The 72089-nt window shown below is 42.4% G+C and overlaps 2 protein-coding genes and 1 long non-coding RNA gene across 6 annotated transcripts in view; 2 read left to right on the top strand and 1 right to left on the bottom strand.

Annotated features, from left to right (window-relative positions):
* The first annotated feature begins 228 nt into the window (after positions 1-228).
* Positions 229-15098, top strand: LOC118399595 (uncharacterized). Of its 3 annotated transcripts, none has more exons than XR_008076268.1 (4): positions 229-496; positions 6084-9925; positions 10022-10177; positions 14649-15098. It is a non-coding gene; the product is annotated as an uncharacterized LOC118399595 (long non-coding RNA). The 3 variants fall into 3 exon arrangements; XR_004828865.2 differs by having other exon boundaries at positions 9820-9925; XR_008076269.1 differs by lacking the exon at positions 229-496 and adding an exon at positions 510-4907.
* Positions 15099-15811: 713 nt separating this feature from the next.
* On the bottom strand, positions 15812-19704 carry LOC118399584 (cyclin-dependent kinase 1-like). Of its 2 annotated transcripts, none has more exons than XM_035795780.2 (8): positions 19439-19704; positions 18951-18993; positions 17959-18115; positions 17632-17755; positions 17279-17449; positions 16986-17149; positions 16390-16531; positions 15812-16143 (listed from the first exon to the last, which is right to left on the bottom strand). In XM_035795780.2, the coding sequence occupies exons 1-8, from the start codon at positions 19448-19450 to the stop codon at positions 16030-16032; spliced, it is 927 nt and encodes a 308-aa protein (XP_035651673.1). In that variant the 5' UTR covers positions 19451-19704; the 3' UTR covers positions 15812-16029. The 2 variants fall into 2 exon arrangements, with proteins under 2 accessions (XP_035651673.1, XP_035651682.1); XM_035795789.2 differs by lacking the exon at positions 19439-19704 and adding an exon at positions 19202-19225.
* Positions 19705-67741: 48037 nt separating this feature from the next.
* LOC118399607 (ankyrin-3-like) overlaps positions 67742-72089 on the top strand; it is a 207307-nt gene continuing 202959 nt past the window's right edge. The window contains exon 1 of the mRNA XM_052475545.1: positions 67742-68274. Coding sequence (XP_052331505.1) covers positions 68209-68274 — 66 coding nt within the window. The 5' untranslated portion in view covers positions 67742-68208. The remainder of the gene's footprint in view (positions 68275-72089) is intronic.

Consider the following 72089-nt stretch of genomic DNA (forward strand, 5'->3'; position numbering starts at 1 on the left):
GGAGTGTAAGCTTTGGTGGCTCCGAGCGGGAGTTTACACTAGTTACCACAGCCACAACGCCCCTATTCATTAAAACGAAAATAAGCTTTTTAGTCTTACTTTAGAGTTAGTTTTAGGCATAAGGTTAGCAGTGTGGTTACGGTTAGGTTTAAAAGACCATTTTAAGAAAATTGGGCGTGGTTTATAACTTTGTGGCTGTGGTAACTAGTTACGACCGTATGTGGTAGAGTAAGTTATTCATTGTCGACGGTCGACTGGAGTTTGAATCTTCAGGGATAACGGGACACTTAAGATGTCGAATTTTTAACATTAAGCGTCATGGCATTTGTAAAATGCTCATGTGCGATTGTTACTAGGTTACTGTTTATTCTGATCTCAGTCAGAGTTTGGAGATTGCTTAAAGATGGCAATACTGTTTTCTTACAATCCTCTTTCTACCCCTCGTTCTCGAAATGACCCTAACTTTGAAAATATGAACGGAAAAGGATTACAAATGGTAAGATTCTGTTCATTTATTATAGTATAGTCTATTTTAACATACTGTCTATAATTTGTCATGTGCAGGCAATCCAAATATTTTAATCCTAAAGACATAAGACAACAAATAAGCTGGTTTTACATTGGATATTCGGTGATCTCCACGTCTTTTTGTTTAACATTTTGATTAATACTGTTGTCTTCTGGCTTTCAATTTTCAATAGCTCTTACACAAAGCATGCCATGACTATGGAAATTATATATTCTGAATCAGGGGAGGATGGACAAAAACCCACGCCTTCAAAATGTTTTAAATAATGTAATGTTCCTTAGCAAGAAAACCAATTAATGTCGCTCAAATTTTTATTTTTTTTTATTTTAAATTTTACCTTTATTTAACCAGGCAAGTCAGTTAAGAACACATTCTTATTTTCAATGACGGCCTGGGAACAGTGGGTTAACTGCCTGTTCAGGGGCAGAACGACAGATTTGTTTGTACCTTGTCAGCTCGGGGGTTTGAACTCGCAACCTTCCGGTTACTAGTCCAACGCTAGTCCAACGCTCTAACCACTAGGCTACGCTGACAACAACCAAAACGAAACAGGTGGGGTTTTGTGATTCTGTCTTTCATCATTTACGGAACTGTTGTCTGTTTGTCTCTTCGACCAACTTGTAAACCTGAAAGATAGCAGCTTTAACAGTGTCCTAGTCTGAACTCTGGTCAAGCAATAAAGCGGTGTACACTTTGAGCTTTTCCCATAAGAACACATGAGGAGCAGTGATCAAATATCTCACTGCCATTTTAGGGATGTGGCAATCCACTCAAACAGAGTGAAATATGCATCCTCCTCGTTGTTGTTAAAAGGGTGTACAAGCCGGCTGTTCCGATCAGGATAGCCTGACAGGATTCGGAGCGCTTGCATATCAATTTCTATTAATCGAATGGCATGCACGTTCTCATTCTTGTTGGACTGCACATTCATCTTGTCTTCCCTATGCTCCAACTCTATTTTCTGTTGTCCAAGCTCTAATTTTTGTTGCACCAACTTTGCCTTCAGTTTTAACTCCCTTATTTGCACGTCTACGGGATGTTCTCTACTAGCTGCAGTGCCCTTTTCATCAGCCTCACTCAACGAGAGGATTTCCTCTTCCACCAAAATAGTACCAATCAACTCTGGCTACTGCTTTTGGATCGCCAGATGCCACTTTGATGTCATAATGCTTTGCGATGAGCAGAGTCACCTATGTGCATTCATCTAGCATCTCCCATGTATGGTTTTCCACAAATGCTTCCAACTTAAAGTCCATGTCTTTATTTGTATTTTATTAGCCTGTGTGTTTATGTAATTTTCAAAATGATTCCACCAATCATATAACCCCTCAAGGTGGATGTCAGTGACAGAAACTCTACTACAAAAGTGTAATTTGAACACTCAGATATCTGGGCACAGCAGAGCTTCAAAGTAGGTGACTAGCGTGACTACCATACTCATGGGAAACAATGTCCCACATAAGCCCCCCCATTTTGTTACATTCCCCAACAAGAAAACCAATGATGTTGATCAAACAGAAGGGAGAACTAAAAAAAAATCACTGATACAACAACCAAAATTAAACGGATGGGAGTTTAGGAGGGGTCCTGACACATACTCATGGGGGTGTCCACTGAAAGTTGACTAGCAACAACAACTGGAACCTAAAAGACACAAAGCGAACCAAAAATGTGTGCAAAACAACAACAGGGAAGATCAGACAAAGGAATATTTTCTCTAGAACTCAAGTAGGGCACGCCAACTACAGGTGTTGATGTTCCACATCTCCCAAGACAACTGGAGTACTGGACCAGCCACTCTTAAATAACACCTGGGCCAGCACAGGTGAAACACCTTCCCAATAACGAGATGGCAACCAGCACAGGTGTAACGCATGCTGACTAACAAGGTAACTCCAAATCGGTGAGCCCAACTGTACGTGCTAAAGTGCTAAAAGTCCAACCACAAAACATAAATGGAAAAACCAAAACCTGTAACAGTAAACAAATAAACAAAATATTAAGGCTTTAAATCTTTAATAGGTCTTACACAAAGTGTGCCATGATTATGAAAATGAGACATTCTGAATCAGGAGAGGATGGACAAAAATCCACTGCTCATTTTGTGTTGACATGTTGAAGAAAAGATTTAAAGCCGTAAGAATTGTTTAAATAGCTCCTACACAAAGCATGCCATGACTATGAAAATTATATATTGTGAATCGGGAGGATGGACTAAAATCCAAAGCTTTTAAAACATTTTTGTTGTTGTTGAGATAAACAAGTATTAGGTCTTTAAATCTTCAATAGCCCTTACACAAGGCATGCCATGACTATGCAAATTATATATTCTGAATCAGGGTAGGATGAACCAAAATCCACAACTTTTTTCTTCATTTTTTTTGTTAACATTTTGAAGAAAAACATTTATTCCGGCTTTAATCTCCAATAGCTCTTACACAAAGCTTGCTATTACTATGAAAATTATATATTCGGAATCAGGGGAGGATGGACAAAAATTCACAACTCTTTAGCCCCCAAAAATCTGGTGAAAAAAGTATACTCAGGCTTTAAATCTTCAAAAGCTCTTACACAAAGCATGCCGCGACTATGCAAATAATACTGTATTTTCGGAATCAGAGGAGGATGGACAAAAATCCACTGTTTTCTTTATTTTTGTATTATTTATTAAAAAGCTAGGGTGGGATAGGGCGGTACCCATAGAATGAAGAATGACAAGTGCTTCCAAAATAACATGTGATCGTTTTGTCAAACATTCTGAAACAAAACATAAAGATAAAAAAGTGGTTAGAATTGGATTCATCCTGATATGTGTTGGTTCCATTTAAATCAGTGTTTTCTGGCCACTATTTGGGTTTAAAATCCTCTTTTATTTTTGTAATTACATATTTATTTTGTATTTTTTACCACTGCTCTATCCTTTATATTTGATTGCTATTCTGTGGGCTTAAGATTTACAAATATATATATTCACAGTGAATGGACCATAATTTGTGGATAACTTTGGATAGCTGCATGCATCTTTCAAATGCATGTGAATGGAATAAAGAGTTGTCACAATAATAAAGAAAGTACATTTTCTACTTCAACCCGAGGTTCTCGCCAGCCATCTTGCATTTCCTGATCATTATAATTCCTTCCATCTGGATTTTGGAACTACATCATCAGGAAAACAAATCTAGTGGCCCTCAGGTACAGGAAACAGAGATGGAGAGAAGTCAGCTCCATGTTCAATGCATGCACGAAAGTTATGAAACATTTACTTACAACTTCACTTGTCACATCTAATTTCAGTGTAGGAAAATTAACTCGTGGGAAAATGTGGGAAGCATGATTTCTCTGAACAAAACTGTGGGGAATTTAACTGTTCAAACTTATTTAAACTGGAACTAGTTTTAGTTTCTAGACTATTCTACCTTTCACTTTTCTTAAATCTACTGTAACTAGGACCCTTGACCCTTAATCCATAAATTAACATTCAGGAGACACAAATTCACATGGCCTATCTACACAGATGTTGATGTATTCACAAATTCACAGTCAACAACAGGGTCACATCTAAGTACTTTCCATTATTAACATACACATAGTGTACCAAACATTAAGAACATCCCCTTTTGCCCCCAGAACAGTCTCAATTCGTCGGGGCATGGACTCTACAAGGCGTCGAAAGTGTTCCACAGGGATGCTGGCCCATGTTGACTCCAATGCTTCTCACAGTTGTGTCAAGCTGGCTATGTGTCCTTTGGGTGTTGGAACATTCTTGATACACACGGGAAACGGTTGAGCGTGAAAAACCCAGCAGATCTGCAGTTCTTGACACAAACCGGTGTGCCTGGCACCTACAACTATACCCCATTCAAAGGCACTTAAATATTTGTCTTGCCCATTCACCCTCTGAATGACACATATACATAATCCACGTTTCAATTGTCTCAAGGCTTAAAATTCCTTATTTAACCTGTCTCCTCTTCATCTACACTGATTCAAGTGAATTTAACAAGTGACATCAATAAGGGATCATAGTTTTCACCTGGTCAGTCTATAGCTGTGTTTGAATACTCATACTAACCGCACTGACCATACTATTTGTGACGTAAATTGAGTATATAGTATTCTTATTGGTCATAGTATGGATATAGTTAATATGCCAGCAGTTCCTGGATGTCGTACTACATTCGCCAAAATACGAAGTATACAAGCAGTGGACACTAGGGTCCATAATGCAATTCTTCAGAAAATGGGGATGGCTTCACATTGTTTTCAGATTTGAAGAAAATGGCAGAAAATATGCAGCCGAAGTCCAACAAGAGTGGATACAAATGCATTGCTTTCTAATTATGACAAATGCTAAGAAAATGTTGAGCAATGTAATAAGGTAATGACTTTTCAAATAAGTTACCTTACACGTTATGTTGGCTGACAATTTGTTAGCTACGCTAATCTTACAAACCACATAGCATATCATTACTGTAGTATGCACTGGTATGTTAGCTAGCTACCTAACATTCATTGGCTACTAATACATCAAACTTGCCAGTATATTAACTATATGCTATCTAACTAACTACCCAACGTTTATTGACTTGATTATTCCTGTCATTCGTACCTTAGCTAAGTGGTATAGACGTTATGCATTCTCAATGGACATTCGATTGTTTCAGAAAATTCGCCCTGTCTATCTACTCCGATTTCAGAGAAGTCTCGCACGCAGAATAACTGATGAATTTACGAACGCTCAACACCCGTTGAATATGGCCGGTGTCAGTAAATGTTGGCAAAAAAGTGTAATTAAATTGTTGCCAGCAGCACAGTTACAGTCGCCAATGCTCTGATAACATGAAATCTGCCTAACCAGCTCTGCTAGGGCGAGTAAAATGGTCAGAGTGAGGTGGTCTCTCATTTGTGTCTGGAAGTAGCTAGCAAGCTAGCCAACATTAGCCAGTTAGCTTGGGTGCGTGACCATTGTTGTGAGGCCAGAACGCTTGGGTCAACCCTACTTCTTGGCCAGAGCGTCCAGTGTGCGCTCTGAACACTCCAAGAACGAAATGCTCAGAATGTACAAACTGACAACACTCTGAATTTCCGAATGACCAGATTGCACTCTGGCTCTCCAGATTGATTTTAAGAATACACCCAAAGTCGTAAAATGTCTAGCTAGTAATTTGTTATGCTTACAAGCTAGCAAGAGGTTGCATAGCAACAGCATCAACTTCCGGTAGACAGGCGAAGCGCTAGTACGCTCAACTGAAAGGATACCATTCGTTTAAAGTATACTAAAATAATCTAATAGCGTATAGTATGTAGTATATACTCATTAAGTATGTAGTATACAGTATGTTAGTATGGGTATTCGAACACATGGAAAGAGCAGGTGTTCTTAATGTTTTGTATACTCAGTGTATAAGTTTATTTCAATCAGTGACAGAGCTCTCAGGGGTAATTAGGGGACTCTTTCCTTGTCCTATCCCTACCCTGAGCCTTTTACTCTAGCACATTTTTGAGTGCTTATTATCTGTGGTTTGACCTTCTGTTCACTCTCTTGACATTCAAGGCTCTTTATCAACTCGTCCACGGTTTGTCTCATCGACTGGATCCTGGCCCTCCATCAGGTCCTGCTTATCCCTCTCATCATAGGGAAGTGGCTCCTCCCACTGGGGAGCGGGGTCATGTGGGACAAACTTTTCCAGCTCCTGCTAATCTTCGTTGGCACTGCAGCTGACATCTTGGAGTTCACCAGTGAAACGCTATCTGATATCAAGTTTTCGTGCACACAATTTTTTTAGAGCATACTACAAGAAGTATAATGACATGAATATCTTGTCTGTATTATGTACAGTTCACAGATCATACAGGAGGCATGTGCAGTGAATTCGGAAAGTATTCAGACACTTCTTGTTTTCCACGTTACGTTACAGCCTTATTCTAAAATGGATTAGATACATTTTTTACCTCATCCATCTAAATAAATACCCCATAGTGACGTCGCAAAACATTTTTGCTAATTTATTAAAAATCAAAAACAGAAATTCCTTATTTACATAAGTATTCAGATGCTTTGCTATGAAACTCAAAATTGAGCTCAGGTGCATCCTGTTTCCATTGATCACCCTTGAGATGTTTCTAATTTACAACTTGATGTTTCTTCAATTGTGGTAAATTCAATTGAAAGGGCATGATGTGGAAAGGCACACAACTGTCTATATAAGGTCCCACAGTTTACAGTGCATGTCAGACCAAAAACCAAGCCATGAGGTCAGAATAATTGTTTGTAGAGCGTCAAGACAGGACTGTGTCACAGTGTCCTCTTAAATGGAAGAAGTTTGGAACCACCAACTCTTTCTAGAGCTGACTGCCTGGCCAAACTCAGCAATTGGGGGAGAAGGGCATTGGTCAGGAAGGTGACCAAAAACCTGATGGTCACTGACAGAGCTCCAGTGTTCCTCTGTGGAAAGGGGAGAACCTTTCAGAAGGAGAACCATCTCTGCAGCACCAAACAGTACTTTATGGTAGACTGAACAGACGGAAGGCACTCCTCAGTAATAGGCACATGACAGCCTGCTTGGAGTTTGCCAAAAGGCACCCACAGGACTCTCAGACCATGAGAAAAAAAATATTTAAATCTTGGTTTCATCAGACCAGACAATCTTTGCGGATTATATATAAGTTGTCATTTTACTTTTGGCTTTTTGTGGGATCTTGTTTCTGTCTGACAGAACTGTGTGCTTTCATTTTTTTGTCTTTGTTATTTTGCTTGGTGTCATCAATAAAAATACGATGCACTCCTACCCCGCTGCGCCTTGGTTTCCTTCTCCCAACGAGAGCCGTTACAGGAGAGATCTGAAAATAGCTTGCAGCGACGCTCTCCATGCAACCTGACAGCTTGTGAGGATCTGCAGAAAAGAATGGGAGATACTCCCCAAATACAGGTGTGCCAAGCTTGTAGCATCTTAGCCAAGAACGCTCGAGGCTGTAATCGCTGCCAAAGGTGCTTCAAAGTAATAAGTAAAGATTCTGAATATTTATTTACATTTACGTCATTTAGCAGACGCTCTTATCCAGAGCGACTTACAAATTGGTGCATTCACCTTATGACATCCAGTAGAATAGTCACTTTACAATAGTGCATCTAAATCTTAAAGGGGGGGGAGAAGGATTACTTATCCTATCCTATTTATGTAAATGTTATTTCATTTGTACTTTAATAAATTTGCAAACATCTCTAAAAATCTGTTTTTGATTTGTCATTATGGGGTAGTGTGTAGATTGATGAGGGAATTTGATACATTTTAAGAATAAGGCTGTAATGTAACAAAATTTGGAAAACGTCAACCAGTCTGAAAACTTTCCGAATGCACTATATGGGTCTAAAAAGGGCCACTTTCATAATAAATGGTTTGTGATTCTAATGTAAAACCCATTTAAACATTCTGTCTCCCAATTGTTGCTATGTGAGAATTACCAGAACAATGAGATACCAAAAACATTTTCCACTCCTGCTGGCGTAGAATCGGCCCATTGACTAGTTGAGTTGTGTGTTCTGTATTCCTCCCAGGGAGAACAGCCCTCAGCTGGTGTATATAATCCTAGCGGGGTGGACCTGTAGCATTTTACAGTTTCCTCAATCTGGCTGATGGGTCTACATTTAATTTTAATATCTGCAGTGAACTTAACTCTCCTCGACACCGGCTATGGAGATCTGTTCGAATGTCGAGGCTCATATTCTTTAGGGTGAATTACAGATTTGATGATTTTTACATGCGGGTGCCAAGACTTTCATGGTGGGTTTGAGGGTATATGAGCGGCACAGCCATAATCATAGACAGCATTATGGATGTCACATCTATGAAGGTAAACCTTAAGATTTCTGTTGTAGACATTTAACTGCAGAAAGCCTCCCCCACAGCCCCACCTACTTTATCAAGTTCTCTTTGTAGCATGACTGTGGCCAGAAAAGACTCACCCAATAAGGGATATGTTTATTTGGCTAACGAGACAAACCAGCACTATCGTAGCCAAGTTGCAAAACAAACAGCTGAGCTGATTTGTGTGCTTAACACCACTTCCTACACAAACTACTGGATCTCAAAGATAATAGGAAGATGCAACACTTAAAGATGCACTCCGGGATCCATATTCATAACATATGTAAATTGAAAAATGTGTATCCTACAAATTGCAAAGATCGTAACATATCACATGAAATGGCTGACATGGTAATATACTATTGGATGAAGTTAACAAAAAACAGGGATCACTTTTGGCTCGTGAACAACACTAACTACTAGCTGAAATAATGTAAAAGCTAGATTGCATCTTAAAGGGATAGTTTGGAATTTTGGCAACTTCCCTTGAGCTAGTTAGTAATTGCGCCAATTCTTGGTAGCAACTTCCTTCAAGCTAAATGCAGATACATAAAATGGTATCCACGAGTTCATCTGACTCTGGGTAGATAAAGGGCTTCATTACCAAAATTCCAAGTGATCCCTTTAATCTCCCACAAACTTCAGTGTTCTTTCAAATGGTATCAAGAATATGCATATCCTTGCTTCAGGTCTTGAGCTACAGGCAGTTAGAGTTGGGTATGTAATTTTAAGCAAACATTTTAAAGGGGCAGATCCTTGAGAGGTTTTAAAGGACTTACTCAAAGTGATTCGGTTTCATCAGTCAGCTTTAAACAGATTAAGGCCCACTTCTTCAGTTCCTCATTGCTTGGCTGATGGAGTAAGCTATTGTCAGGCAAACTACCAATAACGCAAACTTCCTGAAATCCATTATAGCCGTGTGGCTAAATAATTCTGGGTTGAGGATCATTAAGAGTTCATTACGGCCTCCTTTATTCTAAGAAAGTACCTACCCCAATCTACTGAATTATTCACAACCTGAAAGGATGTACAATAAGTGGATAAGAAACCATCCACTCATAGCATAGTGAGAATGCACTTACAAGATGCAATTGTAAGTTTCCACAATAATTGAAGAATAGGGGTAGGGTGGTAGAGAATCGACAGACCATGAATGTAATAAGAAATCTTAGGTGCTGGATCAAGGCTGATAGATTCTACTACAAAATGTCAGTTCAGAACAAGGTTGAGGCAGGTGGTCAGGTTAAGGGGAGTTTAATGGAAGATGTCCACATTCACTGTTCAGATAACTGAGAATCATGTCCAGGGAGTACTGACATTAACAATGTGGTCCTGAAAGGAAAGAGAAGGAACTTAGGCTATAGCACTGCTATAATGTGAATTACATGACTTACTGTTTCATATTTTTGTATAACGTACTTTAAGACTACTGAAACCCCACCCGATGTGGTGGAAGTTGTCTAACCAGATCAGAACGCCTTCGAGGACCACCTTCAGGAAGGTACTGAGAACGATGGAGGTTTTTGAACAGGTAAAAATGATTGTCCGCTGTTAATTTCTTTCCTGGACCGCCAAGAGATGTAAGAAATTAATTTGTAATATAATAGCGTTTATTCCTCTTATCAAGGGGAGACTGAACGTTGACAAGGCGTAGGAGAGCTACCGGAGCAGAATCAAGAAGGGGACAAAGTGCCACGACATCCGGAATAATTACTTAGCTTGGAAGGCGAGACCTGGGACACCTCTCTGCTGTCGCTCCTATCTGGGTTCACCATCTGTTAAGGTGAATAACAAATCTCAAATAACTATTTGCATACAATATAACGCTGGACTAGTAACCGAAAGGTTGCAAGTTCGAATCCCCGAGCTGACAAGGTACAAATCTGTCGTTCTGCCCCTGAACCCACTGTTCCTAGGCAGTCATTGAAAATAGGAATTCGTTCTTAACCGACTTGCCTAGTAAAATAAAGGTTTTAAAAAATAATAATAATAATAAAAAAAGCTGGTTTTAGTTTCCCTAACACTGATATTTGTCTTTGTCGTCCCTCAGTGGATGTTGTAATAATGGCGCTGTGAGTCAGGTGAAACGTTTAACAAAACCAGTAATGACAATTCCATCAGGCCACATGCCAGTAAACAAGAATACCAACTGGTGAAAAAAACATAAGAGAGTGACCTAAAGTGGAAGATAATAAAGTCCAGGTGTGAATCATGATTAACAGGTGTGTGTAATGATGAATCCCAGGACCGGTGGTTAGTATTCTGGTGACATCGTACACCAGAGGGGAGAAGCAGATGTGACAGTGCCAGCTGGAAACCCAAAACACTGGAAGGGGGTCAACCCAGTGGAGTAGTGATGTCGGGAGTTCTGGGCGTACTCTGCCCAGGGAAGGAATCTTGCCCACTCACCCTGCCGATCCTGACAGTAAAACTTCAGGAACCTCACCAGCCCCTGGTACACCCTCTCCACCTGCCTGTTAGGCTGATATCCGGAAGTGAGGCTGACCGTGACCCCGAGCTTCTTCAAGGCCCCCCAACCTTGTGATGTGAACTGGGTGAACGGTCGGAGACGATGTCCTCCGGAAGGCAATAATGCTGGAAGAGTGCCTCGGCGACCTGGAGAGCAGTGGGGAGACCATGAAGAGGGATTAAAAGCGACATGACTTAGAAAATCTATTCACCCCATAGAGAGGGGGTGGGGATTCGGTTACAAAGTGGATAGATGTGACCAAGGTCGCAGAGGCATGGGAAGTGCCAGGAGCTTCTCTGCTGGATGATTCTGAGGGGAGGGGGGGGGGCTTGGTTTGAGCACATCTGTAACAGGAGTTGACATACCGAGTGACATTCTGCACCAAGGTGGGCCACCAGTACTTCTCAGCGATGGAGTAGATGGTGCGAGAAATACCTGGATGTCCAGTGACGACAGCTGTGTTCCCAGGTCAGCAGCCAATCATCCCAAACCACTGGACCCACAACTCAGATGGGATTATGGGTTCCCTCTGGACAGGAACCTCTCCCGAATCGTAGATATGAGACAGAGCATCAACCTTGATGTTTTCAGAATCTGGGCGATAGGTCAGCATGAAGTCGAACCTGGTGAAGAAAAATTCCAATGTCAATGCCAATGTCGCAATTTCATGGATTTCATGGAGAAAAAGGACACAATTACAATGGGTTACCCTGTCTTTGTTTTAAAACTGCCCCCACGCCCACCTCAGATGCATCTACCTCAACCACAAAAGGTAGCGTGGGATCTGGGTGTTATAGCAAGGAGGCGGAGGTGAAACACTGCTTGGAAACAAAATGCCTCGTCGGTTGCTAGAGACCACACCTCCCCTACGAGGTCCACCCTTGAGGGAGGTGATAGGGGCAGCGACAGCTCGCTGAAGCGGCGGTAGAAGTTGGCAAACACCAGAAACCATTGTAACCCCTTGATGGGGTTTGGGACTGGCCATGACCTTAACGCATCTACCCTGTCCTCCATCCTCACTCCCGGTGGGCTGATTTGGTAACCCAGGAAGGATACAGCCTTCTGGTGGAATTGGCACTTCTCTGCCTCGATGAACAGGTGATTAACCAAGCGGCATTCCAGGACAGTGCGAACGTGAGTGGTGTGGTCTTTCAGGTTGGTCGAGAAGATCAGGATGTCATCGATGCATACAATCACCTGCCGTTCAAGCATGTCCCTGAACACCTCATTGCCGAATGCCTGGAAAACGTACAGAGCATTGGCTAAGCCAAAGGGCATAACCAAATACTGGTAGTGACCAGACACCGTGCTGAATGCTGTCTTCCACTCATTCCCCTCCGGGATGCGGATCAGATTGTTGGCACTCCGCAGGTCCAGTTTGGTGAAGAACTGAGCCCTGCGGAGCTGCTCTATAGTTGACGGCACCAACGGGAGAGGGTACCGTAATCCTCCCGCCTTTTTGGCCACGAAGAAGAAACCACCCGACGCAGGGGACGTAGAAGTCCGGGTGAAACCCTGTTGGAGTGCCTCTTGAATGTAATCCTCCATGGCCTGGGTCTCAGTCACAGACAGAGTATAGATGTGCCTGTGCAGAGGTGTCGCACCGGAAAACAGGTTGTTGGCACAGTCCCAGGGGCGATGAGGAGGGAAACAACTAGCGTGGGTCTTAGAGAATACCTCTAAGGTCCTGATATTCCTCGGATGTTGGGCGGAAGGGCAACCATAGGACTCCCAAACGACGTGGAACAGGGAAGATTGTCTTCCGGCATTCAGGTGACCAGTCTGATTTTCATCCACAACCATGAGATGATAGGGTTATGGTGTTGGGCCAAGGGAGGCCGAGGATGATTGTGACCTGGTGCACTTGTGATGAAGATGCTCTACTGATGATTGGACTACATGGTGAGGGTGAGTGGTTGAGTGATGTTTTTAATTATTCCAGATTCCAATGGCCGACAGAGTCGCTGAACCCTAAAAGGAGAGGAGAGCGGCTAGATGTTAATGTTGAGGGAGGAGGCAAGGGTCTGAGCCATAAAGTTCCCTGCGGAACCGGAATCCACTAAAGCTGTACAGTACATGAGGGACAGTCAGCCAGAGTGATGATACCGAAAAGTCTAGCAGGAAGAGCTGAATCTGGAATACTCACTCCTGGTCCAAGGGATGGAACATCACGTGACCAGCCCTCTGCTCTAGTGGATCCTGAAGTACCGGACACTGCTGGAACTTGTGCCCTTCTTGCCCACAATACAGACAGAGCCCCAGCTGTATCCGTCTGTATCGTTCTACTGTGGAAAAGCATGTGACCCCTACCTCCATGGGTTCAGGCTCTGATCCCGAGTACACGCCAAAGTAGGAAGAGAAGCGATGAGAATGCCAACGCTCCCAGAGAAGGTTATCCAGGCAGAAGGCCATCGCAAGGAGTGCGTCCAGGATGAGGTTGTCGTCCTGACAGGCCAGTTCCATCTGGACCTCCTCTCGCAGAACTCTTCTGAATAGCATGCAAAGTCTGCTCATTCCATCCACTGGGAGCTGCTACTGTCCGGAAGGTGAGCGCATACTCAGCAGCAGTCTGATTCCCCTGCTGTTGCAGATGCTCACCTCCCTCTCCGCGGAATGATCAAAATATATTTTTAAAAAAACAGAGCCATGAACCGCTCAGAAGACTCTAGCTCCTCCTGTCCTTTCTCCCAGATGGCCGTAGCCCATTCCAATGCCCGCCCTGATTATAGAAATAACCGAGGCAATCATAGACCTCTCGTGGTGGGGGCTTTTTTCCGGTGTGAAAAATAGAGGGAGGACTGAAGGAGGTAGCCACTGCATTTGGATGGTGTAATGTAGTATTTATCCGGGAGGGATGGGCATCGCTAAATCGGCCGTTGCGCTGGCTCGTTGGGTAGACTGGCTCTAGAGTATCCTCCGATACTGGGCTGCTTGACACTAGAAACTACAGAGAACCTCTTCCATGGCCGTCCCCAGTTCAGCCAGCTGGTCATGGTGTTGACGTAGAAGGTACCCTTGTTCATTGACCGTCTGAGAGAGTTACGACTTTTCTGCTGCTTCCATAGTTTGAGTTGGTATTCTGTAATAACGGAGCTGTGAGTCGGGAAGCAGGTGCAGCAGTTAATAAAACAACAACATCAGCAACAAGTCAATTCCATAAGGAATTGTAAACAAAAACAATACCAGCTGGTGAAAAAACATAGGGGAGTGACATTTAAAGGGGAGGAAATCATGAAGGTAATGGAGTCCAGGTGTGAATCATAATGATTAACAGGAGCACGTAATATTGAATACCAGGTGTGCGTAATGATGAATCCCAGGACCGGTGGTTAGTATTCTGGCGACGTCGTATGCCGGAGGGGAGGAGCAGGAGAAGATGTGACAGAGGCCAACAATCTTTTCCAGTTGAAGCAGTCGGATGGTCGACCACTGAAAGCACTGATGCGAAGCCCATTAGACAAAGAATGTTAAGCTTTGGTTGACATTTGAGAAAGCATGAAAATGTATCTCTTCAATTTAACTCTCCACATGACTTTAGGACCATTGACTGTCCAAGCCCCCCAGGAATAATCCCATCCACCAGAACCACTGAGTTCGGATCGGTCTGATTCTCTGTGCTCTGAGTCGGACCAGCTTGCGTTGGGCTATACCTTCCAAAAGTGTTGAAAAGTACATCTCCCATTTATAACTCTGCACTAATCCATCAAATTGTCTCACAGTAAAGTATAACCTGTGTGTTTGCGTCACTTACCCTGTTCCCTTTAACTCTGCTCCTGTTCTCCAGGGCCTAGGGGTTCTGCCCAACACCCAGACGTGGATCCACCTGATGTCCTCCATTAACAACACTCCAACTTTTCATTACATCACCTGCAGCTACTGTTATTGTCATGTTGTCATTATCTGCTAAGAAAGCTTTCTTGCTCTATCATACTGGGCACATAATGCGAGATACACAGATTAACTAAAAACACTAGCATTGCAAACACTCAGATCAAAGAAAGCAGCAGTGCCTGGACTTTGCAGTCTCCCTCTTCAAGTCCCCCTTCCGAGACTGGCTACCTGTTGAGAACAAGTGACAGGCAGAACCTCCCACCCACACAGCAAGCACCTCAATATTCCACACACCAGAATTCAGTATTTTAGTCCATTATTGCCATGTGAGTGTACAAAAAAAATAAAATCTGAAAATGACACAACTGTACCAAAAAATATAAAGTTTGTGTTAAAATCTTAATTGCCAGGTTGGTTTTCACAGCTGTTTCACAAGGTGTTCATTATAAGTTATCCTTTGATGGTATTTATTTGTTCCACATTATTCATTGTATCCTAGAATGTACAATACATATATTCAACCACAATTTGTACTAATGAGCTATGAGATAAAGAAATCATAGCAGACTACTAAAATTATTTCAGTGTACATAAGGTTCAAATAAAAACATGACAGGCAGACAAGCCAGTGTATGAATCAAAGAGATTTGCCAAGGAATGGAGTGGAAATTAGCTAACTTTGTGATCTGTAAGGTAAGTAACTTTAATGCATCAGGCAGATTACAGGTTCTTTGCCATTTCTGAAACCTGGCAACGTTTAAGACATGGATTCCATGTTGTAATGTTAACAAGGTACCCAAAAGTAGTTTGAAGTAATGTTTTAATTTTATTAGCTAAACAATACCTGTTTAAACAGCGAAATTGTCACTGAAATCAGCCTTACAGTCTACCAATTATTTGTAATTATGTTCCAGCTCCCCGCTATCCCCAACCAGAAAAAAACAGCCACGCAGCTGAATATAGTTGATCCTTGTGTTAAACCCTGATAAGGTATGACTTGCTAAAAACTGAAATATACACTTGAAAGCATCAAACTGAAGGCAGGAATGCAGAAACACAGTGACAGATGAACAGTTATTATTGCCCGATAAAAAAAAACATTTTTTTTTAGAAGTATCAGTTCTGCAAAAGTGCAATTTATTGAAAATATACTGTCACTTTAGATCCAAACTTAGTTTTTTTACATAAAAGTTATTTACAGAATAGTTATTCATATTAGATAGAAAAAGGACAAACAAAGAAAGAACAAAGATACAAAAAAAATCAAATCAACAAATTCAATACACATCCATAATTGTACTCTTTTTCAGGTCCTTTGAGTAGCCATGTGACATTTACATCGTGACCGTGCTGGCAGGTAGAGTGGTTTTGTCCAGGTCATCAAAGTATGGATGGCTCATAGCCTGTCTAGCAGAGATCCTCTTGGGTGGGTCATAGATCAGCGTTTTCTACAAATGAGGACGATAGGGAATTATGAAGCGACACATTCTACAGAAGGTGGGACATGGTCACTTTCATTTGTATCCTAAAAACTACTGCTGTGCTGACAGAACAATAGGTCACTTCAATATCACTAATACTATCCAAAACACAACCAGCCCCATGAAAAAGACAGGTGTGCACCGGGCTTCTACAGTAACAATGTTTCATAATCAATCTGAATAAATATTAGAAGAACAAGGAAATTGTCTTACAGCGAGCAGATCAATGCCATTCTTATCTAGGTTTTTCACCATGGAGGACAGATTCCCTGACTTCCACTTGGGGAACGTGTTCTTGTAGTCAGGCAGAGATTCTACCTCTGGCCAGATGTCATTGTTGGGAGTACCAAGGGCCCTGGAAAAGAAAGAAACCATGCTTGATAAATACTTAATTCAAGGAGATCATAAAATGTCATACAGTATGCCCAACATGGAGCAATTATCTCAGCGTTGACTGTTAATCACTCAATTTGTCTGCCTGTCAATTCTGGATGGCTCATTGCCCACCACAGCTCAATCAAATGTCCTAATCTAGCATCAAATAGCTACATTGTCTACAACAAAAACACTAACATTCAAATGTATTGATTAACCAACCTAGATGTTGGTAGCAGTAGGATTTGTTATATTACAGATGTGTATATTCACATGCAAATATGCTGAGTGTACAGAACATTAGGAACACCTGCTCTTTCCATGACATACTGACCAGGTGAATCCAGGTGAAAGCTATGATCCCTTATTGATGTCACCTGGTGTAACTCAACATTAGAAAGGTGTTCTAAATGTTTTGTACACTCAGTGTATACCTGAAGATCCTGAAGAGCTGGTCAATCTCTGAGTCTCCATGGAAAAGTGGTTTCTTTGTGGCCAACTCCGCAAAGATGGTCCCGATACTCCAGACATCCACAGGGGTGGAGTACCGTGCGGCACCCAGCAGAACCTCAGGAGCCCTGTACCACAGTGTCACAACCTGGACACAAAGATACATTTTAATGGCATCATTAACTGTATGTGTACACACAAACCTTATGATAGCATTACTTTACATGTGTGTCTGCTAATGGTCTTTGGAAATTAACTATGTGGTGTTCTGGCTTACCTCGTGGGTATAAACCCGGACTGGCACCCCGAAGGCTCTGGCCAACCCAAAGTCTGCCAGCTTGATCACTCCCTTGTTGTCAATCAGCAGGTTCTGGGGCTTCAGGTCTCTGTGGAGGACCCTTCTACAGTGGCAGAACAGGATGCCCTCCAAGATCTGGTACAGATAGCTCTGGATGGGGGAGATAGTAGCAGAGGGTTAAAATTCACCTACTGGCAATAAACACTGTTTACAGTCCAATACAACTTGGACTAAAAACACTAAGTTGGTATACTAAGAGCAGAAAGTGAAAACAATAAATACAAACAAAGCTATGTGCATCATGACTGCCCCGCCCTCAGTGGGGTCGATACCTTCACAAGCATGGGGTCCATGTACTGGCCCGAGGGGATAGAGTCTAGGTATTTCTTCAGGTCCATGGAAAGGAACTCAAAGATGAGGTACAGTCTGGACTCCTGCATCAGCACATCTAGAAGGCTGTTTGGAGACAAAATACATGTTATTTGTTTATGTAGACACTAGACAGCTAATATGATATGGCAATTGCAAGACTTGCTCAGAGCCTATTTAGAATGATGCTGTGTCTGAGCTTTGAACTGTTACGACATCACATCAACTTTCTCGCGGCCTGGCTACTGTAAACTCTTTAGGAACCCCACAGACACAAACACACTACATACCGTACAACATTAGGGTGCGCTAGCTCTTTGAGCAGAGAGATCTCTCTGACAGCTGTGCTTGGCACTCCCTCCTCCTCACTCTCCAGTCGGATCTTCTTCATGGCCACTACCTGGCCTGTCGACTTGTGTCTGCCTTTGTACACAACCCCATAGGTACCTGGAAATCACAGCAACAATCATGCTATGTATTACTATGTTGTGTAGCCACCCTGATGAATAATGTATAGCGGCAAATGGTAACTCTTCACCAAGTCTGGAATCAACAGGACCCTGAAGTTTAACTTAAAAAAAAAAAAAAAAAACTTTAACTCAGCAAGTCAGTTAAGAACAAATTCTTATTTACAATGACAGCCTACCCCGGACGATGCTGGGCCAATTGTGCGCCGCCCTATGGGACTCCCAATCACAGCCGGATGCGATACAGCCTGGATTCAAACCAGGGAGTGTAGTGACATCGCTTGCACTAAGATGCAGTACCTTAGACCGCTGCACCACAAGTGTCTACCCCCAAGCAATAAGACTGCTAAATAGTGAACAGAAATATCTAGACTATCTGCATTGCCCCCCCTTTGTACTGACTCTTGACTCATCACATATGCTGCTTTTAGATATCCTGTTGCCTAATCACTAACCCCTACCTATGTGTACATATCTACCTCAATTACCTTGTATCCCTGCACATCAACTTGGTATTGGTACCCCGTGTATATAGCCAAGTTATCGTTACCCGTTATTATCGTTCTATTATTTTTGTTATCTCTGCATTGTTGGGAGGGGCCAGTAAATAAGCATTTCACTGTTAGTTTACGAAGTATGTGACAAGTTAAATTAGATTTGATTAACAGGTTGGAAGAAAATACAAAGAAGAAAATCTAATGACATGCACACAAATCTAGCAAGCTAGATATAGCAGGTTCAAAATTATATACATATTAGTCAAGATAGATAGCAAGTTTGGGGGGGAACAAATCAAAGTTGAGGAAATAACATACCTTCTCCGATTTTCTCTATTTTCACGTAATCGTCCATTTTTCCCTGAAGAAAAAAAAACAGTCTAGGTTACGGAAGCCATTCATGCAACTTAAAATTAACGATACGTCAAAATAGCCAACTTAGTTGGTGTTTGTTGGAGGTAACTACAGTAGCTAGAGTTAGTTAAGAAACCTCCCGCAATCTAACAAGTGCTTGAGAAAAAAAGCATGACATCCGCGTTCAGAAAATAGAGTCAACTAACGTTTCCTACCTAACTTCGGTAGCCAGCCAACAATTAACATTATATTAGTATCATTACTTTGTGATATTTAATGTGACGCCTTGTTAGTAATAATTTCCAATATCCTCGTTTTCAAAAGCTGTGCATGTGATAGCTAGCAAGCGAATGTTTCCCTCAATGCTAGCTAGTTACATTTTCATGACAACTGGTACAATACAATCGATCAAACAAAGAATACATGTTGCTAAAAATGTAAAACTTTTATACCGGTTGTGCCATGTCGTTGTGTAACGCGACTGTTGAATGGAAAATGAGTGTGGCTCTATTACAGTCAGCTAGCTAGAGTACTACTGCTGGGTACACTCTTTTCGAATTGGCCGCGGGCATGCTAGCTTTCAAAACCAAGCAATCACGTCGCTGGGTGTCTTTCAAAAGCGCCAATCGGGAGGAGGCCAATTCGAAGCAGGATATGATGGTTTTAAAGTTTAAACAGAGAGGAAGGGGCGAAGCGAGATGGAAACTTAAATATGTCTCCTGCAGCAAGGTGGCTTTGTTTCCCACCAAGCAGAGTTTTTGTATGGAGGTCAATTAGAAGATCGAATTTGGTCAACAAAAAATGAAATGTCTTATGTGCTAAGTGAGTCTTATTTGATCGAATATAAGTTCCGTAATGGTTAAGTTGTTACGATTTTACTGACATCGCAGCAACTTTGAAAAAAACCACTTTATATTCGAGTTATGCCTGGGTTATTGCTATACGGTATCATTGGGGCGTCCCTACCCTAAACACGAACCTTAATACCTACATTTACTTTAACAATAAACCCCTGGCCCCTTGATAACGTCAGAGTTGGGACGTCCCAAGGATTCCATATAGCAAGAACCGGTGTGCCTGTTGTTCAATCAAATCAAACTTTATTTGCCACATGCACTGAATACAAGTGTAGACTTTACCGTGAAATGTTTACTTATACAAGCCCTTAACCAACAGTGCAGTTCAAGAAGAAGAAAATATTTACCAAGTAGGCTAAAATAAAAAGTAATAATAAAAAGTAACAATGAGAATAACTAGGCTATATACAGGGGCACATGCTAGTTGACGTAATCTGTACATGTACATTACATTTACATTACATTTAAGTCATTTAGCAGACGCTCTTATCCAGAGCGATTTACAAATTGGTAGTAGTAGTGGCTATGCATAGGTAACAAACAAACAGCGAGTAGCAGCAGTGTACAAAAATAGTCTCTGACAATTTTATGAGTATTCCTCTGACACTGCCTATTATATAGGTCCTGGATGGCAAGAAGCTTGACCCCAGTCATGTACTGGGCCGTTCGTACTACCCTCTGTAGCACCTTACGGTCAGATGCCGAGCAGTTGCCATACCAGGGGGTGATGCAACCGGTCAGGATGCTCTCTATGGTGCAGCTGTAGAACCTTTTGAGGATCTGGGGACCCATGTCAAATCTTTTCAGTCTCCTGAGGGGGAAAAGGTTTTGTCGTGCCCTCTTCACGACTGTCTTGGTATGTTTGGACCATGATCGTTCGTTGGTGATGTGGACACCAAGGAACTTGAAACTCTCGACCCGCTCCACGACAGCTCCGTCAATGTTAATGGGGGCCTGTTCGGTCCGCCTTTTCATGTAGTCCACGATTAGCTCCTTTGTATTGATCATAATGAGGGAGAGGTTGTTGTACTGGCACCACATTGCCAGTTCTCTGACCTCTACCCTATAGGCCGTCTCATTGTTGTCGGTGATCAGGCCTACCACTGTTCTGTCGTCTGCAAAATTAACGATGGTGTTGGAGTCATGTTTGACCACGCAGTCATGGGTGAACAGGGAATACAGGAGGGGACTAAGTACACACCCCTGAGGGGCCCCAGTGTTAAGGATCAGCGTGGCAGATGTGTTGTTGCCTACTCTTACCACCTGGGGGCGGCCCGTCAGGAAGTCCGGGATCCAGTTGCAGAGGGAGGTGTCTAGTCCTAGAGTCCTTAGCTTAGTGATGAGCTTCGTGGGCACTATGGTGTTGAACGCTGAGCTGTAGTCAATGAACAGCATTCTCACATAGGTGTTCCTTTTGTCCAGGTGAGAAAGGCCAGTGTGGATTGCGATTGAGATTACATCATCTGTGGATCTGTTGGGGTGGTATGCGAATTGGAGTGGGTCTAGGGTATCCGGGAGGATGCTGTTGATGTGAGCCATGACCAGCCATTCAAAGCACTTCATGTTTAACGACTGGAGTGCCACAGGGCGGTAATCATTTAGGCAGGTTACCTTTGCTTCCTTGGGCACAGGGACTATGGTGGTCTGCTTGAAACATGTAGGTATTACAGACTCAGTCAGGGATTGAAATTGTCAGTGAAGACGCTTGACAGTTGGTCCGCGCATGCTTTGAGTACACGTCCTGGTAATCCGCCTGGCCCAGCGGTTTTGTGGATGTTGACCTGTTTAAAGGTTTTGTTCACATCGGCTACCGAGAGCGTTATCACACAGTCATCCAGAACCGCTGGTGCTCTCGTGCATGCTTCAGTGTTGTTTGCCTCGAAGCGAGCATAAAAGGCATTTAGCTCATCTGGTAGGCTTGCATCACTGGGCAGCTCGCATCTAAGCTTCCCTTTGTAGTCCGTAATAGTTTTCAAACCCTGCCACATCTGACGAGCGTCAGAGCCGGTGTAGTAGGATTCAATCGTAATGGTATTGACGCCTTGCTTGTTTGATTGTTCGTCTGAGGGCATAGGGGCATTTCTTATAAGTGTCCGGATTAGTCTCCCGCTCCTTGAAAGTGGCAGCTCTAGCATCCACATCATCTGACCACTTCCCTATTGAGCAAGTCACTGGTACTTCCTGCTTTAGTTTTTATTTGTAAGCAGGAATCAGGAGGATAGAATTATGGTCAGATTTGCCAAATGGAGGGCGGGGGAGAGCTTTGTATGCGTCTCTGTGTGTGGAGTAAAGGTTCAAACGCGTATCTGGCCTCTCATTGGCTAGAACGGTCCCAACTAATCTTGTCTCCTCCGTACTGCCTTCCATTGTTGAGGACATGTATTTAGTTTGGTTTCAGTTTCAGCATATTGATTAATTATAGCATTTAAAAAAAAAATATCATAATTTCTAAATTATAATAATCATCCCTGGCCTTACAAATACAATATCCCAGTAATATAAATTTTTGCCAACTTGTTATATATGGTTGTTTAGTTATGTTTTCTATATAGTTTGTCTGCCTTGGTATATTTCATGTAATTTTTACAGTGGAGGGCATTTTGGGTCATGGGTCACTGGTCATGTGTATAGGGCACACAGGTTACCCAAAAGTAGGCCTACTAGGGATGCACAGACAGAGATCACGGTAAGGACTTTATGCTCTAGTCCAGTGTTTCCCAACTCCAGTAATTGAGTACCCCAAACAACAACAACAACAAAATACGTAGCCCCTGACAACCACAGCAGATTCAGCTTGACAACTAATAATCAAGCCCTCAATGAGTTGAATGAGGTGTGTTTGTCTGGGGCTTTTGGGGGTACTCGAGGAGTTGGAAAAATAAATTCCATACAAGCAGATTATATATTTATTTTTTATCTTTGCTGCTAATAAATGAGCAAAAGACCCAACCAAAGAGCCACTTGGGAATACGTTTATTTTGCATGTGTTTTTTAACATTTGCAAATTTCAATCCCTGGCTGAGTTGGCTATAATAACTTTTGACTAGGTTGCCACTGCAATCTGAATTCAATTCCCCTTGAGTTATGTGGGTTTGAGAAAGCCTTTTTAGACTATGCACCCTTTTTGAGACGTCAAACCTGTATGTGTCGAACACCATGCATGGTCAAGATTAATTTAATCAGAAAAGGAAATTTAGTAGTCAACAAATGGAGAGAGAAAATGTGGCCTGCATGGTTATTATAGTTTTGTGATTTAATATTAATTGTAATTTCTATTTGACATTCAGTTTAGTATTAGTTATTTTTCAGACTTGATTTACTAGTTTTCATTTAGGTTCAGTTTGAAAAAACATTTGTTTTAATATTATTTAGTTTTGGTTTTAGTGTTAGGGACGGAAAGCAGCCTAGGTTGGGAGGCTAGGAGCCATTTATGTGTTGTTGGCCTATAGTTTTTTTGGGGGATGACACTTCTTGCCACTGAGGGGTGAGGGGGAGGGGGCAATAAAATATAAGATGATGGGCCAGGACCATAGACTTGGATATACATAACATTTATGCATCATGATGGCGTCTGTGAGAGCATGGGAAGCTCCATTGAGGTCATCTCCATCTTGAAATAGTTAATTTTCTTCTTCACAAGTAAAATTCATTGGCTGATCCCCCCCCCAGATGACCCGGCTTGTCACGACCCCAACCGGGTCATCAGGTCATGCCAACCGGGTAATCAGGAAGGATTAGCCAATGAAGTTGTAAGTCCCGCCCAGTTGACGAATTCAAAATGGTGAAAGTCCTTAAAAGGTGCTGCACATACGAACACAGGCTTTTGGCCACTAGAGGAGTCCTTACAACTCCATGGCCAGGACATAGGTTTGGTTAGGTAAATAAATTCTAATGTGACTTGGATTTAAAGGATAAGTGCCTAAACTGGTGCAATAAATAGGGTGGAAGGAACATCTTCACCATGTTTAAACCAATCCAATGCTTTTTAAAAACTTTAGTAGTAGTTGTAAGAAAAATCAAGTACCTTTACCTTCATCTGACAGAAAGAGGAAAAAACAATAAAAGAAGTTATGGCACAATTGACATGCAATGTTTTTGTAATATTAAACCTGTATCACTGACCAACCCCTTCAAATAGGGTTAATAAAAACAGCTGCAACAACAGCCAAAACATAAGCAATACAATACTTTTTCACAAATCCAGCCAGCCAGCTTGTGCGTGTGTGCGTGCGTATGCGAGTGTGTGTGTTTCTGGTGACTGCCTTCTGGAGAGATAGTCATTTGGTTTCTCAAGCCTGATGACAGTTGGCCATAGAGAGAGAATATTCTCTCCACAAACGCTTGGGATGCAGGGGTAGAAACGAGAGTCAGTGACACAGGGCACAGCTTTGGATAAACAGCTATCCTTGCCTGTCAGGACTGGAGAGGGGACTCTGTAAACATACCCCCCTCTTTACCTTTCCTAGGTATTTCCGCAGCTCACACAGGGCACTTAATGCCCTGCTAGGTTTACCCTCCAGCTGGACAATGACCTCTGACACAATCTTCAATCTGAGGAAACTACATTTCTGAAGCACTGTGGTCGACATGCTTGCTGAATTCATTGTGCTGGCATCTTACTGGTGTCCTGCTGCTCCACCGCTGTCTCTGCTTTGCTGAAGTACAAAATACTCTGCTTCCCTTATCAGTGGAGCCCATCTTTGTTGATTAAAGTTCCAGAGACACACTTGGGTCCATTATGCAAGCTGCTGCAGTGGTTTGAACGAAGTTGACTGCCAGAGGATTCAGTATGCATTCGAAGAGCTTGCGCAGTGACTTCAGGAGAATCTGTGCCACCTGGTGTTGGAATTGTGCCTGTCCGTGCAGTCATGAGTGAACAGGGTGTACAGGAGGGGGCTGAGCCCGCACCCCTGAGAGACCCCTGTGTTGAGGATCAGCGTGGCGGAAGTGTTGTTACCTACCCTTACCACCTGGTAGCGGCCAGTCAGGAGGTCCAGGATCCAGTTGCAGAGGGAGGTGTTTAGTCCCAGGGTCCTTAGCTTATTGATGATCTTTGAGGGCCCTATGAAGTTGAATGCTCAGCTGTAGTCAATGAATAGCATTCTCAAAAAAGGTGTTCCTTTGGTCCAGGTGGGAAAGGGTAGTGTGGAGTGCAATAGAGATTGCATCATCTGTGGATCTGTTGGGGCGGTATGCAAATTGGAGTGGGTCTAGGGTTTCTGGGATAATGGTGTTGATGTGAACCATGACCAGCCTTTCAAAGCACTTCATGGCTACAGACGTGAGTGCTACGGGTCGGTAGTCATTTAGGTTACCTTAGTGTTATTGGGCACAGGCACTATGGTGGTCTGTTTAAACTGAAGCAAATGAAACCGGGATAAAATAATACCAGATTTTGTCCAAAAGGAACACTTGTTTGGAATTGTTGGACGAACAATTACACCCTAGATAAGCTAGATGCAGGCAAGAGTGTCCAAGGCAGTATTGCATGTGTCGCTGTCTGTCCATGTGTCACTGACTGTCATCTAAATTTCCCCTCGACCTGTGTGTCCCTAAGTTGTAAACATTCATTCATAGGCTAGGTTGTAGCAACTTCATGATGGGTATAGGGAAAAATGTTGTATCATGTAGTAGCCTAAACCAATCGATGTTACATTGAACTGGGTGAATGGAATATGAATGACAGTCACCCAACATGCTGTAATAGAAATAAGGCCATGTTCACGAGAAAAAAAAAATGTCCTCCCTCATCTTAAAAGCCATTGACCACCACTGGTTTGTAGCATATCACAAAAGACAAAAGAGAGAAGTGTGTGGCACTCCAGCATCTCAGAAGTTGTTCTGGACTATGAACAGAAACACTATTCATTCACTGTTCCTGAGAGGCAATGAGGTTCTTGGCAGTGTCTGCATTAAGTGCTCCTGTGGATCGTGTGTTCAGCCAAGGGAGAATCATACTGCGGTCCCATAGCACCCAAATGAATGATAGATCCTTTGCCAATTTGATATTTTGCTAATGCAATGCATTGTAAGAGAGAGAGGAAATAAACGATGATAATGGAGCAGTGACGTCTTGAGGACGTACAATGGCTGCTCTGAATGGCTGCTTAGCACTTGTTTTTTCTTGTATAGTTATGAAAAAACTTTTAGGATTTTCCTGGTTTACATTTTGTGTCTACAGTAGGTATAAGCTGTGTTGAAAACCTAAGAGCCTAAAAGTCTTGTCATTGGAACCATTTGTATGGCCTTTCTGCCAGTAATAGGATTTAAAAAAATATACATTTCTAACAACTTTGCCTCAAGTTTATTATGTAGAGTACTATTAGTGTAAGAAAATAAATTAAAAAGTGCATCAAAATTGACATAAAACACGTAACCATTGACTTGAGGACACAAAACCCCAAATTAGGGACTTGTGACTTGACTCGACCTGAGCTGTGGACTTTACTTGAGACTTGCCTGTTATTTCTTTGGACTTGATTGAAGACTCGAAGGTTAAGACTTGAGACTTGAAAATTGTGACTTGGTCCCATCTCTGTACACATGCAACTACACTCACGTGTCGTGTGTATAAACGTGTATGTGAATGTGGCTTTTGCTCAATGGCTCTGAGACTGAGCAGAACTGAGTCAAGGTTTAAGTCTCTTCCCAAACACCATGGATGTGTGCGGCACTGCCCTAACACCACCAGCACAGACCACCACGCTAGTTAAACCTAGGAGTCTCCTCCAAATGGCAAAACAGAGGAACACAAGAGGATCAACCAGTCCAATGAACTCGAATTCAAAAGACACCAACCATCACTAAACTAATTTTAGAACTGTAAACAGCAATTGCAGATCAGATCAATAAAGCGCAATTTGTGTTGTACTTTCAAATTATATTCTGTTCTCCAGTGAACTGATGACATTGAATATAATCCATGTTTGTTATTTATTTATTTAGTTAAAACATGTTGCTATTACAGACTCAGACAGGTAGAGGTTGAAAATGTCAGTGAAGACACAGTACATTTAAATGAGATCTTTCGAAAGATGAGAGGTGCTGTGATACAATATGTTTTTCAAAGCTGAACTAGCTTTTTTTTTGCCCAGGTCGGCCTTATGAATAATTATTTGTCTTCTAAACAACTACACAAAAATGTGAACGATTACATGGCAATAACAACCGATCTGCAAATAAATTATGCTATGCATTAGAGAATTTAGGAAAATGGCTTAGAGTTAATTACTAAGGAAGATGAAAAAAAGGAGCTCAATAGAGCATACATTATTGCTGCTTTTGAGGTTGCATTAATTATGCATGGTGAAGTGCTTTCTAGTCACCCATTATGCAAAATTCTCAAGGAAAAAACATTAGCTAATGATTAAAACACTCCACATAGCCATATTAATAATGGCGATTAATCTGCTGGCTGGGTGCATGGTGAGGAAAGTTCACAGTCGAACATGAAGATACTGGGAAGCCGATGTTCATATTTTTCTACATAATGTTCTCATCCATATGCTCATTGCTCCAGTGGGTTTCAAAGTAAAACAACAAAATGGAAAAGCAATCAGCACCATTTGCAGGGTAGTGATCAATTACTTCTAAATATCTGCTTGTTGGTTTGTGTAATATGCAGTATGTCTATAAATTTATATAGGTTTGAAGATGTCATGTTTCAGTGGGGATATGTCATATTCTCATATTTTTCACTCTCAATGATATTTCCCTTATCCAACACTGGTTTCTTCAGTACAGCTTTCCAACGCAAGATGCTCCCATTGTTTCATCAGCTTAGTCTCATTACATGTCTGACATGTATCATATTGTATTGGCTAAACCATAGCTGAAGACATCAGATATGAATGTCCTATAAAATAAAAAAATATAGCATGTCATTTGTTCCCACACCTTTTATTAAATTGTGTAATATAACATACATTTATAATATCCCAACAGTCTATCAGTTTTGTAGGCCTACCTATTGTAATGGGAGAGGGAGAGTTTAACCCACCTCACGACATGTCCAAAGCTAGAATTATTACAACGCTACTGCCCTAGTTGTCCTATTAAAAACAACAACCCAAAACTCTTTACTAGACCTTCATGTGTTATTTTTATCCTCCTGACAAGTAGGGATGCACATTTTGGTGGGAACTAACAGGAATATATGGGAATTAACGGGAATATTTGGGAATTAATGGAAATATTTGCAAATTAATATTAATATCATTTAAATGTCATTTTTTTGCATTGGATATATCAACCATATTATATGGAGACAGAAACATAAACCTTTACCTTATCATAAGTAGACACAATTGCAAATGATTAAATCCTTCCAATATAAATAAAAAAATACAATTTAGATACGAATTGAACTTTAATTAAATTAGTTTACTCTTCACATTGAATGATTTCACTAAACAACAAAATAAAGGGCATATTGAATGCTCCCTTGTCACACCCTGATCTGTTTCACCTGTCTATGTGCTTGTCTCCACCCCCCTCCAGGTGTCGCCCATCTTCCCCGTTATCCCCGGTGTATTTATACCTGTATTCTCTGTTTGTCTGTTGCCAGTTCGTTTTGTTCGTAGAACCTACCAGTGGCTCCCGACTTGTCTTAGTTCCTGTTTTCTAGTTTCCCCTGGCTTTGACCCCTCTGCCTGACATGAACCTGAGCCTGCCTGCCGTCCTGTACCTTTGCCCCACTACTCTGGATTACCGACCTCTGCCTGACCGGACCCTGAGCCTGCCTGCCATCCTCTACCTTTGTCCTTGTTGTTGTAATAAAATTGTTACTTTGACACAGTCTACATCTGGGTCTTACCTTGAATCGTGATATCTCCAATGATCTATCGCATCTCCCAAAAACATTTTCAACATCTGTAAAAGGATAGTCTAGAAATTAAAGCTTCAGTCGTCTTCCTCCCAGGCTTCCATGTCTTCTCCCTGGACCTCCTCAATGTCCACCCCTTGAACATCAGACTCTGAGGCCTAATCTTCATTTTCCAACATTGTTGAGGATGGCTTGTTGTCAGGTTTAAAAAGACTCAAATTTGCCCGGATGTCTACCATATGGCACGACTGCCATATTGCATCTCCACCCCAAAGCCCTTGCTTGGAAGTGTACTTCACCAGACTGCCAAGAACCTTGCATTCATCCAGGCTAAGGTGGCGAGACATGGTAGTGATGACACCGTAGGCCTTGTTAATCTCTACAACAGACAGGATTGCTCATGCCAGCATACTTGGGGTCCAACATGTATGCTGCAGCATGTATGGGCTTCAGGCAGAAGTCTTCACACTTTTTGATGTATTTCAAAACTGCAGTTTCCTCTGCTTGGAGCAACAGGAAGTGGGCAGTGCAGTACGGATTTCTTCTCTTACATCTGCAAGTAGAGTCTGAACATCAGACAAGATGTCATTGTCTCCCTCAATCCGTGCAATGGTTACTGCACTTTCAGTAATAGGTTTAGGTTTCAGGACTTTCAGGCTGCTTTACCCCTCTCTCCCAAAATACATCATCCAGGAGGATCCTCTTGATGGGGCTGTCCATATTGGCAGACTGTGATATGACCATTTCTTGGAGAGACTCCTTCAAACATGATGACAACACCACCCCAACAGGTGTTGCTGGGCAGCTTCAATGTGGTGCTCTTATTCTTCTCACTTTGCTTGGTGCTGCTATAACTTCATGACCCTTCACATACCTAACCATTTCCTTGGCTCTCTTGTAGAGTGTATCCATTGTTTTCAGTTCCATGATGTCCTTGAGGAGCAGATTCAATGCATGAGCAGCACTGCTATTGGGTGTGATGTGAGGGTAGGACTCCTCCACTTTAGACCAAGCAGCCTTCATGTTCGCAGAAATGCCTGTCACCAGTGCAAATACCTTCTGGGGTCCAAGGTCATTGATGACTGTCTTCAGTTAATCTGCAATTTAGAGACTGATGTGTCTGTTGTCCCTTGTGTCTGTGCTCTTGTAGAATACTGGTTGAGGGGTGGAGATGAGGGGTGGAGAATTATTACTTGCCCACAAACATTCGACCTCACATCAGAGATGATTGTAATACAGTCTGCTTTCTCTATGATTTACTTGACCTTCACTTGAACTCTGTTGAACTCTGCATCAAACAAACGAGTAGATAAAGCATGTCTGGTTGGAGGGGTGTATATGCTGAGCGAAGAACATTCAGAAATCTCTTCCAATACACATTGCCCGTGAGCATCAGAGGTGAACCAGTTGCATACACAGCTCAGGCAAGACATTCATCAGCATTTCTCTGACTACGTTCCTCCATTGATTCAAAAAAACTTCTGATTCCAGGAGGACCATGAGCTGTTGCTTATCGATAAGGTGTCTGATTCATCATTTTCACCTTGAATAGAAGTAGAGGGACTTTTGTCAGAGGTTGCTTGTTGTGAGCGCTGAGGGAACTTTATGCACTTGGCCAAATTATTCTGAATCTTTGTTGCATTCTTCAAATATGATTTGGCACAGTATTTGCAAATGTACACTGCTTTTCCTTCTACATTAGCTGCAGTGAAATGTCTCCACAGATCAGATAGTGCCTGTGGCATTTTCCAGTAAAGATTTTTTTTTAAATGAGTAAAAAAAAAACTGAATACAATTCTAAGTACAGATAAATAGTTAAGCAGTTAGATTAAACAACTCATTTGTAAGATAAATGTTTTAAAATTAAACATGTATGGAACCAGGTAAAGTAACACTCCTCACTTAGCAGGGTCAAGCAAGCTAAAACCCACATAGTAGCAAAAACAAACTATCACAAATTATTAACTTAGTTAGATTTGATTTAAACACACTTTGCTGTAGGCTACGATTTACTAGTTTACTAGTTAAAATAACATCATCCATGTATGTCATATACAATACACTGCTCAAAAAATTCAAGGGAACACGAAAATAACACATCACATAAAAAAACATTTTTCTTTACATAGTTGAATGTGCTGACAACAAAATCACACAAAAATTATCAATGGAAATCAAATTTATCAACCCATGGAGGTCTGGATTTGGAGTCACACTCAAAATTAAAGTGGAAAACCACACTACAGGCTGATCCAACTTTGATGTAATGTCCTTAAAAAAAGTCAAAATGAGGCTCCGTAGTGTGTGTGGCCTCCATGTGCCTGTATGACCTCCCTACAATGCCTGGGCATGCTCTTGATGAGGTGGCAGATGGACTCCTGAGGGATCTCCTCCCAGACCTGGACTAAACCATCCGCCAACTCCTGGACAGTCTGTGGTGCAACGTGGCGTTGGTGGATGGATCGAGACATGATGTCCCAGATGTGCTCAATTGGATTCAGGTCTGGGGAATAGGCGGGCCAGTCCATAGCATCAATGCCTTCCTCTTGCAGGAACTGCTGACACACTCCAGCCACATGAGGTCTAGCATTGTCTTGCATTAGGAGGAACCCAGGGCCAACCACACCAGCATATGGTCTCACAAGGGGTCTGAGGATCTCATCTCGGTACCTAATGGCACTCAGGCTACCTCTGGCGAGCACATGGAGGGCTGTGCGGCCCCCCAAAGAAATGTCACCCCACACGGCCAAACCTGTCATGCTGGAGGATTTTGCAGGTAGCAGAACGTTCTCCACGGCGTCTCCAGACTCTGTCATGTCTGTCACATGTGCTCAGTGTCAACCTGCTTTCATCTGTGAAGAGCACATGGCGCCAGTGGTGAATTTGCCAATCTTGGTGTTCTCTGGCAAATGCCAAACGTCCTGCCCGGTATTGGCTGTAAGCACAACCCCCACCTGTGGACGTCGGGCCTTCATACCACCCTCATGGAGTCTGTTTCTGACCGTTTGAGCAGACACATGCACATTTGTGGCCTGCTGGAGGTCATTTTGCAGGGCTCTGGCAGTGCTCCTCCTGCTCCTCCTTGCACAAAGGAGGAAGTAGCAGTCCTGCTGCTGGGTTGTTGCGCTCCTACGGCCTCCTCCACGTCTCCTGATGTACTGGCCTGTCTCTTGGTAGCGCCTCCATGCTCTGGACACTACGCTGACAGACACAGCAAACCTTCTTGCCACAGCTCGCATTGATGTGCCATCCTGGATGAGCTGCACTACCTGATCCGCTTGTGTGAGTTGTAGACTCCGTCTCATGCTACCACTAGAGTGAAAGCACCGCCAGCATTCAAAAGCGACCAAAACATCAGCCAGGAAGCATAGGAACTGAGAAGTGGTCTGTGGTCACCACCTGCAGAACCACTCCTTTATTGGGGGTGTCTTGCTAATTGAGTGAAAGCACCGCCAGCATTCAAAAGTGACCAAAACATCAGCCAGGAAGCATAGGAACTGAGAAGTGGTCTGTGGTCACCACCTGCAGAACCACTCCTTTATTGGGGGTGTCTTGCTAATTGCATTCAAAAGTGACCAAAACATCAACCAGGAAGCATAGGAACTGAGAAGTGGTCTGTGGTCACCACCTGCAGAACCACTCCTTTATTGGGGGTGTCTTGCTAATTGCTAATTCCCTTTATTGGGGGTGTCTTGCTAATTGCCTATACATTTCCACCTGTTTTCTATTCCATTTGCACAACAGCATGTGAAATTTATTGTCAATCAGTGTTGCTTCCTAAGTGGACAGTTTGATTTCACAGAAGTGTGATTGACATGGAGTTACATTGTGTTGTTTAAGTGTTCCCTTTATTTTTTTGAGCAGTGTATATTCACCCCACCCAGTATTGTAATCAAAATTTACCAGAAAGCATGTAGTCCTTGGCTCAAACAGTGTAGTAGTGTGGTCTCAATAGTATCTCATTAGTGTGCAAGGTCTTGAGAATCAGCTGTACATGTGATGGAAAAGTGCACTGCACGTGATGGAAGAATGCACTGTGCAAGCAGAGGGTTGCAATTCCTTTGAATTGGGGATAGTTTAACCAAAATATGCCACAATACCTAGAATTGCCTAATGTGTATCCCACAAAAAAAGGTTCACTATTATAAGCTAACTTTTCTGATGAATGTAAGCAAAATTCCTGGGCTTAACTTCCCACACTTCAGGGAAAATTCTGGAAATTTACCGGAAAGTTTACGCCCTTTGCAACCCTACTGGTAGGTCAATTCACTGTTTGACGGAGTCCTGCTGGACACCGCCTGCTAGAGAGAGATAATGTTGTTGAGTTTGTTCACCACATTTTCTATTCTAGAGTGTGCTACCTCTCCATAATGGATGAGTGGATCGCCTGTTGAAACAAAAACTGCTACATTTCCTAACAAAAGTTACCTGTTGATATTCTATGGTACCAAATATTGAACCAAATGTTATCAGTCAGACTGCATCCCTTATGACATATGTTGTATCCTATTGACAAATGCAGCAATGAAAATTCCAAATTCATTCTTTTTGGGATACATTTGCCCCTTGACTGAAACTATGTGAGCTCCTCTATCAAACCTCACACACTGCCTTTTAAGGAGCCAAACCATGCCATTCACTCCTCTTTTGAGCTATGTGCTTTTCGTGTTGAGGTACAGACAGCAACAATTGGAAATAAACCATGACTGTTTGGTCTGTGTTTGGATTAGCTATTTTTCACATTGACCTCTTTATTGGCCCTCATGTACAATTCAGACTCTTTACAGCCCATAGGAGTCCAGGGCCACTTTCCTCTTGAGCTGTATGAGGGTCTCGTCAGCTTTTTTTCCTACTCCATATTTTATATTTACAGTGGGCTGTGTTTCCAGGGAAGTTTGCATACACCTTAACCAAATACATTTAAACTCAGTTTTTCACAATTCCTGCCATTTAATCCTAGTAACAATTCCGTCTTAGGTCAGTTAGGATCACCACTTTATTTTAAGAATCTGAAATGTGAGAATAATAGTAGAGAGAATTATTTATTTCATATTGTATTTCTTTCATCATATTACCAGTGGATCAGAAGTTTACATACACTCAATTAGTATTTGGTAGAATTGCCTTTCAATTGTTTAACTTGGGTCAGATGTTTTGGGTAGCTTTCCACAAGCTTTCCATAATAAGTGGGTGAATTTTGGCCCATTCCTCCTGACAGAGCAGGTTTCAGAGCTGAGTCAGATTTGTAGGCCTCTTTGCGTACACACACAGTTTTTTCAGTTCTACCCACAAATTTTCTATAGGACTGAGGTCATACTACCAGCAAGCTACCAACTTTGGAAGACCCATTTGCGACCAAGCTTTAACTTCTTGACTGATGTCTTGAGATGTTGCTTCAATATATCAACATATTTTTACTTCCTCATGAAGCCATCTATTTTGTGACGTGCACCAGTTCCTCCTGCAGCAAAGCACCCCCACAACATGATGCTGCCACCCCCGTGCTTCACGGTTGGGATGGTGTTCTTCCTCTCAGGTTGTGTCGATATAGGACTGGTTTACTGTGGATATAGATACTTTTGTACCTGTCCCTCCAGATTATTTCACGTATAAATCACTGTATCACAAGTAGAGTGGGTCAGAAGTCCACATACACTAAGTTGACTGTGTATTTAATCAGCTTGGAAAATTCCAGAAAATGATGTCATGCCTTTAGAAGCATCTTCACAAGGTCCTTTGCGGTTGTGCTGGGATTGATTTGCACTTTTTGCACCAAATGACATTCATCTATAGGAAACAGAACATGTCTTCTTCCTGAGCGGTATGACGGCTGCGTGGTCCATGGTGTTTCTACTTGTGTACTGTTGTTTGTACAGATGAACGTGGTACCTTCAGGCGTTTGGAAATTGCTCCCAAGGATGAACCATACTTCTGGAGGTCTACATTTTTTTCTGAGGTCTTGGCAGATTTCTTTTGATTATTCCATGATGTCAAACAAAGTTTGAGTTTGAAGGTTGGCCTTGAAATACATCCACAGGTACCTCCAATTGACTCAAATGATATCAATTAGCCTATCAGAAGCTTCTAAAGCCATGACATCATTTTCTGGAATTTTCCAAGCAGTTTGTATGCACAGTCAACTTAGTATATGTGAACTTCTGACCCACTTGTCTTGTGATACAGTGAATTATAAGTGAAATAACCTGTCTGTAAACAATTATTGGAAAAATGACTTGTGTCATGCACAAAGTAGATATCCTAACCGACTTGCCAAAACTACAGCTTGTTAACAAGAAATTTGTGGAGTGGTTGAAAAACTAGTTTTAATGACTCCAACCTAAGTGTATGTAAACTTCCGACTTCAACTGTATATGTATCGTCTGCTCCCGCTCTTCCCTCCCTCTGTTTATTATCACCCCAGCTCTGTTCCCCGCGGCTGCATTGTAATTGTTTTTGTCTTTAGTATTAGTTTGCTGATGCTGTTCCTGTCTCGGTCCATGTCCATTATTCTTAGAATATTTTACTCCCCGTACCATCTTCATCTCTCCAGCGTCAACTAATTTGACAGAATGCAACCTCCATACATACAAAGCATCGGGGAGTACTGGCGTTCCGGTTGGCATGGTGGCATCGGTTCTGGGTTGCCACCGATGGAACCGTCGGGCTTCCACGCCCTAGCTGGCTCGAGAGGTTTCCTTGCCCCGGTTGGCTCGGATTGCGCCCATCCCACGTCGGGCCTCAGCCGGATCGTCAGTTATTGTTCGCCCAGCCGGTCCAGGAGTTTTTTTGTTTGTTATTTGTTTTGTTGGTGATGTCGGGATGGATTCCGCCGCCGATGGAACCGGGTGTGCCTAAGCTAGCCCGTCGGGCTTTCACGCCCTGGCTGGCTCGAGAGGTTTCCTTGCCTCGGTTGGCTCGGCGGCTTCCCATCCCACGTCACATTCCACTGGATTTTGGGGCTCCCTCTCTGCAGCGGGATCGACAGGCGTCTTGCCTCAGCCGGAACGTCAGGTTCCCATGCCTCAGCCGACTCGCCAGGCTTTCACTCTCCTGCCGGTTCGTTGGGCTTCCACGCCCCAAGAGTGTGGGGGGTCACATCTGCTCCCGCTCGTCCCTCCCCCAGGTTGCCCTGCATCACGCACTCCTGCCTTCCCTCGTCATGCACATCAGCGTTATTGGACTCACCTATCGCCTGTTTATTTCCTCCCATATATTTGTCAGTTACCCAGCTCTGTTCCCTGTGGCTGCATTGTATTGTTTTTGTCTTTATTATTAGTTTGCTGACGCTGTTCCTGTCTCGTTCCATGTCCGTTATTTATTAAATGTTTGACTCCCTGTACCTGCTTCGTCTCTCCAGGGTCAACTCATGATAATATAGTTATGGAACGAAAACAACAGTTAACCCTTTAAACCTTTAAAGCGATAAAACAATGCTAATGTTTTCATGATAAAAAACATGTAACTCAATGTAAAACTCAAGTAAAAAATGTTTTTCCAACAACCGTCCTGTGGCACATCATCGAAGGGTAAATAACTGCATGTTCAGTTCCACGCTATTTTATGGCATAGATTTTCAAGACATTTTTCCATTTAAAATGTAAAATATTTTCAGGCCAACTGAGAGCCCATTAGTTACATTGAAAAGTTAGTCTGGGTAAAAGGTGACTAATCACAGCGATTAAGTCAGAGATTGTCTATTATATTGATAAACTAGTAGAGTGATCGATCTAATAATGGAAATACATTTCCTCCACGATGGAAGGCAGGTGGGAGGAGGCAAGATCAGATGGGACTATTCTAGCCAATGAGAGGGCAGATACGCGTGTGAACAACAGGCCACAGAGATAGAGGACTCATCTTTATATCTGTGCCATTATAGCATTTGTGACAGCACCATTCAGGCTATCTCCGTTTTAAAGTACTACATTTTCTTCTTCTTCGTTGGCTGACTGCTCCCACCTCATAGGAATCCCCACCCAGTTGATTACTTTAACATCGTGGAAGCTCTCAATTAGGGTTGAGTGGGTTACTTTTGAAATGTAACCTTTTACCTGTCCCAATTATCTTTACAGTAACAATTTACAGATTACCAAAACTCAGTAACATAATCTGATTACTTTCAGTTACATTTGGATTACTTTCCCCTTAAGAGGCATAAGAAGACAAAAAGAATCCATCAACTGCATTTGCTGTGTCATCCTAGTGGCCTCTGAATTGTAGTCACACTTGCTCAGGTGGAACAAACTTAAACTTGCGCCTTTTTCAATGCTGAATTGAATGCCATTGAGAAAACAGAAAGGTGTCACAATGTATATCTTTTTTAAACATCCTTTCTGAATTTGAAAGTTATCCAAGAAGTAATCGTCTAGATTTCAAAAGTATCTGTAATCTGATTACAATATTTCTTGCTGGTAACGTAACTGATTCATTTTTGGTAATCAGATGACATGTAGTCAGTTACTCCCCAACCCTGCCATCAGTGGCAATGTCCATGCTAAAACTGGTTATATCCTTAATGAGTTCTCTATCTCTATGACAACAGGCACAACTCTGATATAATGTCATTTTTTTCAAAGTTGGCGATATGCCACACGCGTCCACTAATATCAGTGCCTAAATATGACAAAACTTTTATTCAATCAGAATTTGCCTCATGTAGGAAATTAGCAATTCTTGTTTTACTTTCTCATTGACCATACAAAAATTCCTCACTTTGTGGGCTTATTGGCAGAATTGGCAGAATGAATTAGAAAGAGAAATGTCTCTTGGGCTCAAGCTAGACCTACAAATGCTTCTCCTTCATGGCACTAAGAAACAAATGTACAGGTTTGATCAGGAAGTCCAAATCAGATTACTATCTAAATACAGTCACAGAGAACCTAAACAACCCACCGAGTTCTGAAGGGCTAACCAGTGTCAGGTTCTAATGTATCCTCTGGCCTTCCTGACCATTTAATGATGGATTCTAATGAAGTGAAGAATAAAGCTGATATTGTAGGGGTCTTTAACATGTACTTCATATCTGCTGGTTCAGTTTTGATAATGATGGGGCCCACCTCTAATGTAAGCTCTGTTACAGTAAATTATGATATAGGCCCTCATGTGAACCATTTTAACGTTGAGCCTGTTTCATATGCTGAGGTCTATAAAGCACTAATGGCAATAGACACTAAAAAGTCTTTAATTCCAGACAACGTGGATCCCTACCTCTTAAAGATAGCAGCTGGTATTATTACTGAACATGTGGCTCACATTTTCAACTTATAATATAATAACTTGAGTCTCTTGACTGATTCCATACCCAGCATTTGGAAATTAGCTTATATCCTCCCACTACTAAAGGGTGGAGATCCCTCAGATGCTAATAACTATTGTCATATCTTATCTTAAAACTCCCTATCCTGGCCAAATCTATGAATCCACAGTTAAAAATGTCTTAATTGAAAAGAACATACTGAGCGGGGCACAGCATCACAATGGCAGCTATGGCAGTGGCAGATGACAATCACAAGTCTAGCTGTCTTGAGATAAATAGAGGTGTGCCCCAGGGTTCCATTGTAGCTCCTGTATTGTTCTACATTTGTATTACTGATCTGGGAAATGGGATTCAACCAGCAAAGTTGCATCTATATGCAGATTATACAGTAATATATTAATGTGTTCCTTCTCTGGTTCAGGCTGTTGACGAGCTCCAGACTGCTTTTCAGTCACTGCAGGCCTCCTTTTAGGCTCTCGAACTCGTCTAGAATGTCAAAAAAAAAAAATTAATGACCTTTACCTGAGCTCGCACTGAGCCAGAGAAGGTTAGCATTGTCACATTTGGTTGCTTATCCATTGAAAAAGTGTTCTCCTACAAATACCTATGTATATGGTTGGATGACATATGGATAATCTTGTGAGGAAGCTTAAACTGAAATTGCATTTTTATTTTCGTAATAAGGCTTGCTTCCCGCTTATGGCCAGAAAGAAGCTTATTCAGGCCACTTTTCTCTCTGTAATTGATTATGGTGACTTGTTGTATATGCATGCAGCCTCCTATGTCTTACAGAGACTGGACTATATTTATCATGCATCCTTGTACTTTATTACAAATGCCAAGTCACTCACCCACCATTGCAACTTGTACCAAATGGTGGGTTGGACCTCACTTTATATGCGCAGAAAGCTACATTTGTATGTGTTCATCTGCAAAGCCCTTTTGTGTAAACTCCCACCAGCAGTTACCATACCCAGTCTGCTAGGTGGTTGCTACTTGAAGTCCCCAGGACATCTACAGTATTAGGCAAGACTGCCCTCTTGTCTTGTGCACCAGAGGCACGGAATAGTCTAAAAACCATGTTTCATTTAGATATGTTATTCCCACTGAATGAATTAAACATTTTGATGGTAGACTCTGTTACAGAGGAGTGTAAATGCTTTTTTTGGATCATGTTGTTGAATTGTATTGTTGTGTGTTTTAATTATGTAATGTATTGATTGTTGCTGCCTTCTTGGCCAGGTATCCCTTGAAAAAGAGGCTCTGGGTCTCAATGGGCTTTTTACCTGGTTAAATTTGAAAAAAAGTATTTTGTTGTGGACAGATTTAGGACATTTCCTCTCTGATTAAGTCTTAAATAATTGTCCCTCTCTGAAGCTAGATGGAGACATTGAGTCTAGTTGCCGTTGTTATAGTCAATTGACACACCTACTCAGTCACACTGTCGTGTACAATCAGACACTCGTCCACAGTGATTGTAGAATGGATTGAAGGAGATTTCTGCATCTCCTAAGCATTATAGCACCTCCTTGTATCTCTTTCTTCCTGTGGAAGTGAAATTGCTCTTGGAGTTTGTTTTATTTTATTAGTTAATTGACTTGACTGAAAATATGATAATATTATTCAAATTCAAGATGATTCACAAAAATAACAATTTATAATGAACCTTATGTTAGAAAGTATTCACACCTCTTGACTTTTTCAACTTTTGTTGTATTACACAGTGGGATTAAAACTGATTTAATTGTACATTTTTGTAAATTATCTTCACAAAATAATCTGTATTGTACATTTGTAAAAAATGTATGAAAAATAAAACATTAATATATCTTGATTAGAAAAGTATTGAACATCAATACATGTTAGAATCACCTCAGCAATTACAGCTGTGAGTTTCTGGGTACGTTTCAAAGAGCTTTCCACACCTGGATTGTGCAATATTTGCCCATTATTCTTTTAAAAAATTCTTCAAGCTCTGTCAAATTGGTTGTTGATCATTGCTAGACAAACATTTCCAGGTCTTGCCATAGATTACAAGCAGATTTAAGTACAAACTGTAACTCGGACACTCAGAAACATTCACCGTCTTCCTGATAAGCAATGTCAGTGTAGATTTGGCCTTGTTTTAGGTTATTGTCTGATTGAAAGGGGTATTAATCTCCCAGTGTCTAAACAAGGTTTTTCTGCCTGTGCTTAGCTCCATTTCATTTTTTATCATTTTTACAAGTATACCCATACCATAACATGATGCAGCCACCACTATACTTGAAAATATGGAGAGTGGTCCTCAGTAATGTGTTGCATTTGATTTTCCCCAAACGTTGTATTCAGAACAAAATGTTAATTGCTTTGCCACATTTTTTGCCATATTATTTTAGTACCTTGTTGCATCTTTGTGAATATTTGTTATTGGTACTGGTACTGGCTTCCTTCTTTTCACTCTTTCAATTAGGTTAGTATTGTGGGAAAACTACAATGTTGTAGTCCTCAGTTTTCGCCTATCACAGCCATTAAACTCTGTAACTGTTCTAAAGTCACCTTTGGCCTCATGGTGAAATCCCTGAGCAGTTTCCTTCCTCTCAGGCACATCAGTTTGGAAGGATACCTGTATCTTTGTAGTGACTGGGTGTTTTGATACACCATCTAAAGTTTAATTAATAACTTCAACAGGCTCAAAGGGATATTCAATGTATTTTTCTTTACCAATAGGTGCCCTTTCTGAGGCATTGGAAAACTTCCCTGGTCTTTGTGGTTGAATCTGTGTTTGAAATTCACTGTTCATACAAATAAAAAGCATTATTACACTTTGACATTATGGGGTATTGTGTGTAGGCCAGTGACAAAAAAAATCTAAAATTGTAGTTCAGGCTGTAACACAACAAAGATGTGGAAACAGTAAAGGGTTGTTAATACTTTCTGAAGTCACTAACTTCCATTCTTAATTAGTTTACCAGCCAGTTATCTAATCAGTCCCCTGTAACCCAGGTGTTTTTGTGATACTGCAAGTTCAAGCTTTCACTTCAAACGACTCAAGGAGACAACTTCAGCCAAGCACTACAAGCTTTAATGACTGTTAAATTGAACAGGCTTAACTAAGGAGGATAATATCTCTTTGTTTAAATGTGCCCCTTCGGTATTCTGTTTAATTAAAGGAGATGGTTAAAAAGCTTTAAATGCAGTCATGCTCATTATGAGTTCTCTGTTAATAGAATGTCTAGTTGATATGAAAGTAAAAACACAAGTTATTACAGATACTCTAAGCAGCCAATGGAAGGAGCTTTTTTGGAGGGAGAAGTATTTTGGCATTGAGGTATGTGCCTGTATAGTCCAAGAGTTGGAGGCTTACTGAAGTGTTTGATTGGTGTAAGGGTCATTGCAACGAGCATTTTGGATTTTGCTGATCACCACCTTTATAAGTGTGAGCTCTTGTTATGATTGTGAATGTCACGTCCTGACCTTAGTTCCTTTTTTATGTCTCTATTTTGGTTTGGTCAGGGCGTGAGTTGGGGTGAGCATTCTGTTTTGTTCAATGTTTTGTATTTCTGTGTTTAGCCAATCAGAGGCAGCTGTCTATCGTTGTCTCTGATTGAGAACCATACTTAGGTAGCTCTTGCCCACATGGGTTTTGTGGGTAGTTGTTTTCTGTTTTGTGTATTGCACCTTGCAGAACTGTTCGTTTTTTGTTTTTGTTCAAGTGTTCGTATTTATTAAACGTATTATGAATACTTACCACGCTGCACCTTGGTCTTCTTCTCCTTCTCCCGACCACATTCGTTACAGTGAACATGTCTAGCTGCATGAAAAAGTTCTCCTTTATTTTGACTATTTTCTACATTGTAGAATAATAGTGAAGACATCAAAACTATGAATTGACAAATATGGAATCATGTAGTCACCAAAAAAGTGTTAAATAAATATATTTTATATTTGAGATTCTTCAAAGTAGCCACCCTTTGCCTTGGCAGCTCTGCACATTCTTGACCTTCTTTCAACCAGCTTCATGAGGTAGTCACCTGGAATGCAGTTCAATTAACAGGTGTGCCTTCTTAAAAGTTCATTTGTGGAATTTATTTCCTCCTTAATGCATTTGATCCAATCAGTTGTGTTGTGATGGTGGGGGGTATACAGAAGATGGTAATTTACCAAATAGGGCTAAGTCCATATTATGGCAAGAACAGCTCAAATAAGCAAAGAGAAATGACAGTCCATCATTACTTTAACCTCTTCAACCTATGGGGGCACTATGTCATTATTGGATAAAAAAACATGCCCGTTTTAAGCGCAATATTTTGTCACGAAAAGATGCTTGACTATGCATATAATTGCCAGTGTTGGAAAGAAAAACACTCCAACGTTTTCAAAAATGCAAAGATATTATCTGTGAGTACCCCAAAACTGATCTTACAGGCGAAACCAAGATGAAACTTCAAACAGGAAATTATCAGGATTTTTGACGCTGTGTTTTACTAACGTCTCCTTATATGGCTGTGAATATGCTGTGAACGAGCTTATGCGCTCTGCCGTTCATCCAAGATGTCTGCAGCATTGTGGCGTATTTGTAGGCATATCATTGGAAGATTGGCCATAAGAGACTACATTTGCCAGGGGGCCGTCCGGTGTCCTTTGTCTAAATTGGTGCGTAATTCCCAGTAACACTCATTTTGCCATGGGATACAGACAGAGAAGCACACTTCCAGGAACGATACCACATTGAAGATATATGTAGAAAAACACCTTGAGGATTGATTCTAAACAACGTTTGCCATGTTTCAGTCGATATTATGGAGTTATTATGGAAAAAGTTCTGCGTTTTTATAACTGAATTTGTTTTTATTTTGGTAGCCAAACATGACGCAGAAAACGGACCGATTTCTTCTGCACAAATAATCTTTCAGGAAAACTGAACATTTGCTATCTAACTGAGAGTCTCCTCATTGAAAACATCTGAAGTTCTTCAAAGGTAAATGATTTATTGAATGTTTTTGCTGTTTTTTTGTGAAAATGTTGCCTGGTGATGCTAATGCTAAATGCTAATGCTAAATGTTAACGCTAAATGCTAAATGCTAGTTTTGCTATGGTAGAGAAGCATATTTTTGAAAATCTGAGATGACAGTGTTGTTAACAAAAGGCTAAGCATGAGAGCTAGCATATTGATTTCATTTCATTTGCGATTTTCATGAATAGTTAACGTTGCGTTATGGTAATGGCCTTGAGGCTGTAGTCATGATCCCGGATCCGGGTTGGCTCGACGCAAGAAGTTAAGACATGAAGGTCAGTCAATACGAAAAATCTCAAGAACTTTGAAAGTTTCTTCAAGGGCAGACGCAAAACCACCAAGCTTTATGATGAAACTGGCTCTCATGAGGATCGCCACAGGAATGGAAGAACCAGAGTTACCTCTGCTGCTGTTACCTCTGCTGAGGATAAGTTCATTATACTTACCAGCCTCAGATATTGCAGCAAAAATAAATGCTTCACAGAGTTCAAGTAACAGACACATCTCACCATCAACTGTTCAGAGGAAACTGTGTGAATCGGGCCTTCATAGTCTAATTGCTGCAAAGAAACCACTACTAAAGGACACCAATAATAAGAAGAGACTTGCTTAGGCCAAGAAACACGAGCAATGGACATTAGACCGGTGGAAATATGTCCTTTGGTCTGGAGTCCAAATAGGAGAGTTTTGGTTCCAACCTCTGTGTCTATGTGAGATACAGTTTGGGTGAATGGATGATCTTCTCATACAGTATATATTTCCCACCGTGAAGCATGGAGGTTTCATGGTGTGGGGGTGCTTGGTGACACTGAGTTATTTAGAATTCAAGGCACACTAACCAGCATGGCTACCACAGCAGTCTGCGGCAATACACCATCCCATCTGGTTTGGACTAAGTGTTTGTTTTTCAACAGGAAAATGACCCAACATACCTCCAGGCTGTGTAAGGGCTATTTTACCAAGAAGGAGAGTGATGGAGAGCTTTATCAGATGACCTGGCCTCCATCATTCCCCGACCTCAACCAAATTGAGATGGTTTGGGATGAGTCGGACTGCAGAGTGAAGGAAAAGCAGCCAACAAGTGCTCAGCATATGTGGGAACTATTCGAGACGGTTGGAAAAGCATTCCAGGTGAAGCTGATTGAGAGAATCCCAAGAGTGTTTAAAGCTGTCATCAAGGCAAAGGGTGGCTACTTTGAAGAATCTCAAATATAAAATATATTTTGATTTGTTTAATACTTTTTTGGTTACTATATGATTCCATATGTGTTATTTCATAGTTTTGATGTCTTCACTATTACTCAATGTACAGAATAGTACAAATAAAGAAAAACCCTTGAATGAGTAGGTGTTCTAAAACTTTTGACCTTTGTGTATCCTTGCTTTTTCTTCTCTGCGTGAACAGTGTACAGTAGGCCAGCCTTGAAGCAGCTCTTTATAAATCAGTGTCAGTCTCTTTCTTATAGGCCAGCTGTCTGTAGCTCTATTTACCAATACCTACATCATGATAAATTATGTCTGGTGAATGACTAAGGATGTCCGATTTTGTGCTTGTATTGTTATTGTGAATATATATTACATGATTATAAACATCACTATTAAGTATTTAAATGTATATTTATATTTACACTCCCTTTTAGTAAAATACCCAGTGATGTTTCTAATTTCTTCACAAAACGTGACAATAGTAACATTTTGTGTAATTGTTCTTTATTCCTGTGTTTCAGACAGCCAGAGGCCAGACTGACGTGCACCAGTATTCCCAAATCGTCTTAGTTGCCATGGAGAGTGCATGCTTGACATGGTTAACCGTTACCATGGGGACTCCCTAATCACAATATATCTCATTTGTATGCTTCTCTTGTTGCCTTTACATACATTTTAGATGCTCAGGGGAGAGTCTTTTGGGATCCTATGAAAAACCTCTGTAGGCTTCCCTGACACTGCTTTCCCTATTCACTCAACACAATGACACATTTTAATTTCCATTATACATTTTTCGTAAAGATGAAGTATGATCATTATACAGAACAATCTGCCTCATGCTTACATTTACATTTTAGTTTGCAGACGTTCTTATCCAGAACAACTTGCAGGAGCAATTAAGGTTAAGTGCTTTGCTCAAGGGCACAGACAGATATTCGACTCAGGAATTTGAACCAGCAACTTTTCGGTTACCGGCCCAGTGCCTTAACCACCATGCTACCTGCCGCACTGTTCATTAAAGAGTAGGTTGAGGGGGTAGCCAGAATGCTATAAACACCCGCAAATGTGTTAATTATATCCAATATGATTTCATTTAGCTTGTTGTTCCCTCCAACAATCCTCGACCTGTACAAGGTATTGATTTTCTCAGGTTAGTTTGTGTGTTGTGTTCGCACGCGAATGCAACTGTGTTTGTGTAGGTGTTATAGGCTATGCTTATATAGGCAGTCCAATTTTTTCCACTAATTGGTCTTTTGACCAGTCAGATCTTTTCACATCAGATATTTTTCAGAACTTATCTGATGGTTCAAAAGACCAATTAGAAGAAAACAAATCTCAATTAGGCTTCCAGTGTAAACCCCACCCTGTGCAATTGGGTCCTGGACTTTGATGGTGGTGGTGGTGAAGGTGGTGAAGGTAGGAAACAACATCTCCACTTCGCTGACCCTCAACACGGGGGCCCACAAGGGTGCGTGCTCATCCCCCTCCATGTTCACCCACGACTGCGTGGCCGTGCACGCCTACAACTCAATCATCAAGTTTGCGGATGGGGGGGGGTGAGGGAACTCGGAGTGTGGTGTCAGGAAAACAACCTCTCACTCAACGTCAACAAAACAAAGGAGATGATCCTGGACTTCAGGAAACAGCAGAGGGAGCACCCCCCTATTCATGTCGAAGGGACAGCAGTGGAGAAGGTGATAAGTTCCTCGGCGTACACATCACAGACAAACTGAAATGGTCCACCCACACAGACAGTGTGGTGAAGAGGGAGCAACAGTGCCTCTTCAACCTCGGGAGGCTGAAGAAATTTGGCTTGTCACCCAAAACCCTATCAAACTTTTACAGATGCACAATCGAGAGCATCAACTGCAAGGCTCTCCAGAGGGTGGTGTGGTCTGCACAATGCATCATTGGGGCAAACTACCTGCCCTCCATGACACCTACAGCACCCGATGTCACAGGCAGGCCAAAAAGATCAGAGGACATCAACCACCTGAGCCACTGCCTGTTCACACCGCTACCATCCAGAAGGTGAGGTCAGTACAGGTGCATCAAAGCTGGGACTGAGAGACTGAAAAAAAGCTTCTATCTCAAGGCCATCAGACTGCTAAACAGCAATCACTAACTCAGAGGGGCTGCTGCCTACATTGAGACCCAATTACTGGCCACTTTAATAAATGGATCACTAGTCACTTTATACAATATCTTACATTACTCATTTCACATGTATTTTATATCTATTGCACCTTGCCTATGCCGCTCGGTCATCGCTCATCCATATACTTACATGTACATATTCTCATTCACCCCTTTAGATTTGTGTGTAGTAGGTAGTTGTTGGGGAATTGTTAGATTACTTATTACATATTACTACTGCACTGTCAGAACTAAAACAACATCTGCTAACCATGTGTATGTGACAAATACAATTTGATTTGAGAAAGCAAGCAAAAAAAAAGGACATTGATGTTTTCTCCAGTCAATTTACGAGGACTGCACTGAAAATGGGTTACAATAATTCCCTTCAGACCTGGGGCTTGACATTTATGCCGTTTCACATTAGTGGAAATCAAGACTGTTCTCAGGGCAGGTTTGCCGGTTTTGACTAGCATAAGTTACTTTTCGCAGCAGGTTAGGTGAATTTACGCAGAAGGTTAGGGGAATTAACGTGGAAGGTTTGGGGAATTAGGTTAAGAAAATGTTTAGGTGAAATGCTAAAATTGACCCCAAAGGGACTCACATATTTAGCTACATTCAGACCTGCCCAGAGAACAGTCTTAGTTTCCTCCAATGAGATGTTGCGACATTTGGCAAAGTCTGCTTGCTTCAATAGTATGTCTCGATTTAACTGTGGTTTCTGTCAAACCTAGCATCAATTATATTAATACTGCACAACCTATTTGGACTATTAGGTTAATTAAAAGACTTCATTGATATTTAGATAGGCCTACAGGCTACAATTTAACCAGTTTCATGTTTTCGGTAGGCTTTATTCCAGTTCTTTGAAGGACCTGACCAGTTAATCCTTCCTTATTTTCCTGACATCCCTCCCCAGTTCTCTGTTCCAACCTGTTACGGCCTAATTAACCAGGGTCCCCCCAAGGCCTCGTCAAACCTGGCCAATCGTCTGTGCCTCACTCAAAACCAACACCACTGACAGGAGAGAAATACAGATCTGGGCCTCATTGTAACCCATCTTACATATGTTGTATTTCTACATCTGCATTGCTTGCTGTTTGAGGTTGTAGGCTGGGTTTCTGTATAAGCACTTTGACAGCCGCAGGTGTAAAAAGGGCTTTATAAAGACATTTTATTTCTGCCTAAAGTTTGCATGCTTTACACCGGTGTGTTAAGTGATTTTTGTTCCACCACCCTGACCAAAGTAAACAATGTGAACCGTCGCCCCAGTCTGAGGCCCTGAAGACTCTGTTAATGAATGCTAAGGGAGAAAAAGGTGTAGATTCACGTGCAGAGCACGGAAGGTGTTTATTTCGCCTTCACAGAAGGCTGGAATCGTGGTCACAGGCAGTCAATGGTCATACACAGGTAGGCAAACCAACTAGGACTGAATGCTAGAATAGGGTCTCACAAACGAGCTAGGAAAAGGCTTAGTAGAGTCAATACCTCAAAGGCACAAACAGAATGAACTGAACTAAATAATGATCTGATGAGACCAGGTGAGTAACTAACACAGGTGAAATCAATGAACAAAAAGGAAAGACAGGGCTACGTTCAATAGTAGTTGGAGAACCCAATGAAACGTTGGAATTCCTTAACGGTGGTGGGTTTGGGTCAGTTACTGACAGCGGTGACATTGTTCTCATCCATGCTGACCCCTCCAGGTGTCAGTACGAAACCGAGAAAGTTTACCAAGGTTACATGGAAGGTGCTCTTTTTAGTCTTGACATAAAGGTTATGGTTAAGGAGCCATTGAAGAACCTTTTGCAAATGCTGTATGTGTTCCTTCAGGGAGTGAAAGTAAATCAGGATGTCAATGTAGACGATGAGAAAGTAGTTGATCATATCCTGGAAAACCTTGTTCATAAAGGATTGGAAGACGGCGGGGGCATTAGTAAGGCCGTATGGCATGACAAGATATTCGTTGTGCCCTCGTGCGGTGATAAAGGCCGTCTTCCATTCTCCGCCTTCACGTATACGGACAAGGTTATGTGCACTTCGAAGGTCAGGTTTTGTATAGTTGTTGGCACGGCCCACTAGTTCAGGGTTCGCTGGGGTCAGAGGAAGAGGGAAATGGTTCTTGACCGAGATGTCATTCAGGGAACTTTAATCAATACATGGACGGAGACCACCGTCCTTTTTTCCATCAAAGAAGAAGCTGGATACAGCCGGGGAAGAAGAACGAATGAAACCATTTGAGTGTTTCATCAATGTAGTTCTCCATTGCCTCATTTTCCGGGATAGATGGGGTTAAACATGGCCCATCGGTGGGGACAGTCTAGGGAGTAAGTCAATAGCACAGTCCCCTGGGCGATGTGGTGGCAGAGTGGAGACATCGATTTTGCTGAAGACATTGCTGTACTAGGCGTATTCAGATGGTATGGTGGGTGGCACTGCAGAAGCAGAGTTCTCAATGGTGGTGGCTCTGCAGGGTAGGCTTAGACAACCTGTGAAGCAGGTAGAAGACCAGGACAGTAGTTCACCTTGTTGCCACGAGATGGCAGGGTCGTGACGACAAAGCCAGGGGTGTCCAAGGATGAGTGGCGGTTTGGGTAATGAGAGTTCTATAAGTTGAATGGTTTCGGTGTGGAAGACTCCAATCTGGAGGGTGACGCTCTGGATCAGGTGCATAATGAATCCCATGCCCAATGGCTACCCGTCCAGGGTGTTAATCCTTAAGGGAGGGGGTGACAGGTGTTAGATCAATGTCAAGCTCTTGTACTAGCTGGTGATCGATAAAATTACCTGCTGCTCCCATTACCTGCTGCTCTTAAGCCCTGTATGTACTTAGTGACCCCCATCACGGTTATCAATACTGGGATGGAGAATTGCTTCTGGGACATATTTAGAAATAAGAACACGCCTACCTGCGTGGCAGTGGAGGGTCCCTTCTCATCTCTCCGTGGGGGGCGAACAGGGCAATGGCTGAGTAGATTATCTTTTCCTCCACAGTAAAGGTAGAGCCCTTCTTGGATCTGCCTTTGACGTTTGATACACGGGAGAGGAGCATAGCCCAACTGCATGGCACTGGAAGACTTGTACGGGATGACGGAATCATGGAAAGAGAAGGTTTTGGTTTCCTGGGTGGCAGAGTTCTTCGGCAGTCAGCGATTGATTTAAATCCTGAAGGTCACCTCTACAGGCCAGCTCCGCCTGAAGTTCCCTGTTGAGCCCTCATCGGTAGATGGTAAGTAAAGCAGCCTCACTCCATCCACTCCCTGCAGCCATGTTGCGGAACTCGAGGGCATACCCGGCAGCTGAATTGCGTCCTTGTTGAAGTTCTATGAGGAGGTCTCCAATAGGATGACCGGAAGGAGTGTGATTGAATACCTCTTTGAAGAGGGTGTGGAAATGGGTCTCGGATCCGAGTTCTGTGCTGTTGGCAGTCTATATGGCAGTGGCCCAATCCAGGGCTTTGCCTGTTAGTAGAGACACAACAAAATCCACCCGGCTCTTGTCGGTGGCGAAGTTAGTGGGGTTGTGCATAATGTATATCCCTGACATTTCCCAGGTGAACTGTCATATTTTCCAGGCATGGATATGAATGAAGGAGGGCTATGGGTTACGATACCTGTCATCGGAGGAGTAGGGAGAGGCTTGCGGCGAAGATGGCAGATTTCCTCCATACTCTCGTCTTGCTGGGTTAGGCGCCGCTGTAGCTCCGCTGAATATATTCAGTTTTTTTGGGTGAGGTATTCTGTAGTGAATACTCAGGGAGAAAAGTAGATTCTCGCGCAGAGCACGGCAGGTGTTAATTTCATACACAAGTGGGCAAACAGGCAGGTGAATCAAAACTAGGACCGAAGCCTATAACTGGTTCTCACAAATGAGCTAGAAAAAGGCTTAGTAGAGTAAAAACTAACAATACCTCACAAAGGCACAAACAGAATGAAATTAACGAAATAAGGATCTGATGAGACCAGGTGAGTAACTAACACAGGTGAAATCAATGAACAAAAATTAAAGACAGGGCTACGTTCAAGAACACAAAGAAATAGGGCTGCGTTCAAGAACACAATGAAGCAGAACACAAGGTTGACAAAGAAAATTAATACAGAACCTTACAACTCTGGAGCAGGTTTTCATCAAGAATCTCTCTGTACTTGCTCCGTTCATCTTTGCCTCGATCCTGACTAGTCTCCCTGTCCCTGATGCTGAAAAACATCCCCACAGGATGATGCTGCCACCACCATGCTTCAACGTAGGGATGGTGCCAGGTTTCCTCCAGAAGTGGTGGAGTGATGCACCCATCTCCACAGAGGAACTCTGGAGCTCTGTCAGAGTGACCATCGGGTTCTTGTTCACCTCCCCAATCGAGGACTTTTTCCCCGATTGCTCAGTTTGGCCTGGCTGCCAGCTCTAGGAAGAGTCTTGGTGGGTCCAAACTTCTTCCATTTAAGAATGATGGAGGCCACTGTGTTCTTGGGGAACTTTAATGCTGCAGACATTTTTGGTACCCTTCCCAGATCAATCCTGTCTTGGAGATCTACGGACAATTCCTTCGACCTAATGGCTTGGTATTTGCTCTGACATGCACTGTCAACCATGGGACATTATATAGACAGTTGTGTGCCTTTCAAATCATGTCCAATCAATCAATCAATCAATCAATCAATCAAATGTATTTACAAATCCCTTCTTACATCAGCTGATGTCACAAAGTGCTGTACAGAAACCCAGCCTAAAACCCCAAACAGCAAGCAATGCAGGTGTAGAAGCACGGTGGCTAGGAAAAACTCCCTAGAAAGGCCAGAACCTAGGAGGAAACCTAGAGAGAAACCAGTCTATGAGAGGTGGCCAGTCCTGGTGGAGATTATAACAGAACATGGCCAAGATGTTAAAATGTTTATAGATGACCAGCAGAGTCAAATAATAATAATCACAGTAGTTGTAGAGGGTGCAACAGTATCTCTACCCCTCCTGTTGTCTCTAGAGAGTTGAAAACAGCAGGTCTGGGACAGGTAGCACGTCTGGTGAACAAGTCCCTGGTTCCATAGCCGCAGGCAGAACAGTTGTAACTGGAGCAGCAGGTGGACTGGGGACAGCAAGGAGTCATCAGGCCAGGTAGTCCTGAGGACAGGGCCAAACAGGCAGGATATAACCCCACCCACTTTGCCAAAGCACAGCCCTCACACCACCAGTGGGATATCTCCAACAACCAGCTTACCATCCTGAGGCCGAGTATAGCCCACGAAGATCTCACCCATGGCACAACCCAAGGGGGGCGCCAACCCGGACAGGAAGATCACGTCAGTGACTCAACCAACGCAAGTGACGCACCCCTCATAGGGATGGCATGGAAGAGCACCAATAAGCCAGTGACTCAACCCCCGTAATAGGGTTTGAGGCAGAGAATCCCAGTGGAGAGAGGGGAACCGGCCAGGCAGAGACAGCAAGGGCGGTTCGTTACTCCAGTGCCTTTGAATTTACCACAGGTGGTCTCCAATTTACCACAGACGGTCTCCAATCAAGTTGTAGAATCATCTCAAGGAGGATCAATGGAAAACGGGATGCACCTGAGCTCAATTTAGAGTCTCGTAGCAAAGGGTCTGAATACTTATGTAAATAAGATATTTCTGTTTTATTTTTATTTTTAAAATACAGTTTTCACTTTGTCATTATGGGGTATTGTGTGTAGATTGATGAGGAAAACATGTATTTAATCAATTTTAGAGTAAGGCTGTAACGTAACAAAATGTAGAAAAAGCCAAGGGGTCTGAATACTTTCCGAATGCACTGTACCCTCAAATTAAACTTGACAGTCCACACTTTAAGCTTCTAGCCATTGTATCATTGAAAATCCAAAGCATTGGATTACTGAACCAAAACAAAAAAAATGTCACTGTCCCAATACTTTTGGAGCTCACTGTATATCGGTGGCTGCAGGGGTGGATACATACACACTCCTTGGACTCTTTATTCGGGATCGGTGTCCCTTCCACGGGACGGTTGAGCTAACGTAGGCTAATGCGATTAGCATGAGGTTGTAAGTAACAAGAAAATGTCCCAAGACATAGACATATCTGATATTCTTGTTAATCTAACTGTGCTGTCCAATTTACAGTAGCTAGTACAGTGAAAGAATACCATGCTATTGTTTGAAGAGAGCGCACAATTTCGAACATGAAAAGTTATTAATAGACAAATTAGGCCTATTTGGGCAGTCTTGATACAACATTTTTAACATAAATGCAATGGTTCATTTGATCAGTCTAAAACTTTTCCCATACACTGCTGACATCTAGTGGGCAAAATCTAAATTGCAGCTGGGCTGGAATAATACATTATGGCCTTTCTCTTGCATTTAAAAAATGATGGTACAAAAAAAAAAAAAAATGTTTTTTTTTCTATGTATTATCTTTTACCGGATATATTGTGTTATATTCTCCTACATTCCTTTCACATTTCCATAAACATCAAAGTGTTTAATTTCAAATGGTACCACGAATATGCATATCCTTGCGTCATGGCCTGAGTTACATGTAGTTAGATATGGGTATGTAATTCTTGGCAAAAATTGAAAAAAAGGGGTGGATCCTGAAGAGGTTTTAAGGTGAGGGTGCTAAGCTGACACAGTTTGTCTTTCCCCTCTCTACAGTGACGTTGATAGGGTCGTCTACCCCTCCCGCGGCCATTACATTCTCACGACCACACTAAACACTTCCCACATCGACTCGACTGTGGAAGTGTCCAGCTGGTAGACATTTATTACACAGCTTATAGCTGAGTCCCACTGACTACCTGTAGTGTTGACACGGCAAAGCACAGGACACTTCCTTGACAACTTGGGTCAGCCCTTTATCAGAGCCCCACTCTTTTCCACCCAGACCTCTGCTAAGCTTTTTCCCAGTCTTTCTTTCTCGTTAGTGCTAGCTGTGCTTCTATTCCGGTCAGCCGTAGTGGACAGCACAAGCTCAGCGATACTGCAGGTTAGGTTGGAGGAAATGTTCAGACGGCAAGATAGTTTATGGTTATAAATGCTTATTGTTCCCTTGAGTAAGGTATTTTTCTTGGAATGGCCTCAGTGGTGGATATATCCAGTAATAGAAATAACAAGGGTGTAAAATGCGAACCATGTAAGTGGCCTAGGGTAAAGGAAAGTGTAGAAATGTAGAGAGACTGGTTGAGTGAGTCTTTGTGAAAGAAATCAATAGGGTCCGTCTTCTCTAATGGAGCACAGATGAAAGAGGGCAAATTGTTAATTTCTCTTAGCCCCAATAAAAGATACAACCATATTAGTATATAAAAATATGTCTGTCTGTCTGTCTGTCTGTCTGTCTGTCTGTCTGTCTGTCTGTCTGTCTGTCTGTCTGTCTGTCTGTCTGTCTGTCTGTTGATAATATAATGGCGCTTGAGGAGATGGCTGCCGTTTTACAGGTTCTAACCAATTGTGCTATTTTGTGTGTTTTATTTGTAACTTATTTTGTACATAATCTGTCTCTACCATCCCTTAAGACTGAAAAGAGCTTCAGCATATCAGAACAGCAACTATTCACCTCAAACTTTTCTTTAACGAGTAGGATGCAAAGGATTTACTGCTGATACCAGACCAGGCCCAAATCTTCGTCATTCTTATGAAGAAGAGACGCAGGGAACGCAGGTCTGGGTGTCTTGTGAGAATTTATCTCCGAATGGGTAACCCGCCTCAACCATCCATCCTATTGGCAAACATTCAATCATTGGGGAATAGACTGGATGAGATCCGTTCAAGACTACCCTAACTGTAATATCTTATGTTTCACGAGTCGTGGCTGAATGACAATATGGATAATATACAGTTGGCTGTATCTTCTGTGCATCGGCAAGATACAACAGCTGCCTACGGTAAGATGAGGGGTGTTCTTCAAGGGAAGCAACACTGAAGCATACATGAGAGCACCAGTTGTTCCAGATGACTGTCTGATCGCGGTTTTTGATATGAGAAAAACCTTTAAACAGGTCAATATTCACAAGGCCGCAGAGCCAGACAGACTACCAGGACGTGTACTCAAAGCATGCACTGACCAACTGGCAACTGTCTTCACTGACATTTTCAACCTGTCCCTGAACAAGTCTGTCATACCAACATGTTTCAAACAGACCACCATAGTCCCTGTGCCCAAGAACGCCAAGGTAACCTGCCTAATTGACTTCCGACCCGTAGCACAAATGTCTGCCGTGAAGTGCTTTGAAAGGTTGCTCATGGCTCACATCAACACTATCATGCCAGAAAGCCTAGACATACCGCCCCAACAGATCCACAGAATACGCAATCTGTATTGTACTTCACACTGCATTTCCCACCTGGACAAAAGGAACACCTACGTGAGAATGCTGTTCATTGACTACAACTCAGCGTTCAACACCATAGTGCCCTCAAAGCTCATCACTAAGCTAAGGACCCTGGGACTAAACACCTCCGTCTGCAACTGGACCCTGGACTTCCTGACAGGCTGATCCTCAATACAGGGACCCCTCAGGGATGCATGCTTAGTCCCCTCCTGTACTCCCTTGCTTGGCCACCCATGACTGAATGGCCAAGCAAGACTCCAACACCCTTATTAAGTTTGCCGACAACACAACCGTGGTAGGCCTGATCACTGAGAACGATGAGACAGCCTATATGAAGGAGGTCAGGGACCTGGCAGTGTCATGCCAGGACAACAACCTCTCCCTCTATATGATCAAGATAATGGTGATGATCGAGGACTACAAGAAAAGGAGGGCCGAGCACACCCCCATTCTCATCGACGGGGCTGTAGTGGAGCAGGTTGAGAGCTTAAAGTTCCTTGGTGTCCACATCACCGACAAACTATCATGGTCCAAACAATCCAAGACAGTCATGAAGAGGGCACGACATGCCTGTTCCCTCTCAGGAGACTGAAAAGATTTGGCTTCGGTTCTTAGATCTTCAAAAAGTTCTACAGCTGCACCGTCGAGAGCATCCTCACTGGTTGCATCACCCCCTGGTATGGCAACTGTTTGGCCTCTGACCGCAAGGCGCTACAGAGGGTAGTGCGTACAGCCCAGTATGTCACTGGGGCCAAGCTTCCTGCCATCCAGGACCTCTATACCAGGCGGTGTCAGAGGAAGACCATAAAAATGGCCAAAGACTTCAACCACCCTAGTCATGGACTGTTCTCTCTGCTACTGCATGGCAAGCGATACTGGAGTGCAGCTTCTACCCCAAAGCCATAAGACTTCTGAACAGCTATTCAAATGGCTATCTGGACTATTTGCATTGGCCCCCTTTTTTCTTTTCTTTTATGCTGCTGCTACTCGCTGTTCATTATCTATGCATAGTCACTTTACCCCTACCTACAGGGAACATATTACCTCAATAACCTTGACTAACCTGTATCCCCGCACGTTGACTCGGTACCGGTACCCCTTGCTATTTAGCCTCATTATTGTTATTTTATTGTTACTCTTATTTTTTTAAACGTTTGTTTATTTAGTGAATATTTTCTAAACTCTTATTTTTCTTAAAACAGCATTGTTGGTTAAGGGCTTGAAAATAAGAATTTGTACCTGTTGTATTCGGCGCATGTGACAAACAAAATGTGATTTATTTTGAATTCATAGCTCTCTAGAACCCAGCCGGCCTGCTGGATGCCCGTCTCCATGGAGACAAGGGTGGGAAGGAGAGTGATGATGTTGCGTAGAACAGCACAGCAGCCTGCCTGTGTCTGAATGAACTGTGTTGTTGTGTGATTGCTTCGCGTCTTGCTCAAAGAGGGCCATGTAATTGGCCCATGGCTGACTAGCACCATACAGTATGTGAGCCATGTCAATCCACACACAATTGCTTGACTTGTTAATGTTTGATTTTGAAAACGGGATATATTTGTGAGCAGGGCAGAAATTGTGTCAGTACAGAAATGACATGCATGAAGTATCACTAATTTTGAAAGCATATTCTGTATTTTTCTCAATGCACCAAAGAAAACATGATTGATCAACTGTGTCTTGACAGTCCTACCCTGAAGGATAGCTGTCAACACAGCACACGCAGTATTCATTTTAGTGCCAGCTCTGCCGCTTTCATATTAGACAGTGATGACACACAGACACGGTGTCTGCAGCAGTAAGTACCAGAATACAAAGCCCAGCCATTATTTGGGATGATTATGCTCTTCTGCCTTAGTTCCTATAATACACTCTGGCCATCAAACACAATGCAGATGAGTCTGTCTTTGTCACAGAAAAGGAAACAAAGATTTTATAACGACCTGAAATTGTTGTCATTGGTGACCTATCCTCAACCCAGCCAACCAAATTGAGGCACTGGATACCATGGCGACAGTGGCTCTGTGCATAGAGAGGTGATAATGGAGATTTTAGAGGTGGGGAGAGGGGGGTTCCGAGGAATTGCCACACTGTCAGTGGTGTCACACGGTCTGAGGGGTCCACTGATCAGAAATGAGCCAACCAAATGTCTGAGTAACAGATGTTTTTAATCATGGCAGACATAAAAAAGCCATTTAATGTAGCCTCTTCTGTACCATTTGTCGTATTGTCAAAATATGTATTGAATTGTATTAGCCTCTCAGGTATAGGGCCTAAATCATTTCAATATAATTTTAAGACTAGCCAAACCAGCGTAATGTAATTTTTGGCCAATCATGCTGCCAGTCAGGCAACAGATGCTGGAATTTGTTGTGGATGATATTTGAAGTGTTCGATGCTGCTGAAGAGACAAGACTGGAATGATGTGCTGTGATTGCTGTGGTTTATCTTAGTCACTCTCCTCTCAGTGGCTCTCATTGCTGTGCTGGATTCTTTCTGTTTGAACACAACTTATTTATGACGACAACTGTCTTCACCATCCCCGTGCCCTACATGTCTCCTCCGTCCTACTAAAATGATTGACTGACATTAATAGTCCACTTTAGAAGGTACATTTAATTTGACCAGAGTTCTAAATAAAATTATGTCAAAATGTAATAGGTGGGTTGTATAGCATGCTGAGTCCGAGGGAGAAGTTATCTTTTGTTTCCCAATATGGCATGCCAGGAAGAGTGAAAATAGTGTGCTATTTCATGCAATGGCACAATTAGGCACTAGGAAACAATAAAAGCATCAAATAAAAACACAACACCTTGGTTAACGCCTAACACGAGTGGCTGGTATCCAATATACATCAACAATAAAAAACACAACACCTTGGTTAACGCCTAACACGAGTGGCTGGTATCCAATATACATCAACAATAAAAAACACAACACCTTGGTTAACGCCTAACACGAGTGGCTGGTATCCAATATACATCAACAATAAAACGCTCGTTAGACCATTTTGGAATTATTATTATTCATTTTTGGAGGATGGTAATTATCACAGTACAGTTATTATTCTCTTCCATAGCTTTATAAAACAACTCTAACACATGAAACAGTTCAAACCAAGAGAAAAGCTTCAAAACAATACGAACATATACTACATGACCAAAAGTATGTGGACACCTGCTCGTCGAACATCTCATTTCAAAATTATGGGCATTAATATGGAGTTGGTCCCCCTCTGCTGCTATAACATACTGCACTCTTCTAGGAAGGCCTTCTACTACATGTTGGGACATTGCTGCCGGGACTTCCATTCAGCCACAAGAGCCTTAGTGAAGTCGGGCGGTTAGGACTGATTCGCAGTCGGCGTTCCAATTCATCCAAAAGGTGTTTGATGGGGTTGAGGTTCTTACACACCGATCTAGACAAACCATTTCTGTATGGACCTCGCTTTGTGCACAGGGGCATTATTATACTGAAACAGGAAAGGGCATTCCCCAAACTGTTGACACAAAGTTGGAAGCACAGAATTGTCTAGAACATCTTGTATGCTGTAGTGTTAAGATTTCCCTTCACTGGAACTAAGGATCCTAGCCCAAGCCATGAAATCAGCCACAGACCATATTCCTCCCCCACCAAACTTTACAGTTGGTAGCGTTGTCCTTGCATCCGCCAAACCCAGATTCGTCCATGAGACTGCCAGATAGTGAAGCGTGATTTATTACTCCAGAGAACGCGTTTCCACTGCTCCAGAGTTCAATGGCAGTGAGCTTTAACCCACTCCAGCTGATGCTTGGTATTGCTCGGGTGAACTTGTGCTTGTGTGTGGCTGCTCGGCCATGGAAACCCATTTCATGAAGCTCCCGACGAACAGTTGTTGTGCTGAAGTTGCTTCCAGAGGCAGTTTGGAACTCGGTAGTGAGTGTTGCAACCGAGTACAGATGATTTGTATGCACTACTCGATTCAGCTCTTGGTTGTCCCGTTCTGTGAACTTGTGTGGCCGACCACTTTGCGGCTGAGCCGTTGTTGCTCCTCGACGTTTCCACTTCACAATAACAGCACTTACAGTTGACTGGGGCCGTTCTAGCAGGGCAGACATTTTATGAACTGACTTGTTGAAAAGGTGACATCCTATGACAGTGCCACGTTGAAAGTCACTGAGCTCTTCAGTAAGGCCATTCTACTGCCAATGTGTGTCTAATCAAATCAAATTTTATTTGTCACATACACATGGTTAGCAGATGTTAATGCGAGTGTAGCGAAATGCATGTGCTTCGTGTTCCGACAATGCAGTAATATCCAACGAGTAATCTAACCTAACAATTTCACAACAATTACCTTATACACACAAGTGTAAAGGAATGAATAAGAATATGTACATAAAATATATATGGATGAGCGATGGCCGAACAGCATAGGCAAGATGCAGTGGATGGTATAGAGTACAGTATATACATATGAGATGAGTAATGTAGGGTATGTAAACATTTTATGAAGTGGCATTGTTTAAAACCTCTTATGGCTGCGATCCCCGTACAGGGATCAACATCAGGGGAAATTTCAGAATGACAACTAAAAATACAATGTCGTAACATTATACTTTCTTGAAAATGCAAGTGTCTTACACCCTTCAAAAGATTAGAATCTTGGTAATCAAACTAAGTTTTCCGATTTAAAATAGACATTACAGACAACAAATGCCATGCTTTTGTTTGAGAAGAGCGATCATCAACAACAAACATTTTCCGCCATGACAGTTTTGACACATTCACATCTGAAGGTAAAATTATGATTCACATTCTGATATCTTGCTCTTATTTCTCTTCCGGAGGGTCCCAGTGATCAAATGAAGTGCCGTTTTCTTTGATAAAATCAATTTTTATAGCCTAAAACGAAACATTTTGTAAACCGCTTGTGTCGTGAATTCCATCTCTATCAACTTTTGACGGAGCATTCGACGTAATTACACATACTAAACAAATGTTTATCTAGTCATAGTTGATTTCAGTGCAATCCTATGGATGTTTGCCACACAGCCAAACTTGATAGTTTTTTTTGCGGGGAGTATTGACCGAAGTGAACTGATTTGAAGACAATGAGCAATGACTTCATTGAGCACCAATAATATTAGCGAAGCTTCATTGATTGACTGTATTTCTGCCCAATGACCACTGATCTTCTTGAAATCTAACTGGGTAGATAGCCAATGAGCTGAGGTAAATGCCAGTATGTGATGGTTATGGGTTGGACCACCATCCCTTGTTTGTAAAAGCACACGTAACAAACTTCATTCTCGCCATTGACCATCAGAGTATTTGCAGTCACGCTTGTTACGCACAGCAGTGTTTTGGAAAGTAGTATTTTGGAAAGTGTTTTTTCAACGATTTCATTGAAGACATCATGACGAATAAATCAGGAAAAGCGAAGTCCAAGTCTAAGTATACAGATTTGCACCAGATTATAGAAGAGATTGATCGGGAAAGTGAGACAGATTTTTTGTTTGAGGAATCAAACATGATTATGATTCAAACATTGAGGAGCTGTTTCTGCAAGGACAGGACGTACTTCTGGACAGGTAAGTGCTAATGCCGTTTGATGAAATATATATTTTTTTGTGCAAAAAAATAAATATATAAAAAATATATATTTGTTTTTGCAATTTGCAATGACATGTGTGATGAAATGTGTAAAGTACACATTGGCTATAGTGTGTGTGTGTATGTATGTGTACGACCCATAATATAATAATAATAATATATGCCATTTAGCAGACGCTTTTATCCAAAGCGACTTCCCGGGAATCGAACCCACTACCCTGGCGTTACAAGCGCCATGCTCTACCAACTGTGCTACCTGTGTTTGTTTGTTTGTTTGTGTGTGTGTGTGTGTGTGTGTGTGCGTGTGTGTGTGCGTGTGTGTGTGTGCGTGTGTGTGTGTGTGTGTGCGTGTTTGTTGGTTTGTTTGGGTGTGTGTGTATATATATGTGTATATATATTTTTTTAATTCAAATGGAATGGAGTAGAACAGCAAACACACCATGGCCACTGCGCCTGCTACTCCTCTCCATTTCCATATGAAATAGCCATTGGGTGCTTTTGGGGAGGGCAGCACTTCACCATATTGACTGTTCCCTCTGCTCTATACAATACATATCTGTTTATTTTATGTAATGATAAAAGGCTCATACAATACAAATATTTTTAAAATGTTTTCTTTCACAGTGATAGCGACTCCGACTGGGAGCCCCAGGTGCTAAGCTGCCCGCTCTACCTCGGCCCCCTCTACACCTGCCTCCAGTGGTGTTCATATGCCACAGTTCATTACTGCAGGCATGACTGTGCCTCAGGGCCAAAAGGGCACAGCATGGATGTGTCGTTGTGTTCTGTGTCGCATGAAGTCCCCCATCACCTGCACCACTTGTTCAGTTTGCCTCTGCATCAGAAAGAGACTGCTATGGGACATGGCACAGGAGGCAAAATATTGTGTGGAGGACTACCCCTGTTTTATTTTTTAAAATATTTTTAAAATAATATTTAAAAAAATAAATTATAAAAACATCTGGTGTGTTAGAATTGCTTTTTGATATGTTGTATTTAGTTATTTGCACTGTTGTATATAGTTATAGGTCATTTCACCAATTTGGCCACTTGGGTACATTTGGGCAACTTGTGTGGGACACCTGTGTGACTTCATGCTAAATGTTATGTAGCTCACCCATTCCTGAAGTTATCAGTCTGAAACATTGCACACCTACAGTTGCCCTCTTGTGTTATCCATCAAAATTATCTCCAGCATCCTATTCTAGTACACGTGAAAGATGATGCTGCAACAATAAAAAAAACTGAAAACAGTATGCTCTTTCTTTCTCTTTTCTTCCACCAGATTTACTGTGTTATATTCTCCTACATTCAATTAACACTTCCACAAACTTCAGAATGTTACCATTCAAATGATACCAAGAATATGCATATCCTTGCCTCTGGGGCTGAGCTACAGGCAGTTAAATTAGGGTATGTCTTCAGGCAGAAATTGAGAACAAGGGATGCAGTCATAATAAGTTAAAGTGACTTGTGATGCATTTATTACATACATTTTTCCATTATTAATGTGTCTGGAGTTGAGTAAGTATGTTGGCAGCAGCCACTCAATGTTAGTGATGGCTGTTTAACAGTCTGATGGCCTTGAGATAGAAGCTGTTTTTCAATCTCTCGGTCCCTGCTTTGATGCACCTGTACTGACCTCGCCTTTTGGATGATAGCAGGGTGAACAGGCAGTGGATCGGATGATTTTTGCCCTTTTCTGTGACATCGGGTGGTGTAGGTGTCCTGGAGGGCAGGTAGTTTGCCCCCGGTGATACGTTGTGCAGACCTCACTACTCTCTGGAGAGCCTTATGGTTATGGGTGGAGCAGTTGCCGTACCAGGTGGTGATACAGCCCGAAAGGATGCTCTCGATTGTGCATCTGTAAAAGTTTGTGAGTGTTTTTGGTGACGAGACACATTTCTTCAGCCTCCTGAGGTTGAAGAGGCGCTACTGCGCCTTCTTCACCACACTATCTGTGTGGTTGGACCATTTCAGTTTGTGTACGCCAATGGAACTTAAACCTTACTACCCTCTACACAACTGTCCCGTTGATGTGGATAGGGTGGTGCTCCCTCTGCTGTTTCCTGAAGTCCACGATCATCTCCTCTGTTATGTTGACGTTGAGTGTGAGGTTATTTTTTCCTGACACCACACTCCGAGGGCCCTCACCTCCTCCCCGTAGGCCGTCTCGTCGTTGTTGGTAATCAAGCCTACCACTGTAGTGTCGTCTGCAAACTTGATGATTGAGTTGCAGGCATGGCCACACAGTCGTGGGTGAACAGGGAGTACAGAAGAGGGCTCAGAACGCACCCTTGAGGGGCCCCAGTCCAGGCACGGCGGCCAGCCCGGGTCCATGGTTGGTTCCTCGGGATGAGTGGGTACTTCGCCCTGCACCGGAGCCGCCACCGACGCTAGATGCCCACCCGGACCCTCCCCTATAGAGTCAGTTTTTGCGGCTGGTGTCCGCACCTTTGGGGGTACAATCAAGCCCTGACCACAGAGAGCCTTTTTATTCTCTATTTTGGTTAGGTCGGGTGTGACTAGGGTGGGTAATCTAGGTTGTTTATTTGTATGTTGGCCTGGTATGGTTCCCAATCAGAGGCAGCTGTTTTTCATTGTCTCTGATTAGCGCGTTTCATTCTATAAACATGTGGAACCCATATCACGCTACGCTTTGGTCCGAATGTTATTACGACGAATCCTCTAATTTGAAATGGTGTCGACATACTTTTGGATATATAGTGTGAATGATATATAGTGTGATGAATGCAACGTCAACTGTGTGAAGTGGATCCGCCTGTTTAGGAAATATGTCTCATCGCCGTCAATACTTTCAGAAAAGCAGTAAATCTTCTCACCCTACCAGTATTTGTCTTTTCAATTGTCAGACAGTAGGTACGGCCTAGTTAGATTTATCATAATGGTCTCTGCGTTGCCAGTTCAATTTGCACCTTTTTGGCATCTCAATGATTTGTATCTGGAATAGGACCATGGGGATTATTGCATCTTTCTGTTTCTCAGGTGTCAAGAGATATTCAATAGAGTTGTTTCTCTCCCACAACTGGGAGTTACTTATATGCCAAAATCCAGGAAATTACCTTTTTGACTAATTTCTCCCTTTGTTTATGGAAATTCAGCACATGTTCTCCAGGCCTGCTCTAGTCCCCTCAGCTGCTGCCATTTTGGGAGGGCAGTGAGGCAGACAGTCATATGCTGTTCCTTTTGGCATCTCTGACACTGGGAGACTGAAGAGTACAGTCAGTGTGGTGCTGGACATTGCTGAGTCAGCTGGGTGCGCTGCTTGCCTGTTCCCAGATCTGTTTGGGTGGTTTAGCCAATTCCTATGGTCATTGTCATACCAGCTTTCCATGCATGACTATGACTATTGGAGTTTTCAATACAGCACAATCAGATCTGGCACCAGGATAGTGCAAGGACACTGACATATCAATATCACATAGTCAGTCAGAAACATTCAGCACTTAGACAGGGCAGCATTGTGTATGGATGTTAGTATGTTGTGAAAACTGTACCAGATCTAGCCATATACTGGTACCAGGCTTAAAATGAAATGAGAATCCATTTTGAAGGCTACTCAGGAAAGCAGATCTTTCTGCATGCTGAACATAATTACTCATGACTGTCCTATGGGGAAATACAACAAAATCAATGATACCTTCGTCATGTTTAGCCTAGTGGTTAGAATGTTGGACTAGTAACCAAAGGGTTGCAAGTTCAAATCCCCAAAGTAAAAATCTGTCGTTCTGCCCCTGAACAAGGCAGTTAACTCACTGTTTCTAGGCTGTCATTGAAAGTAAGAATTTGTTCTTAACTGACTTGCCTTGTAAAATGAAAAAAAAAATGTTTGCTTGCTGCGTAAATGATTTGTACAGTTGTAACCCTATTGATTCATACAGAGTGAGGAACCTACGTATGAGCAAGCCTAAAATAGTCAGAACAATGACATACATACATAAGCAATAAGGCCCGAGAGGGTGTGGTATATGGTCAATATATCACGGCTAAGGACTCCATATCCATGGAGTATCGGCCATATATCACAAACCCTGGAGGTTATTATGAACTGGTGACCAATGTAATTACAGCAGTAAAAACAAATGTTTGTCATACCCATGGTATAGCGTCTGATATTTCACGGCTTTCGGCCAATCAGCATTCAAGGCTTGAGCCACCCAGTTTATAAAACAATATAGATCATCTTGTCGAGATGAATAACAAAGCTGGAGAGTTTTATGGGTTCATATTTATTGGCTTTCACGTTGGAATTACTTTCATGAGCAGATATGTCATCTTATCACTGACTATAAATGTTACCGAACAGATTCTTAATACCAACAGGAATTGTGTGGAGGATTTTGGCAAAGTACCAAAGCTCAGCAGAAGCCGAGTATGGTAAGAACTAGAGATGTTTGTGTTCGTACCTTGACCCTTGTATGTATGCATATACTTGTTTGTGTGTGTGTGTGTGTGTGTGTGTGTGTGTGTGTGTGTGTGTGTGTGTGTGTGTGTGTGTGTGTGTGTGTGTGTGTGTGTGTGTGTGTGTGTGTGTGTGTGTGTGATCTGCATGCATTTGTGTGTTTTTCACAATTATGTAAGTTACTGTTTGATTAATGTTGACCCTTGTCAGTATTTTGTGCCTTGCAGGCTAGGAGGGAACTTAAAACAAAACAATAGTTGGTGAAGCCTCCTTTGTGAGCATGCCAGAAACGTAGTTGTGGGTTACCCTATTGTTAATCAACCAAGCTTAAGCAAATGCATTCTGACTTATTATAACATCTCAAGTGGATATCAGTTTCCTCATCTCCTCTCTGCCTATTATGTAGCTCATCGAGTAGCTTGAATAAGTGTGTATGTAATTCATCCAGTGTCTTTGAGAGCTGAGCTAATGGCCCTCAGTGTGTTCCTCTAACAGTCTGTAACCGTACCTCTTTATCAGCAGGGAAACACTTGTCCAGGAGTGACCTCCTTAGTGGGAAAAGTAGGTCTGAGTTTAACCTGCCTTGTGTTAGACTCTCAGTGGACCTTGACAGAGGCTAAATGAACTCCTCCACTGTACAGAGGGCTAGCAGCTAATAAAGTTGCATGAAAGATAGTGGGAGAGAGATAGGCTATACCTCTCTGGAGGAGCTGAGGAGGTGTGGAGGGGTTGGGGTCTGTGTGGGGAGGGGGGCGTGGGGGTGTCTACCTGTCCTCGTTTTATTAGACTCTCTACATCTGGAAACCTTTCTGCTCGCTATCTGAGCAGCTGAACCATTTCCAGGGTTTCCAAGGGAAGTCCCATCAGATTTGACGTTGCCCTACACACATGGACCTTTATTATCTTGATCAAGGACCTTTTCCAAGATTTCATTCACACGTTGACTTCCCTTAAGTGTTAAGACTGCACCAAAGAAACACAAGGGTCTAGCAAGCTGTCTGTCTGTCAGCACCAACGCCATTACAGTAACTCTTTGTCTTTATCAGAACTACAGTATATGAGTCTTGTGTTTTGTTGCGTGGGAAAGTCTACATATTCTATTTATGCAACGAAGTGAATGAAAACTACAATGGCCTACATGCTCAGACATGTAGGGAGGATGTTTTGTTTGTGTGATGGCACACAATGATCAGTAGAGGGCAGACAGGAGAGTCAGTGTGAGAGATAGCAATCGCATAGAAGTGAGGGCACTCCCTCACGTCCACAACCAGCAGCAGTATCATCATCTTACTGAATATATCTATATTAATACTGTGAACAATTACACATCTTTTTTAACATGAAACAATATTTGAATGTCATAATCCCCTTTAATTTGTGTCACATCATACAATCCTCATGTAAATGGCACCTAAATCATATACTGTTTGGTAAACTTCCAAGGTGAATATTTCCATATAGAGAATGTACCATGTAGTTGGGATAATCTTCTTCCTTTCGAGCATAGAAGAGTCCGTTTATACTGGAGGAAGTCATTTAGAGACGGGCTACTCTGTCTGTGCGTAGATGAGTCTCCCTCTCTGTCTCTCTGTGTTGTTTCCTAGCCTGCTAAAGCCACATTATGTGAAGGTGCTACTCTGATTATGCCACGCCAAGCTTTCACCGGATTACTGCGGTGGGAGGAAAAATCCCCCCTTTGAAATGGAAAAGAAATGAAAAAACGCAAAAACTGTAGTGAGTGGCTACAGGTATAGGTCAACTGCCAGATGCATAGTAAACATTCATCTTCTGCCAGTAAAATAAGATTTGTTTTAAGAACCGGATGTTACCCAATAAGAATATAAACTGGCAAAATCAATAACCCTTCCTCGATCTCCCTAGACTTAGTAAGAGAGGGCATGCCCTTTGACATTAAAACAGTGACAAGAGGTAAAATTATCGTCCAAAACACAGTGTAACCCAACCCCTTTCCTAATTCTGTCCCTGTCTGTCTCCCTTTCCACTGAGTGTAGGTCTGCCACAATCTGGATAGCTAGCTCTGTATCTCCGCTCTCTCTCACTGGAAACACGTGGTTTGAGGGGCAAGGTGGAGAGGGATCGTAATGGTGGTGGTGGTGGCAGTTTGTTTGGGATATTGCTGAGGGATGGTAGCTCAGTTTTGGCACACTCCCCTCTGCTGGTGTAATGTTTGTGATAGAGGAGCATGGCTGGTGTATGACAGGGGAGACTAGTTGATAGTCCCAACCCAGAATAAAGAACATGCTGTTTACTGCCCACTGAAGGAGAACAAGCTCTCTCTCTCTCTCTCTCTCTCTCTCTCTCTCTCTCTCTCTCTCTCTCTCTCTCTCTCTCTTCTCTCTCCCTCCCTTTTCTCACTCTGTCACTTTCACTCTCTGAGACTGTGTATTTTTCTTTCCTTCCCACCCTTTCTCTCGTCTCATCACTCTCTTAATTTCTCAGTCCGTGTAACCTGGGGCTTTGTTCAAATATTGCTTCCTTTAGGTTACGAGGGCGTGGCCCCTTGTTCTTTTTCTTCCTCTCTTTCTATCTCTTTGTCTGTCTCTATTGTTGTATGAACATTGCCTCCTGTGGTCTGAGAGAGGGTGGGCTGTTTCGCTCTCCTCAGTAAAGCTGATCTTGCTGGCACAGGATGCGGGGAGACTTGCTTTTCTGGAAGGACCTGATGCATCATGCTAATGATCCGCTTCTCACTCCTCTCTCTCCAGCCTGCCAGAGGAGCAGGGGTCTCATTTGATGTCGCCGCCTCATCCGGGAACAACAAAAGCAGATTTTACCGCGCAGGAAGCACCCAACGTTGGAGTCAACCATCCACTGATGATTTGGCTCTCTGTGTTCTATGTCTAGTTCTGTTTAGGTCTCTTTCCTCCCTCTCTCACTGTTCTCTCTCTGTATCTGTTTGGATCACGCCCCCTCTTCTCTCTCACTCTTGCATACTCTCTGTCTCTCACTAACTCCCTATCATTCATTCATTCATTCATTCATTCATTCATTCATTCACTCACTCACTCACTCACTCACTCACTCACTCACTCACACTCACTCACTCACTCACTCACTCACTCACCACTCACTCACCCTCTCTCTCTCTCTCTCTCTCTCTCTCATCAGTTTCTGCATCAGTTTGTCAGGCTAGAAGGGAGTTAGATGCCGCTGAGTCTACTGTCAGGTAGGCAGCACTAGATCCTCCAACCCACAGGATTATTCACATTTTCTTTCGGTCTTCCTTCCTCAACATCTTCTTACTCTTCTTCTCCCTCCTCCTCATCCTCCTCCTCCTGCCTTCTTTCTCTCTCCAACTTCCACACCCTGCCTCTGAGTGTGTTGGAGAGCGGCACCATTCGTGTGGTAAAGCAGTGGGAGTGGACCTCAGCGTGTGTATGAGTGTGTGTGTAAGTACTCTTGTGTGTGTGTGAGAGTACGCTTGTGTGTGTGTGAGAGTGAGGGAGCATCAGCCTCTCCAGTCCTCCACACTCTCTCCGTGGAACATCCCTTCTTAAATGGTCTTTTATATGGGTTTGAGACTTTATCACCACTGAAAGCAATGCCACTGCCGAAGCTCTACATGTTGGAATAATATATAGCTCAGGAAAGTCCCAAGATGAGTGAGGAAGCTAAGGAAAAAAGCACTGGAAAACCAGCACATCGCAAGAAGAAAGGAAAAAAGGTATGTGAAGGAAAAACCTTTTGGCTGTCTTTGTAAAAGCTTTGAATGTTGTGTTTGTATTGCTGTGGTTGGTTTACATACATTACTCCCACAAGTTGTGTGTCTATGATCTGTAGACTAAGTATAAAGAGATCATTGGGTTAAGTTTCATAAATAAACAAGCCTCGAGGAGGATGGTGTGAGTGCCTGCGCTCGTATTCCTGCGTGTTTACTTTGGTTTAGCATCTTGTTTCTTCAATGCAGAGATAATGTTCATGAATCTAAACACAACATTCATCAACAAAACATTTTGTACAGAGCAGTTCCGCATATTTGTTTCTATGTGTGCATATTTGTTGTGGTATGAGTATTTGACTGACCTCGAATGCAAAGTCATCAGAACAGATACTGTCACAAAACACTTTTTGGGACCACTTGTTGTTCTGGTATTTCCACTGCACCTGATTGGCTAAAGCAACTAGATGATTACCTAAGCAGGCACTCTAGGGGTGAAGGGGCAGCCTCAGGGTTAGTGTGGGGGCAGCATCTGTTGTTGTTTCCCTACATCACCATCATTGTGAGTCCACAGCTGTACTTCTCTGATGTTGTCCTCCTCCTGTCCCCAGGGGCTGTGATCAAGCCTTTTAATTAAAGGTGTTCTTAGGCACAGCACAGTGTTTATGTCATGGAAGGCTAAATGGTTTTGTGTGTGCGTGTGCGTGTGCGTGTGTGTGTGTGTGTATACCTGCATGCATGCTTTCGTGTGCCTTTGCATTTCCACTAAGTGCTGTTGTGCTTCGCTCTGCTCCTGTGGCCATGTTGTTTTGTCAATGGGGTAAACCCATGATAGATGGGATTCAGCAGGTTCCACTGATCCCTATAGGGCAGGACTCAGAGGGAAGGCCTGGTTCCGGTACGTGAGGCAAGAGACTGAAGACCGGGATGGGGGAAATGCTAAAGGATTAGGGAAGCTTTGGGTATGGCTTTGAACAGGGTACCAGGCAGGGTTAACAATTTGGGATAATTGTTTCGCTATGAATCTATTGACAGGGTCAGGGCCATGGCTGATGTTGGGATTAAGCGATTGCTTGTTGCCACTGATGTCCCTTTGTGTTTGATATGAGACCTGATATCACTGGTTTAATCATACTTCAACCTGTTGTTTTGTATTCCCAAAAGTAATGTAGCCACATGGGAACACAAATTAAATATTACTGGCATTTTTCTTTGTCCCTCTAGTAAGCACAAATCCATTGGAAATCCATTTTGGTTACACGCACGCGTGCACACACACACACACACACACACACACACACACACACACACACACACACACACACACACACACACACACACACACAGGGCCTACAGTCGAATTGTGAAAAAACAATGGCTGCAGCACAATGGTTTCTTAACCACAGAAAGTGAAAAGGCTGGTTAAAAAACTCTTACCCCTCCCCTTTTGCATTTCATAAATATACCACAAAACTTTCAAGCAAAGGAACGAATAGTTTTCATGCCTAAGTTACTCTGGCCAGGTATTTGATTAGTTTCACATTCGCAGTAATGTATAGTAAAGCATGTTAATCATCACAGGAAATACTGATGCTCTAAGGCTAGGAAAGTCCTTTACCTCTTGGCAACTATGCATGTCAGTAGTGCTTTGGAGAATGCAAGCACCTCCCCTACTGCATCTAACCAGACACTTCCCTCTCAATGTTTTCTATGGTACAAGCAAACACCCAGAATAGCATTGATAACATCAGGACCTAAAGCTAGAAGATTGTCAAGATTAGTTACCTCACACCTCACGATCCACAAATAGGCTCTACCATTGGAGGATAATCAGAACTACTGGTGAATGATCTCTGATGAGTGAATTGCATTGACTAGTGATGATACCCGAAAATACATTCTCTACTATATGCATACAAATGTGTTCCGGTGTTGGTATGTTTATGTGTGCTTGTGTGATTATTTGTGCCTGTATGTGTGTGTGTGTATGTGTTTGCATGTGTGTGTGAGTGTGTGTGTGTGTGCCTGCGTGTGAGAGAGTGTGTGAGAGTGTCAGTGTGAGCGTCAGATAAACATGCCAGATGTGTTAATGATTGTAGCCATGGCAACTACTTTTCTGTTCCGAGGACGAGGGATATTGAGGGCGAGAGTGAGCGAGGGAGAGTGAGAAGAGGGGGCTGGAGTTCTAGTCAACCCTGTGGCAATCAGGCCAAATATATACACTGAACAAAAATATAAACGCAACATGTAAAGTATTGGTCCCATGTTTCATGAGCTGAAGTAAAATTTGTTTACATCCCTGTTATTGAGCATTTTTCCTTTGTCAAGATAATCCAGCCGCCTGCCTCCCAAGTGGCGCAGCAGTCTAAGGATCGAACCCCAGTCTGTAATGACGCCTCAAGCACTGTGATGCAGTACAGTGCTTGAGGCGTCATTACAGACTGGGGTTCGATCCAGGACTGTGTTGCAGCCGGCTATGACCGGGAGACCTATGAGAAGGCACACAATTGGCCCAGCGTCGTCTGGGTTAAGGGAGGGTTTGGCCGGCCAGGATGTCCTTGTCCCATTGTGTTCTCGTGACTACTGTGGCGGGCCGGGAGCATGAACACTGACACGGTCCCCAGTTGTACAGTGTTTCCTCCTACACATTGTGCGGCTGGCTTCCCGGTTAAAAACAATGTGTCAAGAAACAGTGCGGCTTGGCCGGGTCGTGTTTTTCGGGGGACGCATGGCTCTCGACCTTCGCCTCTCCCAAGTCCGTGCCGAAGTTGCAGCAATGGGACAAAACTGTAACTACCAATTGGGGAGAAAAAGGTGTAAAATGTTTTTTTTAAATAATAAAATCCAATAAAATAATACATCCACCTGACAGTTGTGGCATATCAAGAAGCTGATTAAACTGCATGAGCAATAAACAGGTGCACCCTGTGCTGGGGACAATAAAATGCCATTCTAAAATGTGCAGTTTTGTCACATAACACAATGCCACAGATGTCTAAAGTTTTGAGGGATCGTGCAATTGGCATGTTGACTGTAGCCATGTCCACCAGAGCTGTTGACAGAAAATGTCATGTTAATTTCTCTACCATAAGCCACCTCCAACATTGTTTTATAGAATTTGGCAGTACGTCCAACCGGCCTCACAACCGCAGACCACGTGTATTGCGTCATGTTGTAAACAGAGTGCCTCATGGTGGCGGACAACGAACACAATTGCATTTTATTGATGGCAATTTGAATGCACAGAAATACTTTTTATTTTATTTGTATTTATTTATTTGATTTATTTGACCTTTATTTAACCAGGTAGGCAAGTTGAGAACAAGTTCTCATTTACAATTGCGACCTGGCCAAGATAAAGCAAAGCAGTTCGACACATACAACGACACAGAGTTACACATGGAGTAAAACGAACATACAGTCAATAATACAGTATAAACAAGTATATATATATATATATATATACAATGTGAGCAAATGAGGTGAGATAAGGGAGGTAAAGGCAAAAAACAGGCCATGGTGGCAAAGTAAATACAATATAGCAAGTAAAACACTGGAATGATAGATTTGCAGTGGAAGAATGTGCAAAGTAGAAATAAAAATAATGGGGTGCAAAGGAGCAAAATAAATCAATTAAATACAGTTGGGAAAGAGGTAGTTGTTTGGGCTAAATTATAGGGGGGCTATGTACAGGTGCAGTAATCTGTGAGCTGCTCTGACAGTTGGTGCTTAAAGCTAGTGAGGGAGATAAGTGTTTCCGGTTTCAGAGATTTTTGTAGTTCGTCCCAGTCATTGGCAGCAGAGAACTGGAAGGAGAGGCG

Source organism: Oncorhynchus keta, chromosome 2, assembly GCF_023373465.1.
Source record: "Oncorhynchus keta strain PuntledgeMale-10-30-2019 chromosome 2, Oket_V2, whole genome shotgun sequence".
Taxonomy (NCBI): Eukaryota; Metazoa; Chordata; class Actinopteri; order Salmoniformes; family Salmonidae; genus Oncorhynchus; species Oncorhynchus keta.

Coding starts and splice junctions, on each gene's coding strand:
- LOC118399584 (XM_035795780.2), bottom strand. Junction 18,116..18,950: donor AATAGAGAAAATCGGAGAAG/GTATGTTATTTC, acceptor TGTGATTTCCAG/GTACCTATGGGGTTGTGTAC. Junction 16,532..16,985: donor CAGCTCTTCAGGATCTTCAG/GTATACACTGAG, acceptor TTTCTTTTCCAG/GGCCCTTGGTACTCCCAACA.